Source organism: Argiope bruennichi, chromosome 3 (assembly GCF_947563725.1).
Source record: "Argiope bruennichi chromosome 3, qqArgBrue1.1, whole genome shotgun sequence".
Lineage (NCBI taxonomy): Eukaryota > Metazoa > Arthropoda > Arachnida > Araneae > Araneidae > Argiope > Argiope bruennichi.
Genome location: NC_079153.1, coordinates 137,585,843 through 137,646,790, shown reverse-complemented (window position 1 = coordinate 137,646,790; position 60,948 = coordinate 137,585,843). Strand labels below are relative to the sequence as shown.

Genomic DNA, 60,948 nt, shown 5'->3' with positions numbered 1-60,948 from the left:
GAGATTATAAGAATAATTCCTCAAAACTACTTTTTTATATATGCTTCGTTGTACAAAATCTCAATGGATGAAATTTAAAACCCAGTTATGGACAAATTAAATTTATATGCAAAACATTACTTTGTAATTCAAGATCGTATTCATTATTTAAGTTTTTCGTTTATTGAATTTTGAAATGATTCTATATTTATAATATATCAATCTTAGTATCACATTTTGGTGTACATGACTGACTTAAGATATGCTTCTGTAACTGAAGATGCACTACATACTGTCAGAGTCCAGAATGAAAAGAGAACCTGGTTATTAGAAAAGATACAAAAGAGAGGGAAAAAAAAGGTTTTTCAACAATGGTATATTATCTAAAATTTCTCCAAAAACATTTATATATAAATAATATGAATTATATATATATAATTTTATTGCATATAATTCAACACTTACTCAGAATTCATTTCATCTGTTCCTTTCCTCAGACTATAGAATAATATTTATTTGAAAGCACACTTTCAGTGAAAGAAGATGTTTAAAATAATTTTAATTAAAATATTATTAACTAGTTCAAATAAGTATCTCTGTTCATAGTAATAATGTAGTGTGTTTCAGAAAGATGTAAAAGTTTTATCAAAATTTCTAGTTATCCTTTTAATGTAACCGGAATTGTGAAATACAATACTCTCATATACCAATCTGACTATAAACATATCCAATGGATATTTACACCAACTTCGTATTTGTCTGAAAAAAATTATCAAGTCTTTAATTTCTGTTTCTCATTTATTTAAGATGCTACCAGATTATTTTGTTTTAATTTTTAAAAGTAAATAATACTCGATTCAATTATTATTTCACTATAATAAAAAGTTAATTTCATTATAATAAAAAAGAATAAGAACTTTTCAAATATATTTTAAAGCAAAATGCTCCGATGATAGAAAAAAAAACTTTAATTGAAAAATAAATAAATATAAATAAAAAATGTACATTAAATCTCATAAATTTTTTAAAGATATTTGATTTGTTAAGAAATATTTACTGCAAGTTCTAGCAAAAGATGGGAGTAAGAAATGATTTTTACATAATTTTATTACACAAAAAAATTAAGTTAACTATTATTAGTATTTTCACATAAATGTTTTTTGTATACTCGAACAAACTGATGTGTTTAGTATTTAACTCGGTAGTATTGTTAAGAATCCATTCATTTATCTTCAGAACACCTTTTGAATTTTAGAATGGATATCAAATTTAAAACATCTAGAATTATGATGTCAAGGTTACATACCAAATTTTATTTGTCTAGTTCATTTCATTTTAGGTTATTATGTTCACAAATAGGCTTATAGACTCAAACCTCAAAGTTGATTTTTTAAAGGAGATTAAAACTATAGAAATTCAGTAAAATTTTTAATTCAAAATCAGTCGAATTCTTTTTGGCAAAAACTCGTTTACTTTTTTTTCACATAAAAAAAGTAAACAAAAAAAAAATTGACTTAAAAATCTTGATATAAAAGATATAATTGTATTACATTAAGCATGCACTGGCAGAATTCCCATTCACAAAAAATAAAATTTCAAGATATATAAACTATTTCAAAATAAAATATAATTTTAATATATACTCACATAATATATACTAAGTAAAAATGGTTATTCATTTTGAATCAATATTTCGTCAGTTAAGATATATTTGGTATATCTTTTACATTATAATTTGTATAATTTTAAAACTTTGCATAGCCCAAAAAAATTTTGTGTTATTGCACATTGTTTAGAAACAACAAAGTCTTGAGTTCACTGATTGCCAATACTGTTTCTCCACATCAGTTAGGACATCGTCATTGAGTTGTATACCTATAAAAGATTCAAAGAACATAAGTAGTTATAATTATGAAAGATAAGTCAATAAATAAAAACAATCCTAATTTAAGATCAAGTGAACAGCATTGAAGGAGTTTCAATTCGATACTTAGCAAAGTAGGATAAAAAAAGAAGCGTCATTATCTGTCCAAACTAAATCAAATTATATCATACAGACTGTCACTCAAATGAAGATAAAAAGTCTCAAATGAATTTTCAAACCTAATCTGACTATTTTGGATTTTCAAAATTAAATAATTTTAAAAACTTTAAACGTATTTCAAAAATAAACATATTTTATTAATTTCATAGAATTTTCAAACTATGATATTTTATTACAAAATCATTTTTAAAACCAGACTTTTAATCATTTTCACATGAATTTCAGGAACTTTAGTATAATTCACAATTTCAAATGCTCAATAACACAAGATACACGATTACATATTTGCTAAAATGAAGAAATATATTTTATTAACAAGAGATGACAGAAAATTGGAATAAAACAAAAGAAAAGCTAAACTTTATAAATAATGAATTATGTCAAACATTAATAGCAAGAAGTAAAATAAATTTGATTAATTGAACAATAAAATAAATTTATACAAAAAATACTAAAGATATTAAAATTATTGTAGAATTAATATTAAAAAATTAATGGACAAAAAGTTAATTACTTTCTTCGAGAATTTTGTTAAAATAAAAAATATGATGAAAGTGACACCAAAAACTAAACAAATATACATCTCCCTAAGAAAATAATCATAAAAAATATTTATCAATGCATGATTTTTAACCTCTAGTTTCTATATTTTTTGGGTAAACACTTGGATCTGCTATTTTCCACTACTTTTATTTTTTATTGCTTACTTTCTTTCAAGGGTTGGGGGTTCTTTTCCATTCTTTAAAATCCCAATTTTATTTTTTCAGTATCAAGTTTTCTTGATAATCTTACATTTTTGCACAAGCTAAAATCATAGCATGATGGAAAAAGATTTTTTTCTTTTAAATGCTCAACAGCAGACTTCTCTTTATTCATCCTTTTTATCTGAACTGGTGAGAAGTTTCAGTATGCATATTTCCTGATCCTTTGTATGACGTTCTGCTGAAAATATCTGCAGCTTGTAGGTCATAAAAGTAACTAATTACCATCTAATAAAGACAAGCACATTTTTTTTTTACAATGAATTATTTAGATCACCAAATGTCTAGGGGAATCATCAACAAGAGATCGCAATCTGGAATCTAATTAACTCTAAGGTTTAAACTTTAAAATCCAATGCATGTGGGTTTGTACGGTGGAATGTGAAATATTCAGAGAATAAACATTTACACTGCCACGATGCGAATGATTGTTGGCTTCCATGACTCCTGCACAAGCAGACTTGGCTCATTCCTCCCCCTCTTTCAAGATGTCGATATATGCAGTTAAATGAATAAATTTTCTCAAACACATGGTACAGAACAGATGGAGCCATTGGATGTCCTCAGAGTTACAACGGATTTCTGTTGGAAGAGTTTAATAATAAATTTGTCTTTGTTATACAGGTATAGTATTCAGGTAACCAAACAAAATTCAAGTGCAACCATCTTCTTTTTATTCAACAAAATAATGCTAAAATCATTAATTTTATTATGTAAATAAACACCATTCAGTGAAATACGAAGGCAAATTTAGACCCTAAACTGCTCCAAATTTTTCTTTATTTAAAATAATAGGATGAAAACGAAGAAAGGAAGAAGAAACTTATTTCTGAATAACCTTGTGCAAAGTACAGCACAATTTATATAAGCAATAAGGTATAAACAATACAAATAACAAAAGATTATCATAAGTTATTCAAACATTTTCATAACTTTATCATTAAAAATTAAATTACTTTAATCTCAGGAATTTAAGTCTGAAAATGCACCACAGTAATTTTATAATTTTTATTTATCAAGCCATTAATCTTTATAGCTTCTTCATTAATTGCGATATAACTTATTAAATATCAAAATCAAAATATTACAACATATGTAAAGAGGCAAAATTATGGGAATAATGCCAATAACATAACACTAATAAATATATTCTATACTATTCAAATCACCAATCAGTTATTTTATTTATAGGATGCAACACATGGAGAAAAATATACATTCTCTGATCATTCAGTTACTGAATCAGAAATTTATAGTATTTTAATATGAATTTTAGAAATGTGGTGGATGAATTTCTTCATAAAACAAGTGGAAAAAAGATTACGTAAGTATCTACTGTTCTATATTAATCACAGTTAAAACGGTAAATTTTTTGGGCATGCATTCAAATATTTTTTTTATAGAATTCTTCTCAAATATGCCAAAAAAGTATATCTTTTTTTTTCAGTTTCAGTAGCTTTATTAATAATCAAGGAACTTGTAGTCATTATTCCAGTATCGTTATTTTTTTCTCAGCCTAAGATTTTTAGGATCATCAAGCTCTATCAAAAATAAGCTGTCTAATGTTTTTTTCTACTTCGATCATTCTTCTTTCGACAATATTTTTCACTACTGTTCAACAAGAATTTTGAAAAATCGGTAGCGAAATACGTTGTAGAAAAATTCCGTAACAAATAATGTGCGACATTTTTGTACGATCAGAAGTACATTTTTTTTTTTTTTGCTATTTCACTATCAATGACCATATGTGAAATATTTCAGATACATCATTGAATGAATTAAAGGACGAGTGTGACGCAACAACTTTTAATGCCCACAATAGTTCTGTTTTAGACTACTGTTTTTGAACTAAAAAGTCCGAAATCAGCTCATTTTCAAATTTGATGTTTTCAGACTTCCCCTGTATTCCTTTTAGTTCAATATCAAAGATGATTATTTTTAACTGGCATCTAATTTTACACGTTTTCCCCTTCCTGTATGACTAGCAAATGCCTGCTTACCCAGATGATTTAAGCTTCTTAAGTCAGGATTGATACTTTTATCCGTCAAATCCGTATTAAATACATATTTTAAGAAGAAGCCCCTTATTTAAAAAAGTTCTCTACTCTGATTAAGTTCACAATTTCTCAAAAAATAAATAAACCATTCAATAAACTCACCTGACTAACCACCGCGATGATTCGGCAGATTAAATGTTACTGCCACAGAAATTTATTCTATTCTCTCATGCAGTTATAGCAGTCTCACGTATCTTCAATAGCTACAATCAAGGAATCTCATAAAAAGAGAACAACAAAAAACTTGGCTAGGTTGGTGGTGTGTAATGCACTGGGTGCTCTCAAAGTTTGGTTGTTAATTTTGTTTCTCTCAGCATTTTGTTTTTATGTCCTGGGCATCAGGTGAGATTTTTTTTTTTGCTCTAATTTCTTGTGTATATATATTTATTTATTCAAGAGCTGCAAACTGAACAAAATTTATCGTATCGGATCCTTCACTTGATAATATCACTACAATAACGCAGGCTTCGACAAACATTAAAATGCATCTAAATTCTAACGAAAATTTCTTGAAGAGTGGAAAATCCACTAATTAACTCATTATCCGTATTGGCCAAAGGCAATATGAAGAAATAAACGTAATTGTATACAACAGATGTTTCATCCAAAGTCTCTCTTTTAAACCCATTTCTCATTCAAGCCTACATTAAGCAGCATATAAATCGACACAACAATATTTTAAATATGAAACTCACAAGACAAAGCAAGATCATTTTCACAACATCGGATCCATGTGCACTGCCTGTCTTAAGCTTAGATGAAATGTCTGAAATCACAGTTTCGACCTGTGTCATTTGGGAAAATGTGATTGATAGATTCCAGATACTTGACATACCTACTCCAACTTCTCTTGAAGAACTGGCTGAGGAACTAACACGCAATAATGACATAGAAATCATTGAAATGATTAGATTTGTTAAACCTACTCGACTCGAGACTTTCTCCTGTTCTCGTTACAATGATCGCCACCGCTTTTCCAGAATCCATTAAGATTTGGTTTACAAACCAAAAAATTCCGAAGTTTATTGATAAACCTAGACAATGCAAACAGATCTGTCATTTGTGTGGTGAAACATATGATGGCCAAAGTCCAGAAAATTGCATTAATTGCCAGGGTCAGCACTCAGCGGCATCTAAATCTTGTTTCCATTGCATCAGAGAACGGCAAATGCTAGAATTTAAGTGTCGAAACCACTTAACGACTGGGGAGGCCAGGCGCCTCTTCTAAAAATCCTCAAAAGCAAGTTATTTTAACGCAGTCAAAACAAATATGTCTGTGAGTGAAGTCGAGGAAACAGTAAACCAAAAAATTGAAGCTGCAGTCAAAAATATCACAGAGAAATTAGAATAGCAAACAAGTATGCTAACTGAAATTTTTCGAAAAACTGTAGAAAAATTATTGCAAAATTTTGCTAGCATGTATAATCAAGGTGAATCAAGCAAATATCCCGGAAGGGAAAAAAACAACAACAAAGGTTGTGGTTCAAACTACAACCATTCCGATGCAATGGGATGCAGGTGGTCCTTCACGTTTAAATTTAAAAAAAAGTTGTCGTATTTTAGGATGGGTTTTCTCTTTTTCCTTGTTTTTTTCTTCGTGTTTTTGCTTTTCTTTTTCCTAAATGATGGAATTGCTTATCCCTCCTTTTCAAAATTCGGGTTCCATCTAACGAGCCTCTTGGTTTTTGAATCCCTTTTGCCTTTTGTTTTTCTTAAAGTCTCAAGCTAAAACCAGTTTCAAATAATCATTTTAACTGTCCTTTTTTATGACCTTTCTGCAATAGAATTGCAGGGGAATTAAAGGGAAAAAGCTCTGGCTTTCAATTCCTCCTTTTTCTACCTCTTCCTTTTGGGTCTTTCAAACAGAAATTTTCTTTCCGAAACATAAATTTTTTCCGTACATACAGACAAATATACCGGTCTTCTAACTGGCATTCCTGCTAACATGTCCGGAAGAATTAATTCCCAACCATATTAGAGAAGATTTTAACTTGGAGCTTTTCGCAGACGAAGTACAATTCCAAAATGTTAAATTCAACATTATTAATTTATATGTTCCACAAGGTTTTGATATTGACCAAGCAAAACACTTCTTTGTTTCTCTTACTTTACCTACTTTCATCTGTGGCGATTTTAATTTGCACTACAATCTTTGGGGAGCATCCCGTTCATCGGCTCTGAGCAACGATTTCGTTGATTGGCTTGGATTTATCTGGAATAAATTCCTTCCTCAATAGCAAATTCGAAATTTGGGAACTTAAGAAAGTAATCCATTAAGCTAAAAAACTCTACTCTTGGAGCTGAAAATATCCCAACCATCTGGTTCAAAAATATCAAAAACGATCAACTTCAAATTATTTTGAAACTACATGAACACCAATTTGATTCAGATGACATCCTCAAACAATGGAAAAACGCTCTAATTATTCCGCTTCCGAAATCTAACAAAGACAAAACCAAAGTTCCTTCCTATCGGTTCATTACCATAACCTCAGTTTTTTGCAAAATCGTTGAACGTATCCTCACATAACGCATTACTTATTATCTAATTTGTACCAAAAAACTACGCAATAGCTTACATGGTTTCATACTCTTCATAGCTAACCAAACTGCAATTTGCAATATTCAGGCAAAATTGCTGCCCCCCCCCCAGTCGCCAAAAATTATTCAACGCATAGCCTCCAAAGTTGAAACTTTAACCAAACTAAACCAAAAAATATCCTTCATATGGGTACCTCGTCACTAGAATATAATCTGGAAAGAGATTGCAGATCGCTTAGCCAAATAAGTTACAGAAAATACACCTTGGGTTGAATCGATCTCTCCTGAAGACATTATTCCAAGCTTCAAACAAGTGACACATCAAATCACAATCAATAATTATAAAAACAGTAAATATTTCATCTCCTTAGGTGACGTCCTTAGCATTGAAGCACTTTCTTCTTGGTCCAAAAATCGGAGAAAAGTTGTTGTTTTGGCCAGGCTAATCAGCAAAACAATTATAACACCAGGGCTGTTGAATCGTTTTAATCTCCAAAATGATCCCCTTTGTCATGAATGTAATTGTATTAATGATATTGAACACATAATTCTCTCGTTCACAAAGTATACATATTACAGAGACAAGTTGTGGACTTTTCTGCAATTAGATAGACAAGATATCTCCTTAAAAAATGTTTTGGGTAAAATTACTGCAAACAAGATCAATCTGCAAGTTTCTTTTCAAGCACTGAAGCACTTCAATATCTATTAATTTTACTGAAAAACAATCTGTTAAGCTCTTTCTGAGTCTCTTTCCTTCATCACCATTACGTGTACAATTTGTTTTGAGTATGTGTGCGCTCTTGTGTTTATTGATATAATTTTTTTGCTCTCTTCATCTGGAAACAGGGGATAACAGCTATTGATGTTATAAATCCAATCTCCTACTTTCAAGTTCAAAAAGAACAACAGCTGTCTTTAAAACCGAAATTAGATTAATCTATACAAAAAATGGGGGAACGAGTAGAAAAGGAACGGGTTTCCACGTTACACACCTGTTCCATTTTTGGTGCTATGGCTATGATCTTTTATTAATGGAATGTTCACAGACCGGCAGTTTTCTTAGATGGAATAAAAAAGAAACTGAGAGACTTAGAATTCCCTATATTTTCATGGTTTTTACGAAAATTTTCGAATTCCTCTGTTTTTTTAGGCGATTTTCAAATTTCTTGTATTTTCTCGGTTTTCCAGGTTCTCTCGACCGTGGCAACCCTGTTTCCCTTTTTAAATTAAGATTTACTAAAAAACTTAATGGGACATTGTGTTGTGTTTGCATTGTGATTAAATGTTTCATGAAGCACACACTCATTGATTCAGTATATTTTTCATTTACACAGCCAAAACATATATAGAAGTAGATGTCAGCCCAGAATAATATTTTAAATTATTGCACAGAAAAACATTTTGTTACAAATATAATAATGGATATATAATATATAACATAGATTAAATTTCAATATAAACATATATCTGTCTATATAGTGTGTAACAGTACTTAGTTCTCAGGAGAAAAAAAAATAATATAAAGGCATAACAAAAAATAGCATATAAAGTAAATTTTTCTTTAAACTTTTATGATAATCAAATCAATTTCAGTTACTTATACCTGTATCAGTTACTGGCATAACACGATTCAGTCGCATTGAAAAGATGCTTGATCGGGAAGTTGGAATTTGAATGTACTTTAAAATGGCCTCCACTTTCCTCAGGCAAACCAAATTTTTTAACTTAAGTTTCTCGTCCTGTGCAGAATCTCGCTTATCTAACCATTCACGGAATTTGGCAAGTTCATATTCAATAAAACGTATCAACTCGACACTAAAGGAAAGGGGGAAAAAATGAACTCATCGAACATATAGAAATTCAATAATCTTAATAATTATGAAAGATCGATTTTTGGCGTGAATATAGCTTTTTTATTGAATCTATCTTGCAGTTTGTTTTGGCGATAAATTGCAGACATGCAGTTAATACACAATTAACAGAAAGATTAATTTGTACTTTGGGTGCTTTTTTCCGACCATTTGAAACCAAAATTTGATATAAAACAACAATTGTAATCAAAAGTTAACATAAGAAACTACTTTTATTGAATGCCATTGCGTTTTTGAATTATCACAATTACATGTTTGTGAAAACACAGACCGACAGATGGTCAAACCTTTGACAGATTTGATTAAAAATTTGATAAAATCTACAATTTATATTCTAAAACTGTGAATCAAATTTCAGCTATCTGATTTGTTACACTTAAACTGTTGCATTTACATCCATGCATAAGTAGAGACCGATCGACTTTGGACTGATTTTACACAAAATTTGATACGGATTTATATTTTCGATGCGCACCGTATTTTACCTGGCTCTTGATTTTTTTTTTTGAAGTTATCACACTCATCTGCACTTGGACAGCCAGACTTTCTCAGAATGGATTTCTTTCAAAATTTGGCAGAAATCAACAAATTTATTGTTGAGGCCACATACTAAATTTTACCCATCTAACTCAAAGGTTTTTTTTTTCTTCTTTTTTTTGAGTTTTTATGCTCACAGACAGACTGACATCTTTCCAAAATGTGTTCTTCGGACTACAGGAGATCAACAATATAGAGGTTCGCTAAAATTTTGAGTTCGAATTTTTTTGGTAATTACAATACTTTCTTTTTGTATATGAGAAAGAAATGTAGTGTGAAATGCTACAAGCATTTTCATGATAAAATCAAAAAGTGTGTAGAATTGTGGCGCAAATCAACCATTTACCATTTACAACTGTTGAGTTATGTTATAAGAGAATACAGTCTGGACATCTCAATAAAGTGAATCAATAAAAGGACAAAGAATCTGAAGAAAGAATACATAACAAAAATACTTAGTTTAGCAAATATTTACTGAAGCAATTCATTTAAAAATATATCATTCATAAATACTGGACATTTTTCAGATAATAAATAACAATTTATAAGAAATATAAAAGAGAGAGAGAGAGAGAGAAAACTACCTCATCGTTTTTTTCTTATGATGCAAAATAAAAATGAAAGCTTGGGCAACAGATGTTGAGATTGCTGTCAGTACGGGCAAATGATCTGAGATGTTAACAACTTCAGTCAAAGAATACATAAGCTCTTCCAAAGCCTCCAGTTTGAGAATATTTTGTCCGAAACAAAAGCCTAGATATCATAATAAATAAGCATTTCTTCTACACAAATAATTTCAGCTAAAATGGATGACATGAAACTGATGACTTGCCCAATAAATCAACTGTGAATAAATATATAAAAATAATATAAATAAGACAATCTTTATAATTATTTCGATAAAAAGAAATTTCACAGCCCAGAGCTCTTGAACGGTTTAAATATTATATTATAATACGCTAAGCAATACCCTATTATAGTTCAATGTAATATGAACATACTCGCACAAAAATAATAGCAACACTTAATGACTGACCTACTGTCATGAGAAAAACCCTGAACATGGTTGCCGTAAGTAGACGAGTCGAAGAAAGGGGGGAAGTGGGCATTAAAATGGATCACAACATTTGGCTAACTAAACGCGCTTCACTAGGCGAGAAATTCATTTTGCCTGTGATAATGCAGATGTATTTATATAATAACAAATTTGTTATTAAATTGTAGATAAAAAAAATTCCTTGTTATTTAAGATTGAAAATGATGTCTTGCACAAGAATGCCTTCATCGACATTTCTTCTACTGATTTGTATTGAATTTTTTTTAAGACCTAAGGCAGCCGTCAATTTTAAAAAAACCATTGGATAATAACAAAATAATTTGATATTTTCTTGAAGATTCATTAAGAGAGGAAAACTTTCGTTTTAAGGCAGGAATTTTTTGTTTTGTTTCGTTTTACACTAAAATTTCTAAATTTTGAATTGATGAAAATGATAGTTTCAAATAATAAACTTAAGGTCAAGAAAAAAAAAAAAGAACGTATTACTGTTTAATTAATAATAAATCGTTACTGTTTAATCTAAATAAAAACACGAAATTCAGCAAAAAATTAAAATATGAATAAATCAATAAACAGGAAAAATTAAAGATATTTATCTGTTTCATATTCTTTTAAAAACTAACGAAATGTCTATCCCAATCTTTGGAATTACACATACTCTCCAACATTGGTTATCCAGTCATTCGCAGCACTTCTCACAGATATATTACACATAACGAATATCCACAAGAGATAGAATTGATCAGAAAATCACAAAATATGAGCGTCAGGCATCGACCGAAGTACAAAGCAAAAGGAGACTTCTAACCGGTTCTACTAGCGCCAAAAAAAAAAAAAAAAAAACCAATCCTTTCCTTCAACCCTAAAATGCAATAGAGTATCTCGTTTTCATGCCGATTGACAACTACTTTTAGGGTTATTAGGGTTTTTCTCGTTGCGTTAGGTCAGTACTCTAGTAGTATAGGATTACAATTTTAAAAACAGAAATAGAGGAATAATTGCCTAAATAAACAATACTATACAGAATAAGTATTTTTTTACAACACTTGACATTATTCAATGCATACGTAGTTTAACAAAATATAGTAATATACTAATATTTGAATATTGAATTTAATATTAGCAAAATATTTTCACAATTTTGCTAATTTTGATTTTTTTTTATAAATATATTTCCAGAAACCATACCATAGTCACAATTGAAAAGCACAGTGCAAGAATCTTTGCATGCTTTTTATATTAATTGGTAGCAACAGATTCAAATAATAGTAATGATTGTTTATTTAAATATTTTAATAATCAAAATAGAAAACCTATCCTCATCAGATCAAAAATACATTTGTTTAATGTTTTTGCCTTGGTACATAAAGAAAGTGTTAAGATAGCTCCAGCAGTCTTGTTTGCATGAAAATAAGTTTAAAAATATCACCCAAATAACTATACGCTAAATTACTTTTTATTTACTTAACATTTTTTAAATTAATCCATAACTGCTTTAATGTCAAATCTTTCATACAAGCCAAAATTTCGTACAAGATAAAAATTCTACAGAATAGGAAACATGAGAATAATCTGAATCAAATTTAAAGAAAATCATTTCTATTAAATATCTGAAACAATATATTAAATAAACTATTCATATGAGCTTAGGGTTTATTCAATTCCTTTAGTATTTTTAAAAATCTATGCAATGTCTAATCATTTTATAGATATAATTCTTCAAAGCTAAAATAGATTATTGCTTTCTTTTACTAATCTATATCCTCACAATTTCTCAACTTGATTCTTTATAATCTTCTTCTTTAACACAAACAGTATGAAAAAAATTTAAAGACGAACTGATAAGTCAAAAGAAACCTTTTGCAGGCAAAACACTTAGCAGAGAAAGAAAACAGCAGAGGTTACCATTTTCAGTACAAAAGAAACATTTTTGCAATATGAGTGCACTTCAATTGAAATCAAAATATAAGCATCACATAAAAATAGTTGAGCTATCATTTTGGAAAAGAGCTCAACAATCTCATGCTAAGAATATTACTACTCATTCCAGGAAATGTGGAAATCTTTTTCCCACATCAGAATATTTTCCTTTTTTTAGAGAACTTTTTATTGAAGCTCCGTTTCCCAAACACTTATGAAGTATTGCTGATAAAGATATTCTGGGAATGAATAGGAAGGCTCAATTGGCTGATTATTGAAATGAAGCTAAGTCTATCTTTAAAAATCAAGAAAGGAATTTATATGATATTCATACCATGTTAAAAAAGTAAAGAAAACATTATGGAGCTTCAATAACACCAAATAAGGGTTTAGTAATTATAAATCAAATTCATTTGATTAAGAAATTATTAAATTCTGAAAAAATTATTTATAGAATTATCATTAGAAATTCATAACTTTAGAACATCAAGAAGTGTATGAAAAATCAACTATAAAATTGCATCTTTGCAAACATGAAACAAGTCTCTACTACCAATAAAAATGAATGAGTGCATGTCTGTGTTTCTCTTTGTGTGTTTATGCGACAGTATGAGTGTTGGCGCTGACAGTTGGCATGATCTACTAATCTAGAGCTACCAAATAGCAATCTAGAGCATATATATATATATATTAAAGGATAGAAATGTGAGAGTAATTTTTTTGAAATTTCTATTAAAATTAAATTAAAAATCCATCTAAATCTTTAAGTTTTTATCACAACAATATCCAAAAAATTACATAAAAACTTTACATCATCTCAAAATTCAAATAATTATCTTTTTAATAATATCAATTTTCATTGTATAATTTCTTTTATAACAATATATTTCAATGTTGAAATGAAACCCACATTGTTTTCATTGCTGCTATAAATGTTTCATCTTAACATTTTCTTCCCATTCCTGGTGATCAAAATATGAAGATTCAAACTATTTTATTATATTGCATAGGTTTAGTTACATTACGAGTTAGGTACATGATATGATTGTAATTTTTTGAAATTTTAATCAAACAATGGTGCTCCATTTTAAACACTGCTATTCTTTTCTGTGATATAATTGTTTTCATAAAGATATAGACGAAATGTATAATACAATGAACAGAACAATGAAGGTATCTAAAATAATATGAGTTCAAACAAATTTGAAGTGTATAAATATTTTCCCGTATATAAATTTAAAACATGTGAATATAAATCATTAAGATATAATTACACACAGCATTTGATTGAGATTTTTGGTAACTATTAATCCTGGAAAACTGAATTACTGCCAAAGGCTAGTGCTAATAGCAAATAAGAAAGCAAAGTTTTTGTATCGCAAGATATAGCCGAGTTGGACAATTGTGTTTTAAAGCATTATGATTTCATGGGACTTAACACTATAAGGATGGTTCATTGGTACAATGGGCAGAATAAGCGTTAATCTATTAAACTAACACAGCTTTAATTTCTTTTACAATTAGACATTTAAAAATATTTTCTTGAGGGAAGCATGAATATTAAACTATGCATACAAGATTTCATTGAAAATAAGCACAATTTCTGCATGAACCAGATAGTCACCAAAAACGATTAGCATGAAATAAATACAGAGAGGTAGAAAACCCAGTAACAAAGCCACTGAAGTACAAATATAAAAAATAGACATGAAAAGAAATACAAACTGTTTCTTAACAACATAATTATTAGTTAATGATGTTGTAACTGATTACTTTGTAAGCAGCTGTATAGCAATTATAACAATAATTATAAATTTTGCTTATGTTTTTGTATGAGTACCAATAAGAATCTTGTTCATACAAATATTTGTTAGATCTGCATGTTAGGAAGAAAACTGAACCAAAGCCAGGCAAAATAGGTAAGCTAGTTAAGCAATCAATGCTGCCAAAGATGTGTAGTTAATTAGTGGATAAATTTGGAGTCATTATTGCAAAAATTGTTGCAATGAAATATTTGCAAATAATATGCAAGAATTAATTCACGTCTATTCCTTATTTTTGCACTTCCATTGGCCATTTGCATCGATTTACCCAACTGCTTTTTTGAATTATCCAGTCTGCACATGCAGTTTGGGAGTTTGAGTGTTTCTGCAGTTCACGAAGGAATTAAATTTCATTACGTATTTTTGGAACATTTCTACAAACAGATTTCAAAAGGAGTGAAACTGTACAATAAAACTTGAAAATAAATATGAGAATTCTATGTTCTAATTTGGAAGTAAGGGTTGCATTAGATTTTCAATTTTACAATCAGATGAGAGGAGGTGAAAACCTTGCAACATGCAGTATAATTTACAATGCTAAACAATAAGAAATTTATCACAAATCTGCTGGAATTTAAATTTGCTATATTTTTTAGTGAAGTGGCAAAATGCAGTAAATGATTTTAATTACACTGAAAGGTTTTTGTGTAATTTTATAGCATAGCATAACATATGTTAATTAATATTATATTATATTAACATCAGTTAATTAATATTATGCAGTAGTGGCTCATGTTACACATCTGTGGATGCACTTTTCTTTACTAGGCAATAATGATTTATGCATAACTTAAATTATACCCTTTTTAATTTATTTTAAATAATTTAATAATTAGTTAACAAAATTTATTATCAGATTTTTGTCTTGATAATATTTTTAATAAAGAAATTTTAAATAAAAAAATATATTTTTTATAATTTTTTAATGCAGAATTTAATTTTAAAATACATTTTTTGAATTATTTTTAGCCTTCCTTGATTTTATTTGTAAGGATTTAGACAAATGGAGCTAAACATTAAATAAGTTAATAAGGCATAATGTTAATATAAAACAAGTGCATCAATAAAATAGCATAATTTTTTAGTCAAAATGAAATTTTCCTTTCTAATTTTATTTTGAACAAAAAATAGACCAGTAATTTTTTCTTAGATGTTTCAGTGATTAACACATCACACAAAAATACACATGGGCTGATACACTGATAGTCAATACCTTTAATCTTACACTACTAAAAAAAATTAAATAATATTCATGGTTAATTAATTGGTTCTTAATTTCAAGCAGGTGCCCAATCTTCTACACTTCCTGAAAAACAATCTGTTTTTATATATAAATTGATAGGCAAACATAATTTGAATTTCATTTGGGGGGGGGGGAGGTAACCCTAAAAAGTGAGATTCCTAATAAAAAAATAAAATAAAATAAAAAAAGCAAATTTTGGTAACTACAAATATTTTCTATTTGAATATATCAAATATGAGCAAGACAAAAAAGATTCATTTATGGTGCTGTGTCCGCATATAAGTGTGCAGTAATGCTATTGCACATTTACATACATAATACAGCTCTTTAAGAAGTTCTGTTGGTTCAAATTTGCAACATTTTATTCTGAATCGATAGCACAAAGCAATACAAAGTATTGGATATTTTTTTAAAGAAGCCATATTCCTTGAAGGCATATGCGTTTCAATCGTTCAAGTTCAATTTTATTTTCAATTTTTAAATTTATTCCCATTAGTATTTTAATTAAATATTTTAATCATCCTTTAATTACTTTTTCCATTTTCTTTTATTATTTATTTTTATATTTCATTTCATGAAATAATTTTCCACAATGAAAAATATATTTAAATCTAAAAGATGCTGAAAAAAGTCAAAATGGGGGGAAAAAAAAGGATATTATAAATGCGTCTATTCAGCTAGGAAGCTGAAAAATTGTAAGAAATCTTATAGGAAAAAATACAAAGTAATAAAATTCTTCCCTATTCTACTCTTACATGATTTTGTATTTTTCTTGTGCTTTGTCTCAAGCACTGAGAATAAACTGTATTTAATTGTTGAAGGATTTGAAAATAACATCAAAAAGGAAATAATTATAAAATTAAATTTATAAATTGATAAAGGCTAGAGGTGCTACAATTCTGCCCTATCTGTCCCTGATCAAGTATTTTGTTTAATTCCATCACACATAAAATAGATAGTGGAATACAGCCAGGAACAAAATTGATAGCATAAATACAAAATTCACTTACATTTGTTTCTAGAATGCTCATTTACAGGAAGCAGGAAATCATTTCTAATGGCAGAAAAACAGAAGTTGCAAACAAGATTTGGGACTTCAGAAATGCACCCCTTTATATAAAAAAAGGAAGAAGATACTAAATATATATATGGAAAATTGCATGAAATAAATGTTTACTTCAATAAAAAACCTTAAAATAAAATTAAAAAAATTATTGAATAAAAAAATCTAAAACATGCCATATATAATTAATAAAAATGGGCAGAAAATTTGTTTATGAATAAGCTTATTTAAAGGTATTGTATCTACAAACATATGATTATTTACATCTACTACACATTAAATTAATTAAATAAATCTTAAAAATCCTTAAATTAATCAACCTTTTCATTTATTAATGCTAGAACGTGAATATCATTACTTTGTAATGAAGGTAACTTTTATGAACCTAGGGTAATGTTCACACTTTTAGACTTGTATAAGAATGTTGAATCATAATAATGAACTACAGATGTTTAGAGTGAATCTAGCATTTTTATTGAATCTACTGCAAATGAATATTTGGATGCCCTTTTTCAACTGATTGCAACAAAAATTTAATATGGGAGTACAGTTGTAATCACAAAATTCCATTAAAAATTTCATTAATTAAGTAAATGCATTTATGTTTACATGCATGAAAAAGTACTAATTTTCAGACGATTAACCCCTTTATGGATTATTAGCATTGTAATTGGATTTCTTATAGCTTTGAATGAAGGAACATAAGAGATAAGAAATGCTGATTCAAAATTTTAAAGAGATATAGAAAATACATTGAGAATCGTCAAGTTGTGAAAATAATAGTAATTAGATTTTGTATGCTATGGATAAAAAGAATTTGTTATAGATAAACTTATTACACACAATGGAAACTTGATATCTTTCATAAGATTAAAACAAATATAATTTACATTAGATTCTCAATATAGATAAATTAATAAAAATATTATTTAGTTTTAACTTAAATCTTACACTAATTAAATGCTAATTATCAAATGAATATTTCCAATTTTCAATAAATAAATTATTTTTATTTATTGATACAAGTTTAATTCCAAGGGGAGGAATATTTCTTTTTTTAATAAGGAAACAAATTACAATTGAATAAAAGAGTTTTGATTATGCATGTTTTGTAAAATTTGTATTACAGAAAAAGGCAATTCATAGCATTTCTGCTAATATAAACAAAATGAAAGTTAAAAATTTAGTTCCAAAATTTTACTTACTGTAAGAATATCAATTTGGTTCCAAATAATTTTCTCTTTTTGAAGTCTTAAAGCAGGAATTCTTGTAAAAGAATCAGTATTTTTAACTAAAACTGCTGTTTTAGTTTGAAGTAATTTTACAGCATCCTTCAAAATAAAAAAAGAAACCATTACATAACAAAAGTATTAATTATCAAATGCATCGTTTAATGGAATCTGACAGAAAAGAAAAACTTTGAAATAAGTATGTAAAAAGAAAATTCATATTCTTTTATAGATAATTTAGATGTTCATTCCTTTTTACATGCAGAATAATTATATAATATGTAAACAAATGTATTTAAATAGCTAATAATTATATAATGTATTGTAAAATCATAAATTTTTTCTAAATCAGAACCAGCACTAACTGAATTTAAAAAAATAATAAAGAAATTATAAAAATATCATTCATCATCATTTGGAAATTAATAAGAAAAAATGTAAAATTTTTTTAGAAACTGCTAAAGTAATGTAATGGAGATATACCTAATAAAATTTATCAATAATATAATAAAATATTCATTCAAAATTATATTTTATTGATGAGTATATATTGTTTACAAAACATGCTGTTATTGATATAAAATTCTCAACAGGCTTCTTAGAAAATCTGAAAACTCTATTTTACTATATTTTCAAAAATATCCTGACAAACAGGTATTGGAATTCATACACTAATGAACTGAAATCAAGTCTTGATATATATTAAGCATTTGAGACTTAAAATTAAAAGCTCTGCTGCTATTAGAAGTAAAGACGCAAGATTTTCGGCTAAACATAAATAATGCAACCATATTTTAATTATAATTAACAAAAGCAGCATTTAAAAAAAATTATTGCAGCTGGGGAGAGAAAAAAACTTACAGCAGAAAGGCAACAGCCAGATGTTTTGGAACCAAAATTAATAATACTGTATCTACAGTATATATACAGGTTGTTGCCGAATTCAACCGACAAATTCAGAGGGGTTATAGTAGGTATCAAGAGGATAAAGAATCACCATACAACATGGGGTCCCAAACGACGTTTAGGGGGTGAAAATCGCAAAAATATAAGGAGTCAGCAAACTTTTGGAAACTGTAAATAATTAATTAAAAAAAATAACAAATGGTGGTTCAACTATGAATTTTTTTTTTTAATGAAAGCACATTCTTAAAAGTTTTTTTTTTTTCATGCTGGTAGCATGTGGATTTGATGATCTAGGGGGTTGTAAGTTACTGAAAACGAAAAAGTAGTTTAGAACCCATATTTGCAAAAATATTAAAACTTGAATAAAAATAAAAGCTTGGAAATGTAAGGAATTTTATATTCTATAATTTGGTATAAGCATGTAGTGTGAGAACTGAGGAGTTTTAAAGATATTCAAGAAAAACTAAAATGGGAACGAGAAAACATCTCTGCAACATCAGTACCGATGGTCTCAGAGAGCGTTGTCAAATTCGAAAGATAAATTCTGAGCAAGGATAGTAGGCATTAAGTAGATAAAAAATTACCAGAAAACATAGGTTCGAAAGTAACGTTTTTCAATGAAAATCACAAATCGAGAGGAGTTCGCACACTGGATGCTTAATACCACACAGGAAGATGCACATTTTTTCAGTTAGAATTTTATTTTCAGATGAAATCTGCTTTACGAGAGGTGTCTTCAACACGCACAATGCAAATATTTGGTCATTCGAAAATCCCCACATCATTATCTCGTAGAACGTACAACACGTTTGATATTAACATCTGGACAGAGTCCTCTATTTGGATTTTGTCTTCTGCCCGAACACCTCAGCGGCACAAAGTACCTTGTTTTCTTGCAGCACGTTCATCCCGATTTACTGCAGGGGGCACCGACAATTGTACGCCAGAACATTTGGTAAGTGCATAATGGAGCACCAGCACGTTTTAGTTACATTCGTGAAATCTGATGTTGTTTGCGAATGACGTTTCACGACCATCAATTCTGCAATGCTCATTAATGAATACCTCGCTGCTTTCATTTTTCTCGAATGCATGAACATTTTACATATGGGAAGGCTCCTTCTCGTTTACCTTGTTCCTAATCATCGCATTCATAAGGCGATTCTCTTCGTCAGATTCATTGTCTTTTCGGCGTCTGTTTTTGCGATTTTCACTGAATAAACAGTATCTACGACCCTATGTTTTCTGGTAATTTTTTATCTACTTAACGCCTACTATCCTTGCTCTGAATTTGTCTTTCGAATTTGACAACGCCTCTCTGCGAACGGTACGGATATTGCAGCGATGTTTTCTCGTTCCCTTTTTAGTTTTTCTTGAATATCTTTAAAACTCCTCAGTTCTCACACTACACGCTTATACTAAATTACAGAATATAAAATTCCTTACATTTCCAAGCTTTTATTTCTCTTCAAGTTTTAATTTTTTGCAAATATGGGTTCTAAACTACTTTTTCGTTTTCAGTAATTTACGACTCCCTACATCAGGGGTGGCGAACCTTCATGGATGAACGTGCCATTTTTTTTAAAGAAATGTTTAATGAGATACAGACGTGCCGTCAAATAATTTTGATTTGTGATTATTGGGAAACTAATAAAACTAAATACTAACAACTCAAAACTCTTTATTTACTACGGAAAAATACATTTTGCACTATATAGTAGTAAAGTTTTTACTTATACGTGTAATTCAAATTAAAGTAACATTAGTGTGACTTATGTTGTTGCAGATTAAATGACAAATAACTTATATTAGGATTGTAAGATGTTACTTTTAGCAGAATGCATGCTGAATTGGAGTCATCTGCCAAACGGTTTCTAAGCGAGTCTTTAATGTTATTCATCACTGAAAATAATGACTCATAGGTAGAATGAATAATCATAGGTAGACGAAAATGTGATTAAAATAGCATGAACCAGCTTCTTCAAATAGTTGAACGTGTTTTTAATCGAATTCCATGTTTCCAAAATTTCATGATTGGCATTTCTACTTATATTGCTTCTTTCTGTTTCAATCAATTCCCACTTTTTCTTTCTTCCAATAAAGTTTTGAATCTATATTGAACTAGACTGAAAATAAATTGGTTACATTTCAAATTCCTCAATTTCCAAAAAATCGAATTGGGAAAAGTTACATTAGTTGGGAAGTTACAGCAGGGTACATAATAAATACTTTTATTGATAAGTATATATTGTTTACAAAACATGCTGTTATTGATATAAAATTCTCAACAGGCTTCTTAGAAAATCTGAAAACTCTATTTTACTATATTTTCAAAAATATCCTGACAAACATGTATTGGAATTCATACACTAATGAACTGAAATCAAGTCTTGATATATATTACGCATTTGAGACTTAAAATTAAAAGCTCTGCTGCTATTAGAAGTAAAGACGCAAGATTTTCGGCTAAACATAAATAATGCGACCATATTTTAATTATAATTAACAAAAGCAGCATTTAAAAAAAATTATTGCAGCTGGGGAGAGAAAAAAACTTACAGCAGAAAGGCAACAGCCAGATGTTTTGGAACCAAAATTAATAATACTGTATCTACAGTATATATACAGGTTGTTGCCGAATTCAACCGACAAATTCAGAGGGGTTATAGTAGGTATCAAGAGGATAAAGAATCACCATACAACATGGGGTCCCAAACGACGTTTAGGGGGTGAAAATCGCAAAAATATAAGGAGTCGGCAAACTTTTGGAAACTGTAAATAATTAATTAAAAAAAATAACAAATGGTGTTTCAACTATGAATTTTTTTAAGTGAAAGCACATTCTTAAAGGCAATTTTTCGTGTAAGTAACATGCTGATTTGATGAACCAGGGGGTCGTATATTATTGAAAACGAAAAAGTAGTTTAGAACCCTTATCTGCAAAAATATTAAAACTTTAAGAAAAATAAAAGCTTGAAAATATAAGGAATTTTATACTGTTTAATTTGATATAAGTTCTTTAGTGTGAAAACGGAGGAGGTTTTAAGATATTCAAGAAAAACTAAAATGTTTGCCGGGAAACATCGCTGCAACATCGGCACCATTGTTTGCAGAAGGTATTACAAAATTCTATCGAAAAATTCTGAGGAGTAATAGTATGCATCAAGGCGATAAGAATTTTCAAAGAAATATAAAGTCGCAATCGGCGGTGAAAATTTATTTGCTGGAATACAGATACAGCATACATTTACAGCATATACATTTTAACATAAGAAAGGGGACGATGAGGAACTTTTATAAAAATCCGTTTTTTTTTTATTCCTGTAATCTTAGCAAATTATTTCTGTTTGAAAAATCTCATATTACAGTTAAAAATTCAAGATAAATGTTCCAATTAGATACTTTTGTGACTAATATGTACTTTGATATAACATGAATTTCATAACTTTAACTTAAAGTGTTACTTATTAATTAATAGTGAAAGATTGGCAATTCGTTAGTGATAATACGATTTTTTGCCTGTAAACTTTGTATAAACAGCGGGAACCGATGCTTGTTTTCTTTTCATAAATTAGAAGAGCGCTCATAGGTTGGCACTACATTTGGAAAGTTTTAGCTCTTTCATCGTTAATTAATAAGTACCCGGAAAATGTAAATAGATTTAGAATACAAAAAAAAAAAAAAAAAAAAAAAAACTTTATATCGAAGAATACATCATAAATGCTAAAACAAATACTAAGCAATTTTCCTAAGCACTATTTGAGAAATACATCTTTACCCTCTTCGAAGTAAATAATAAGAAATAATTCAAATAAAAAATAAATTAAGAGATCTTACTTTACAATCTGACCAACAAACAATCAAATATGTAGATAAATTCCTAGAGGCAAACGCAGCACGAATTCGGTTATTCGTCCATAAAATAAAAAAATCCAAAGTCGAATGTATTTGATGCAAACCTAAAAAAGGATAATAAATGAAAAAAATAATACTTCAATCAGTTTTATAAATCATAAAAATTCAAAATCATTTTTGTCATACTTACATTGCAAAAAGAGAAGCAAATCCATATTTTGGAAGTCTACATCAAAAATTTTTAATAACACATCAATGCATGCTTGAAATAAGCTACCTGGCAGGGTTTTGATTTGATTTAAAGACGATGGAACAAGTGTGGAATGATGGGAAAAGTAAGAAATAATTGTAGATAAAAATTCTGAAAAAAAAGTCATAATGAGATCAGTTTTTTTAATAAGCGACTTAGATATAGAATTAAAATGCAAAGGTCGGCAATCACGGAAATACAACTTAATAAATAATAACGAATTTGAATCACTTAAAATCCGATATGTTGTTTAAAAATTAAGACGGAACTATTAAAATTTAAGCAAAAATTTAAATTATTTTTATGAGCATGCACTTGAAATAAATTTCGTATTAATAAATTTCTAGTGCTTACTGAAAATAAATAAAAAGAAAATAAGTAAATATAAGAATATAAAATTAACAGACAGAATACAGAAATATTAATGCAGTAAAAATTTGCTAAACATGTAACATGGAAAATTCGTAAATTTCATATTTTCAAAATTGCTAATGCATTTAATAATTAAATAAAAATTTAAAATTAAAAGAAATTAGAAAACTTCAAAGGAATATTGCTATATAACATAAATATTTAGAATGTTACTGTAAATTGCAGTAAAAAGAGTGAATATAAATAATTTATATACACCAAAACTATATATATATATATATATATATATATATATATATATATATATATATATATATATATATATATATATAAATTTCAATTAAAATTGATAAGGTTTAGAAGCTATCACAAAAGATTTGATAATCAGCATTTTAAAATTACATTAAAATAAATGCAATACATATATTTCATATTAAGAATGGTCTTGATCAGCTTCTTAAAGTTCTTAAAAAAAATAGGAAAAATCTAGTAAACTATCCAAGTAAATGATCAGTATTATAAAAGAATATTAATGCAGAATAAATTTATAGCAGAACTTGTCTGCTACCATGTATTAAGTTTGCAATCAACGTATAAAATCACATATTAAAAAAATGTCATACAAGTTTCCTTTTCAAAACTACAACTGTGGTAATATATATTTACACATAGCAACAAAAAATTCTCCGAAAATCCCCGAAATTAACGAATTCGGTATAATTGGTGTATGGTAATACAATCCAATAGACTTTACGACGAAAGCTAAGTGGCTCTCAATAAATAAAGATTTTATTTAACACAAAAACACCGCCATGTGTACATAAGAACAGCACTTACAGTATAAATCAGCACAAGCAGCGAATCAGTAATAAACAACCGTAACAGTGCAAATCGGACAAAGAGAACTATACAAGAAGACAGACTTCACATTTTTCACGTCCCTCAAACAACTGTTCCCTCACTTGAGCTGTACTCAACTGCTGACTCAGTGCTTGAAGTTCTACTTAACTGACTCCCTTACTTCTTGCATTTCTGTTGTATTGGTATTACTTGTACTTCTTTATTAGTTGCATTAATTATCAAATCATAAAAGTAAGCAGAGTTAGAAAGATGTCGGAGAAATAATGTTCCAGAAATTTTTAGATCAGACTTATTTCTATACAGATATTTATTCTTCAATCAGGATGTCCTTTATTCTTATGTATCTATCTCAATCTAGAATACTCCATAGACTTTCCATCGAACACAGAGTGGACTCCGACATAGTCATTAATTTTTTTTTTAATCTCATTCTTTCAATCAGAGTTTTGTAAAATACAAATTATTTATTTTCTTTTCAGCTGGTAATAAACTATCTTCCAGCATATCTTGATATAGAATGGAATTGAATTTAGTTTCAACAAAGACAGCTTCAACTATACCACTGACTGCAAATATTACCCATAACAGATTTTTTTTTTTTTTTTTTTTTTATCAATTGGCATTTTTTGAAAAAACATGTTTTTCATGTGCAACACAACTGTAAAGCTCAAATCCATCTGGTTAATATAAATTAAGCTTTCTCTTTGTTTCAAACTTTGCATCAATAATACTTCTATGTTTCAAAAATCAGAAAAAAAAATCTTTTTCAATTTATTTATACTTTCAGATGATGTTACCAATAAATAGTTTTATCATTGCTTTTTGTTTCAAGCAACCGATTTTGATAAATTTACATAATTCAAAGAATATCAAGTTTTTCTTACAAAGATATTTTAGAATTTTGCATAATTTCAAATCATAGTAGCTTCCCAGTATTTGAGTCAATATGTATTTGAGTAACACCTATTGTCTATTAGGTGTCATACTTTTTTATACAACATGCATATGAAATTCAAAGGTTTTATATTATTGACTTTTGCTAATACATAAATCCTAATAATTTACAGTTCATGGCACAAAGAGGTTTAATTATTCTACTTATAGTAAATAATAAGAAAAAGTAAAAGTTAAAATTACCTTTGTCCCACAATGCATGTATTTTATTCATAAAAATATATTCATAAATTTGTTTTAAAGTATATTTTCCATCATCTGTAATATCTGAAAGCAAAAAGTTATTTAAAATATTGCACAGCAAATTGAAGAGAAACAATACTAATAAACTGAATGACAACCATTTAATAATAATTTTTTTGACCACCAATTTATGCAATGTACAAAAACATTTATAAATTGCTGTTTTTAAATAAATAAATAAACACACACACACATAGAGAGAGAATTTCACAGTGGAACATATGATAAAAAAATGTGCCCCAAAAATTTTTAAAAAAAGGAGGGGGGGGGAGAAGAAAGAAAACTGTTTAAAAACTGAAAGCATTTGTAAATTTTTGTGAGAAAAGAAGAATCTTGCAAAGTCCTTCTCTTTAATTGTTATGGGTGTTAACCATACAAATCCTTTCTTTCACTGCCATAGGCTATTTGCAATAACATCACCTAAAAAATCATTTTTCTATCATGCTAGCATCAAGAACAAAGTTGTAGATCTTTTTACAAATACATAACAAGAAGTATCTATTTTATCTTTAAGAGATTTTTATTAATACTAACTGTCCATTTTTATTTGATAATACTAATCTTTAAATCATGGCCATTTTTATTTCAAATATATTTTTAAAAATGGACATTTTATTGAAATTTTTAAAGATAACTTCTGTGCATACATATTTGTCTTCAAAAATATGAAACACCCTTCTCTGATTTTGAGGCTCCAAAGTACAAATATGATTTCAAAAAAATCAAAATTGAGTGCATAAAAAATACTTAATTTTTAATACAAGAAAGGAATATATATTGCAAATATATGTTTAGTTGATATATAAGATATTCCTGAAGTTAAAGCAATAAATTACGTAATATCTACGAATTAGCAACAAAAAAAAGATATGATTGTCCTTTCAGAACATTATTAGGTGTTAAAGGAATAAGAAAAATAAAAACAACAATAATAAAAAACATGTTACCATTATTTATTATACTTGATTTCAAGCATTCAATAAATGAATCAACATAAGCATCTGGCCACAGAAAAATAGTCCCTCCTATGGAATCTCCATATTGATGATAAGGTACTTCATACAGAATTTTCAAGACAAACAAGTGAATATTACTCCAAAACTTTAACCAAAATGATTCTTCAAGGAGAATGTAATTGTTGCTCTGGAAATTTTGTTCTGGAACATTCCACATTTGTCTAACTGTAGAAAAAAATAGTCATAATTATTTTAGCTTTAAATCGTTCATCAAATAAAATAAAAATAGAATCAATAACAGCTCAATTGACAGTGCAAAGAAAATATGTGGCGTATCAATTAAATAATTGCAAATATGATTCCAAAGTACTTATAAACAATTTATTGATAGAAATTTAATTTAATTTTCATGAATCATAATTTTTAGTGTCTCAAGTGATGCAAAAATAGGGACACTGAAAATTATAATCCTTTTCTGTATACAGAAGTAAACTTGCAAAGTTCACATGTTTTTGCCTTTTTCAATCAATTTTAAATAGTTTAATATTTAGTTAATAAACCTATATTTTTACTTGAAACAGAAAATATTTTAACTAATGAAAAAGAATAAAAAATTTAAGCACGGCGTTGATTTTCCTGCATTCCTCATGATATGCATAAAGTTTTACAAAGCTATATCTGAAATATAAAACGATCATGTAGAGCAATTATACACATACATACGGAGATGAATTCTTTTACCAATTCACGGGAATCCGATAACAGTTTAAAAAAAATTGCGTCATTGAATGCTATTATAATTATCTCAATAAAATTCCTCCTTCATGTTTTGATTCTGGTGTGAAGATTTAAAAAGAAAAACCTTTATCTTAATATTTGTGCGACTTTTGCAATGGAAGCTTTTACAAAAGAACTTTGGAATTCCAGCTTTATTCAATATAAAAATTTAATGCTGTATCACATGCTATATCTAAATCCATCAACAATCTAATCTTTTAATATTTTCATCTTTAGCCAAAAAATTCAAAATTATTTTGCCTTTTCAGAGAAGCATAGTACTGAAGAGAATTTCTCTGTCAGTACTATGGTTCTCTTTGCTCCAATTTTCTTCTATTAAGAAACACATTTACAAATATATTTTTTTCTCGAGCTTTCAGCAAAAACAACAACGAAAAAAAATCATAGTCCCAGCATTAGTAATGCTAAACATTCGTGCTATGTTTAAAATGCTTTCTGATTGAAGAAATTCAAGGACCTTTTTAAGAAAGACCAAGGACAATAAAATTACATACAATTTAGACAAAAACACAAACGATAAATTTAAATAAATATTTTCACATTCAATTCTTGCTTCCTATGTCTAGATGCTTAGGTGAAGAAATGCTCATCTTGCAATTGATAAACTTACCGTCCAAAGTAGTTTTCAAGACCTCAGTGGAAGTGCACTGACCATTAGAAGACACACAGCTACTACTCAACACGCTAATGTTAATGATGCCCAATTCATAAACACATTAATGTTTTAAACGAAGCAAAACTTATGAGAATAATATTCATCTCAAGAGAATCGCTTTTCTTATTTTTGACTAGTGCTTGGAAGAACGAAAAAAAGTAGAAACAGATACAAATCAACAAGAAATAAATGGACAAATAAACTGCTAATAGTATGCCATTAAAATATTTCAAAATATTCTCTTAAAACCTCCATTTCCTAAATTATTTAATTCTGCCATGCACAGAAAATCTTTCATAGCACAATATTAGAATTGTTGAAAACTATAATTTATAGTAAAAGATTCAAATTTTGTTGATTATTGTAAAAATTTGTTAATTGCAGTATCATAGTATTAATAGTAAGTAACGTATAGTAAGAAACGCTAGAAGATGCTTTTGATTTCTGAGATGTCGAGATATATTTTGGATTATGGAGACTTTGACTGGGGAAATTGGTTAGTTTCGTAAAGTAATTATGTTCAGCACAAGTGAAAAGTTATATTATTGTTGGAGGTCGGCATTTGGAGCTGTATTGGCATCATTGTTGCCACGGTGTGACGAAGATTTGGCTTTCTTGATGGCAGTTTCACCTCGACCTACTTTCCTTTCAACAGGCAGTTAGTTTATTGCTCAGCGGTTCTTCAGATATTCCTTATGCTTCGACGGAGCGGAGTATATTCTTTCTAGATGCGGAAAAAATCTCTATTCTTCTTCGTCTTCTCAACGACTTTCTTTACAGATTTTTGTAATGCAGAAAGTACACCATCCATTTTGGTTTTAAATCATTTAATAATACATTTTCCTTTTCCAGTTCTTTTCATCCTTTTGAAACAACAAACTTTCTTTCTTCATACTTTCGACTTACTTAGAACCGGCATTCTTTCACATAATGTCCTATTTTGAAAATTCTCTATTGCAACATTTTTTAATCCATCTAAACTCAAATATTTTGAACATATGTTTCATTTTTAAAGTTGACAGTTTTGATATTTCTTTTAGGAAAATTTCCTTACAAATATGCTATTTATGAAGTAAATTATTAAAATATTAATTTCCACCACAGTTTCTGATAAGACTCTTGACCTTAATGTTTTGATAAAAACTTATCACTTCAATACTTGGATATTTCAATACCCTCAAATTCTACCGAAGCAAGCCATATCATCAGAAGCGGTCCGTCAATAATAATGATTCTACTCCATTATTATCTTTAAAAAATCAAAACTTCATTCCTATTTACAAATAATAATAAATTCAGCACAATCTGAAAATATATTTTTCAGTTTCATTTTCTTTCTTTTTCATCGAGTTTTATTAATTTTTCTCTTGAGAGTTCTATTACTTACTTTCGCAGTCTGAGAATTCGATAAACAATGAAAATAGAAAAAGTAATAAAAATGTAAAAAGCAGACATAAAACAAAGGAGAAATACAGATCGAGCCGAAACAACTTTAATGATTGAAGACCATATGCAATCTTTTTCACTTATTGACTTTAAAGGCGCTTGAACTGCAATCAGAATAGACACTTCATGGAGCGTTAGTCATCCCCCCCCCTCCCTCCACTCTGATCCAAAGTTTGGTTCGTTGTCTCAGGTATTTCCCCCATTCTTTCTCATTCTATGTGTTATGAATTTTGGTCATTTTCGCTGTTTTGATATTCCTTTTTTTATAGAGGTTATCCTTCGAAAAAAAAAAGTAGGCGGCTAATTTTTAAAAATATTATTAAAACGAAAATTTTTAAGATCGATGATTACATGTAAAATTCGACGAATGTTGCAAATTATTTATTGCACATCTAATTTGATTCGAATTTTTTTGACGAACATTAGCAAGCTAAATGGTCGAAGACGGAAGTATTTATGAGGAGAAGGACTCCGACACCTTCATCTATTGAAATATCATTTCAGTAACCGCACGATTTTCTATCGACAAAACTGCAAGGTTTTATATCATGTATTATTATTTATGAGTTTGAAATGCAACAGTGGCTTTATTTAAAAGCTTCCAACAAAATTAAATTAAAACTTTAGCAGTGTTTTAAAATATTTTTTGAAACATTGCAGACCATCCTACATATCATTCAAAAATTCGTTAAATTCTACTAATACAGATTCACAATTTTTTTTTTTTTAATTTGCACATGTATTTGTTAAATTCTTTTTATATAGATTCACTTTTTTTTTTGAATAACCACTTGTAATTTCGAGAAAAGAACGGACAGTTTTCATTTTGTTATCATATAAAAAAATGGACTTGTTTGTCCAATCTCCTTAGATCAAAACAACTTATACTCTTCGAAAGTTTACTGCAGAAAGAAGTATAATCCAAAACTTTACGATTGAAGGTATATGATAAGCCCTGAAATTCATGTTTCAAATCTGTTAGTTGCTTTTCCATTTTTTTTAAAGTATTTTTTCTCTTCGAATCTTTAACGTAGTTGATATCCACATACGAATCATTATTGCAGAAATCAAAACTACCCAACTTCATGACCAGATGTTTGTCCATAATATTAATGATGATGTCGTGTCCGCGTTACAACGGAAAGAGGGGTGCAGTAGTTTCTCAGGGTAAAGACCCTTGAGCACCAGAGGGCAGAACTCTGACTTCTAGCCCATATGAAGATGGCATTAACACACTCGCTTGCACAACCCCTTTTTACTGGGGGGGGGGGGGGTCACACACCACAGATAGAGCATAGGGTAGAGAACAACCATGCCCGAACCAGGACTCGAACCCGGGACGCCCAGATCAGGGGGAAGACGCGCTACCCCTGGGCGCCGGCCACAATATTAATAGTAGAATTTAGTTATATGAACCTCATCTTATAACAAGGAAAGAAAAATTATTTTAAGCATGAAAAATCGAGAATAATTAGTTAAAATAAAAATAATTAATTATTGAAGTTATAATTAATAATTAATCAAAACCAGTCTAGTTACTGAGGCTGGGGGAGTGGGAAGGCTCTTGAAGAAGATAATTTGGCGATTTGGGGGTCATTGACGATCAATGGGACGACAGACCACTACTGATAAGATATCTAGATATTATAAGCTTCAAGATGAAATAAAAATTGTGGAGTGATTGAGGCTGGAGGGATCTATCGAGGTTCTGCTCCGTAAAGAATGTACCCAGAATCCTTTGACAATTTCTCTCAAAAATAAAAGATGTGAGGAAAAGCTGTCATATTTAGAGATCACGAGTTTTTATATACAAATAAAACAAAAATGGGCGAAATCAAACCAATAATTCTGACTGTTTCGTTTTTAATTTTGAAAATTATTTCAAATATGTAGCTTATACTATATATAGCTATTATTATTTTCTGTTCAGTTTCAGTTTCGGAAATTCTCAACGCTTTTGCGCAAGCGTAAGGAGGCATTTATTTCGTCAAAAAAGAGGTGAGAGGAAAGGAATAGATGCTAACATTTTACAATAGGTTGAATTCAAATTATTCGCGAAATTAAGAAGTGCAGTAGTTGCTCAACTTTCTGCGTACCAACATTCTTAGTACAATCGTCGAAAAGTACAAATTAAGAAGACTTTTAATGAAAAGTACACTCGATAGGCATTCAAGAACACTACTTTTCATGATAATGACATTTTTCAAATACTCAGTAGCTATTATTTCTAGTGTGCGTGAAAAATGGCAGAAGTTGGCAGCCTCTCAAGCAGAATATTAAAAGTGGTAGGATAATTTTGATTTGCGATTAAAAAGAAATCGAAAATCAATTTTACAAGAAAAGAAGGCTGATCTTGGCTACACTTTTCAAGAAATTTATGATTTAAATTTCGGTGTACAAAACTCGCCTTTCTCAACGCTCTCACCACATCCTTTACAATACTCATAACAATGTGGACATATCAAGGAGTTCCACACTTCTATTGCAAATTTCAGCAGCTGCTGCATTCTCTGAAAATTTTAAGACTATCTCCAAATTTTTCTCTTTCTTTGCAAGTAAATTCTTTCAATAAATACCATAAAACGAAGTTCAATATCTCATATTCCTGTTATATTACCATTCTAAATGAATTGTTGACAGTATGCAAGTTATAATTGCCCCTATTTATTAGAAATGCTGAAATTTCTAATAGTATTTCATCATTTTATAACAAAAAAAAGAAATCAATTTTATTGATAGATCAATAATCTAAATAGATAAAAATCTTTCTGAAATCCAATTTTTTCATCAAATTACTAATTTTTTGAAAAATATCTTTAATTTTAGAAAGGCCCATGAAAATTGAATCCACATTATTGGTTATAACTTCCTTGTTTATTTTATTTCAAAATAAAATGCGTAAATCCATTAGTTAGTTTGCTTCGTTAAATATTACACTATGCACATTAAGATCAGCAATCATCCTCAATGTATTGAAGAATTTTAAATAAAGTTAAGAAAAAGCATTTTGTTGGCCCATGCTAAAACTTATGGCTGTCTAGTCTGTGAACATTTTCCGGAAGAGGTATGGAATCGCCTTACAAGAGTTATACAAAAATCTCCGCACACTTCAAAAATTATTGCAATTCTACAAGTAAGAACCGTGAAGACACAATAGAAAGTGAAATAATATTAGTTCCAACAAATGGGTCTGTTGAAGATGCTTTGATATTTTCGGTAGTAATTCTCAAGATTCTTCCTGCAAGCAGCTTAAAGAAAAATATTGTTGCCATACATCTTATTTTTTGTTTTTGTTTTTAGTGTAATTCTCAAGACAAAACCAAGTCATAAACCGGAACTTTTACTTCAAAACTATTGAGCGTATTGCTATAATTCGGCGGAGTTTATGGATTAAATGGACATTGAATAAAACGGAAATTTACTCACAGTTTACAAACAGAAATTTACTTACAGTCGATAAAAGCAAACAATCAAATCTTCAATGGACTATAACAATCCTCGCACACAAAATATGGGAAAAATTCAAAATGTTATGCAGCAAACTGACTTAGATTCCTAATTAAACTCAGCAGTTTTGTCTTGGTCAAAACATTGATAATCGTCTGTCACAATTAGTGAAAGCTGAACAGCAAATGATTGATGGACGTTGAACATTGTTATAGTTACTATCTATGACATGGAAGCGCTGTTACTCTTAGTCGATTACGAAACTGGAATTGAATAAATATTTCAACAGCAATGGAGGAGAGTTTTGCATAGAAAATGGGAGAGTATTCGGCATTGGAGTTGTCAATAGCAAAGAGGAAGGAGATCGGCCAATTATTTCAGGGAGAGTGTGTCGAAGAACTTTATTTGGAGTGAATGTTTAGGAAAGTAGGATGGCTGGATTCGTGGGTTTGGGAAAGATGAACGATTCTAGTAGGTTCTTATTCAATTTCAGAACACTTTCGAACTTTCAAAAAGAATTTGGTGGCGTCAAGTCGCCAAATACATATATCTCTAAGAAAGCAAAATACATTCAGTTTACAAAATTCGTAACCATATATTTTACCTATTTTTCAAGGATCAAACGAAATATCAAATATTTTTCCAGAGCCCTGAGTACAGCAAAATTAAATACAAGTTTTCTTGGATTTTGGAGGACTGTTGGAAAACTTTGTTCTCCATTAAAGAATTTTGTTAGATGAAATCTGAAAACAAACGATGAAGAAAAATGAAGACATAATCAAAAATTTTTTTTAAAAAAAATCAATGTAGATAAATTTCAATAAATTCGTTTAGTATTTAAAATGAGTTTTCCGCTATAATTTTTTTGGAAGGGCTTTGAAATTTTGGCAATTTTAATATAATTCTGTATGATCTTATTTAAGGTCATGAAGAAGAAGCTCCGACATAGAATAATGCTCACAGGTTCAACACACACAAGTTCTAGTGTTGATAGTGTATACAAGTTCTTGTTTGTTCCGATATCCACTCAGAATAAAATGCAGAAAATTTCAATACATACAATTTTTGGAAAAGTATATTTAAAAATAGATATAGTATCTGAATTAGTCATTTTATTCTTTTATTAAATAAACAGAGAGAAAACAGGGACAGTTCAGTGCATATGTACCGAAATATAGTAGCTATTACATGTAATTTCTTTTATTGCATAAATTTAACCATTAATTCATTTTATTTAGCATTAAATCTTTCAACTACTGCAATTTTACAAACTGCAAAAACTATTGCAAAGTGCTTTCAATCTCCCAAAAGAAATACAAAGAAAAACACAAGAGCAGAAAGCTCAATTTCCTATTCAATTTTTTTCTTCTCAATATTATGCTTCCCTGCATAGTGGGGAGAAAAAACTCTATTGAATATACGATTCTTTTAACCAATATCAAATTTTGCCAGTGTACGATAAATCAAGCCAGCCAGAATGTGGTAGGAGAATGTATCACGATAAACACTTTTTTTTTTTTTTTGGAATAAAAAATTGTCAGTTGTCACTATAATCACATGTTAACCCAAAATTTTTTTGTCAAGTCGAAAAGTATTTATGTCTTGCGTAATGGGCCCAAATTTGGATTTTTTTTTGAGTAAAAATACAGATTTTCAATAATAATAATAATAATTAAAAAAACATGAATAGAAAGCAAATTTTTGTTTTCAAGAATAAAAATGTGATGTTTAGGATGTTATTTAAATGCTATATATATATGTGTGTGTGTGTGTGTCATGAAATTTAGGTATTCCGAATTAGCAGCAAATTTATTGATTTTTTTTTTCAAAATGAATGTCTATTATTGACTGTTTTATTTGCTTTTATTCTACTTTTTCATTAACAAACTTCTTGTAACCATATAAATAAAAATTATTTTAACACTGAAATGTTTTCATTAGACCCATCTAATTTTTTATTCAATGAAATGAAGTTTATGGAGTAAGAGAAATAAAACAACATAAACTCAAAAAGAATATTATTATTTTTTTAAAGTTAAATATCTGAATTACACGTAATGAAGATTATATAGGGAAATAGAAAACAAATTTTTTCTTCCAATATAAAAATGCAAAATTTAGAATATTAATTGTCAATATAAAAAGAGTTGTTATGTCAAATTTAGTAGGTTAACCGGTATTAAGGTTAATATCAATTCTTTTGTTTATTGTATACTAACCGCCTTTGGAGATCAGCCGGTTCGCCAGTATTAATGCCGGCTAAAAGGTTCAATTAATATTTTATATAACTTGGTTTTATAATAAATTTTTCAGCAAAATATTTTTAAGCTTTAAATTTTGATAGTCACATAAATTCACTTATACTATTATATAGGCCTTGATCCATTCTGATCATTCACCTCTCTCTAATTTTTTTTTTAACAGCGCCCGTAAAATTCAATTTTAAATTAAAATGGATATTATGAAATTGTAATTAATATCAAAACTTTTTTACAGAATCCAAGCAAGTCTAAAAAAAAAAAAAAAAAAAAAAAAAAAGAGAGACAGAGAGAGAGAGAGAGAGAACTAAAAGCAGAGTCATTCGGCATTTAAGTCTTATGTGCACTAAAGAATAATTTTCATGATTTTTAATACCTCAAAGAATTGCTCAACAAAACTTTCATGGATTCTTCGTAAAATTCAGTTTTTAGCTTTATTTTTAATTTTAAATTATATACAGTTCTTTGGTCTTATAGATTCATATTCGGCAAAATATTCTTGATACTCCCAATTTCTAAATAAATAAATAAACGTTTCTATTTTCTGCGATCAAATCTGACCGATTTAATAAGTTTTGAATATTAAAATATTAGAACAATCAACATTTTCATAATCTAAGCCAATCACTCTTGAGAAGCCCTGGGAGATGATTGGCTTCTTTGAGACGGTCAATGAAGTGATCTAGAATCACCCGTTTTTATAGAATAGTGATATTGAAATTTTCATAAATCAGTCAGCTTTAGTGATTGATTTACTTGAGTGGAGTACAACTCTTTTTATTTAAAATATTAGCATCTCAAGAATATTTTGTTAAATATGATTCACAGGGCAGATGATATATGTAAAAATTTAAAATTCGTAATTCATCAGCATTTATTGACTCAATTTAAGTAGAATATAATTATTTCACTTAAGCCATTTGTTAGCAGATACATGTCTATTCTGAAGGTTACAAATTAGCTATTGGGCTCCGATTTGTGTAGATATCTAGTAAATGTTAAACCATAAAACTAAACTCAGTGCCACGACAGCCCATGTGGGCTAAGACCTACAGTGCCCATATCTGCTTTCTTGACCTCCGGCTGGGTGGTCAGCCTAACGCGGCATCTCCAGTGTTTGGTTCCCAAGCATGTCTTTCACCGATCCACTGAAGGGATGAAAGGCTGAGTCGAGCTTACCCATCCCGAGAATCGAAAATGTGCTTTGGAAACGCGCACGCTACTACTACGCCACCGGGTTTCAAATATTAAACATAGTTGCCTTAAATAAAACTGTTTTAATGAATTAGTAATATTGGTGTTGGAAAAGATCATTTCCTTGCATTTATTTTTCGAAAAACATCATAGTTCATATTTATTTCAGTTCATACAGACACGTGTTGAAAACTACACTTTCCAAGATTTAATTCTCAGTAACAGTTAACTTATATTTGAATTTGAGCTTTTATTAATGTGATGGTAACACGTTGATAAAAGCTAATTTTTTCCCATGCAATTTAATTTTTATTTTATGGGAAATGAATTGTTGCAAAATATGGTTAAAAATTTATTTGAAAATTCATTAAAAATAAAAGTTTAATTTATAGGTAAAAACAGTGGTATCACTAAAAAGATAATTTTTTGAACTTAGATGTAAAAATCATTTTTGTACTGTTATTTTCGGAAATTATAGCGGAAAAACGCCAAAATTACGCTTAATTTTTAATGAATTAAAAATTCAAACAAATCGCTCTGAGGTGCACATTTTCGACCTCCAAGGCATACAAGTGTCAAATTTAGTAGCTGTAGGCCAACACACACACACTGTTGACTCTCCTCTACCTTGGAAAAAAGCGCTAAAAAATCTACTATTTTTTTCTTTCATATATTCTGTTTCCAGTATAGCAGAAATCTCATCTAGAAAGTGTTAATTTTGCAGGATTTAAATGTTGTAATGCCAGAAAATTAGTCGACGATATTAGATAAATCGAAGGTTTTTCGTGAAATCAGTCCAACTTGCAACTCAGAAATAATTAGACTCTATTTGGACTGTCAAAAAGATGAAACTAAAAGTAAAGAAATTGCAAGCTGTAAATCTGTCAAGATAGTTATGCAAGAACAAACATATATATTTGGTTGAAGAACTAGATTCAATACATTTTAATCATGTGACTATAGGAAATGTAATCATTGGTGATTATTTAGTGGTATGCAGTTAAGTAACAAAAATTATTTATTTCCTGTATTACATTATCGCTTTATTATCTAATGGAAACTATTTAATTTTTCACACACACACACATATATATAACTAGCCGCCTTTGGCGACCAGCCGGTTCGCCAATCTTAATGTTCGTTAAAATTTTAATAATTAATATTATGCAATTCCTACTTTAATAACTGCTTCATCAAAATGTTTTAAAACTTCAAATTTTGATAGTCATATACTCATAATATTATAAAGGCCTTCAGTCATAACGTAATATGTATTTTTCAAATTTTCTGTTAGCTCCCGTAGAATTTATGCCTTAAATTAAAGTGTGTGGTGGTAACATTATAAGCCAGATAACAGCTTCCGGAGAAGAGTGTACACTTTTGTCTAGTGGCTTTGTTACTCGGCTATGAACCCTAACGTTGCGAGTTCGAATCTCAACCTGCACATTGGTGACCCTGGTTCTGAACAACCGCATCCTTCATTTAGCTGTCGTGGCTCCATCTACCGGCAGCAACCACTCACACACGCTCGCCGTCGCCCTCCATAACACTTGGCGCGATATCAACGTTCGTTGCTCGCCATAACGCCTGGCGCGATAATCACGTTCGTCGCTCGCCATAACTGGCGCGATAAACTCTACCGACTCACTGGTGGGGGACTGTTGTGGTGGTAACATTATAAGCCAGATAACAACTTCCGGAGAAGTGTGTACACATTTGTCTAGTGGCTTTGTTACTCGGCTATGAACCCTAACGTTGCGAGTTCGAATCTCAACCTGCACAAGTGGAAAGGATTAATCTGCAATTAATATAATAATATCTTTTACTGAAACAAAGTATTTTTTTATAATATGATTACTGAAAACAGAGTCACTGAGCGTTTAAACTTTATGGGCTCTAAGGAATATCTTTCTTAATTTATGAAACATATCTCAATAATTTGTCAACAAACTTTTCTCAGATTCATCAGGAGCAGATAGATTAATTAACAATGTTTAATTTTAAATGCATCAAACACTAAGAAAATAAACAGAATCGTTTAAAATAATCGATCGAAAACAGGTTAAAAAACTACTACTGAAAACAGGTTAAAAAAACAACTTAAAAAACGATGTACTTAAAACTATAAGCATATACAAAAAATATGTAACTAACATAAGTACAATTTAACTACAAAAGCATACAACTAACCTAAAAATAATTTAAATCAGTCTGCATCCGTCAACAATCAGAACACAATGCGCATGCGTGAATTTTCAACGCCAGTTACGGTAACGCAAATGCGTGAATTTTTCTACGCCAGTTGGGGTAACGCTATGCAGATTAGAAATTTTTAATTTCCTTTATTCTGTTTTATTTTAATTCAAAAGTACTTAAGAATGAATCTGAAAGATCGATTCATTAACAATGTTTAATTTTAAATGCATCAAACATTAAGAAAATAAATAGAATCGTTTCAAATAATCAGCCGAAAAATCTTAAGCCTAGCCTCATGACTGTTGGGGAAAAAAACTGAAGCCCTACTCATTTGGGGGTGGGGAAAATAAAAAGATTTTTTTTTTGGCCGGAAAGTGAGTTTTTAATTAATAATTAAAATTCTAAATAAAAAATTTTAAAAATGGGACCCCAGGTGCACATTTCCGGCCTCTAAGGTATGCATGTGCCAAATTTGGTAGTTGTAGGTTGAACGATCTGGCCTGTAGAGTGCCAACACACACACATTGAGCTTTATATAAGTATAGATAAAGAGTATGAAAAAAGAGCTGAAAACCGTATTTCCTAGTTTATATTTTCTGTTAAAACTAAAAGAATTACTTACTTCAGGCAAAAAATATTGTAAGGTTATTTATAAAATATTAAAGAGGGTTAAAAAGAGAATAATGAAAGTTTGCATGTATGCATCATTATTATTATGCAAATCTCAAATATGAATGACAATTCATTAAAAGTACAACACTCTGCTTACATTTCATGAACCACCACTGACAGAAAATATTGCAATGGCCAAAATTATAAACATTAAGATCTTGAGGAATCTCCATGCTTGACAGATCTCTTATATCCACAATTAGGAACTGAAGCAGTTAGAGAAGTGATGTCCAATTGAATGTTTTTAGCATCAAAATTGTAAACTAATATCAAATTTTGATCAAAATTCTTCAATGTGAGTTCTTCTGAATGCAGACCTTCATATCTTTACATGGCAATGTACATGTACATGTGATAATTGATAAGTTCATAAGATTAGAAAAAAAAATTAATGACATTTGTTCAATATAAAACCAAAACAGTAAATTTTGAAGAGGTACATAAAAGAGGACAGTAAATTTTTGAACATAGTCAAAATAAATAATATCTTTATCCCTACATATAATTTATCTCTACATAATTTTAAATTGTACACGCAATATATACATACACTCAATGATACATACACACAATGATAATGCGTAAGCTGTACTGCCTTTGAAAATGATCTGAGAGCAATGTGCTTTATTCCATTTCAGAAATATGCATTTCTGATTCATAGTATAATATTTTTAGAAAATATTATAAGTGTATCAAATTGAAAAGTAGAGAAATGTAACAAATGCCAAGCTGTAAAAAACAAAATTAATAGCATTTATCTATATGTAGAGTGGGATATTTTTAAATGAGAACAAATTTATTGATATTCTAAAGTAGTTTTCTTGTCTGCAGCTGTTATTTTAAGTTAGAGCTTTTAAAATCATGAGTCATAATCTAAAATAAGATTGTACAGAAAAATATTGGGATTGTGGAAAATTTGAAAGTGCCTTTTTCAGATGCAGTTTAAAAATTATCACAAATTATTTGGATTTAAAAACAAAATTAAAATTTCACCACAATAAAATTACAAATTACTTTTTTTTCATTTATTATCCATATTTTTTATTTTCAAATTTTGAGCACATGAAAATTTTTTCTACAAGGGAGATAAAAAGAAAACGAAGATGAAATGATAGAAACAATAGCACATATGCAACAAAAGGAAATAAGGTCTGAAAAAAAATGCAGTCCTTTAAGAAATCCGCAGCTTCTCAAGAGTTGCTACAATATTATATATATATAATGAAAAAATCTTGTGTGCTCCCCCACCCAGCTCCCCAGTCCCTTTCTGCCAAAGGTTGAATACATTTGATAGAAATATTTTATTTGATGGTTGATAAATTAAAACACTACATGCAAAATTAAATAAATCGATAATTTAATATATACTCTAAAAAAGTTGACAATGCTATAGTGCTTATATATCACTCTTGATTTTATATAGAAATCAGTAGGGGTACTATCTCTGAAATTTTCTTGCATATTTTCCAATAAACATATAAATCCCCATTACATTAAATTTTAAAACTTTTTAAAAATTGTAAAAGCTATGAGTGATCAGATTTTTATTTTCAGAGTCCTGCCCATACATGTTCAGTGTTTAGCTATAAAGAAAACAAGTACTTGTGCATTAACTGAATGTCACTGAGAAACAACAGTTATGAATAAGCCTATTAGCAAGCAATCTTTGGCAATTAATCGCTGACATGTAAGGTGACCATTTTTTTTTAACCTGAAACCAGGACAACATGAATTTTGACCAGGCACGCACAAATTTTATAAATTTTTATCAAAAATTCACCCAACGGCCAACCTGTATACCTAAGTAAATAAAAATCTTTTAGATATCAAAAAATGTTGCGTTTATTTAAACACAAGAAATGTGAAAACTAAAATATGATTTTACAATATAAAAATAAAACATAATAAACATAACATAACATGATAAGCCATACCTAATATAATAACATAATAAAACATAAGGAGTTATTTAATTTAGTTTTTTTTTTTTTATATATATTTTTGAGGAACGAATTGCTTTTAACAAATTTTTGAATTTCCTGTATATTTTCATAGAATTCCATACAGGTTGCATTTAAATTATTTTTGACAATCAACAAGGATTTCAAAGTTTCCACTTCCAATTGTGTTTTCTCGCTAATCCAGATGTTGTTTAATAAAGAAAAATCCCGTTCGCTCGGTGCATTAGTTCCTGGCATACAGAGGCAATACTCTACCAATTTGCCAATATTATTGGACACATCATTTTTTTTAAAGGCTTTAAAAATTTCAATCCACCTATCTCGTGGCGGTCCTGCTCATGCAACACTTGACGATATCACATGGAATTATCAGGGTTGCCAGTTCTAATTTTATTATTTTTATTTTATTACATTTTTTGTTTTAATGTTTTCTAATCTAAAACCAGTACTTTTCGTGTACTGGTTTTGTTTAATGATTAACCAGGATTTATGCCCTGAAAACCAGTACTGTACTGGTAAAATCAGTACGAATGGTCACCTTACTGACATGCAATTTACACACAAGAATGAGAAGAAAAAAAAGACCATGTATTTTGAATGCCCCTTTTCAAGCAATTAAATCCAAAATTTGATGCAAAACTATGTTTGTAGTCATAAGATTACATTTCATTCAAGTCTTTGCATTTTTTTAGTTATCACATTTAAATGTATGCGAAAACACAAATTAACAGATGGTGAGTCCCATGATGAATTTGCTTCCAAATTTGATACAGATCTAAATTTTAAAAGCTAAGTCAATGTATTACATTTTATTAATTTAGCTCTTTATATTTTGTAGCTATCATAATCACCACAGTTAGCCAGCCACACACAGACTTTCCCAAAAAAGATTTCATTAAAAATTAGATAGAAATTATAACTACAATATAAAATGTATATACCAAATTTCATCCTCCTAGCTCAAAGCGCTTTTGAGTTAGAGTTTACAGACAGACTGTTAGATAGATAGACATAATTCCAAAAATATTTTTTTCAAATTCAGAGAGGTCAAAAATATGGAGATTTCTCAAAATTTTGAAGTTTATAATATTTTTTCTTTGAATACATGAAAGTACAAAGCAATTTCCCTTCACTGCGTTATTTCAATAAATTTAGGATGCACTGAAACAAGTATGGTATTTACCATATACTTTTTAAATAAGAAAACATAGCAATAAGAATGCTTATTCAATATTAATAGAGTGAATTATGAAAAGATTTAGTAATTTCTTAGAGAAAAATCTTACCAGAAGTAATGCTAGAGTTACTCTCACAGGAAGGTCTCCGTTTTATTCTACTAGATGAATTAGATAAATTTGCAATGGCATAAATATACTTCAAAATTAGAGACTGATTTCTTTGTGTAATGGAAACCAACAGATTTGAAAAATTTATATTGGCATTGGTAAACTCTGTTATTTTAACAGTAGATTTCTCTGATTCTATGTCACTAATAGAGGCACTATGATAATCTGATGTACTATGGTTACTCTTTAATGATTTGCCATTATTGGACAAATTCTTTTTCTTTATACTAATTTGTCGATTCTTCTTGCAGGTTGACGTTAGAAAGTGGACAATTCTCTCTGATGCTATTTTGGCTTCAAAATATGCTAGATAATTCAAAACTAAACTGAAAGGCACTTCTTTACATTCAGTATGTTTAGCATGCTTATAAAAAAGATCATACCTTTTTGAAAAGCAATGCTTTAGCTCTTTGTTATTTTTAATAAGAGTATTGAAAATTTCACAACTAGCTAAAATACTTTGCAAAAAATCTGGTGAAACAGAAATGGGATCAGCTAAGCAGAGCTTTTGCATTAATATTGTCATACATTTGTAACCCCAATGAAACAAACTAGATTTATACTTATATAATAATCTATTTGTTTTTAACACTATTTGATAAAGTTCCAAATCTAAGCTGACATAAAAACAATTAATAATTTTTTGATAACTACTACTGATAGATAAATGTAAATCACATATGATTTGTAATTTCTTTATAAGCAGTTCTAAAGTTGACACTTTAATATCATCACTATTAATAAATCGATTACAAGCTTGAATAGGCATTGTCATCATCTTCAATTTTTCATTTACATAAAGATGTTTAAAATCGTTGATCAATTGTATTGTTCGTTTGATGCAAATATCACAGTCGTCTTTTAAAACAAGAATGCAGCGTTCTTCCAGAAGTCTCTTGAGAACCTCCTGATAAACCACAATTTCTCTAAAAGATATTTTCCCAGATGATGCTGATGGAATTTCTGCGGTTTCATTGTGCTGAAATATATCAGAATATTTAATTATAATTTTACTAAGCTTTTCTAAAATCTGTGAAGCACTCAAAAAAAGTTTTTGGTCATCTTTTGCATCAAGTTTGAAATAGTGTGATGAAAAATCTTCAGGAATTAAATTTTGCAAGTGGTTATCTTGCACATATTTTCCTCTGGCAGTCACATATGATGCGGAAGCACATGATTTAGGCGTCTTAAAACCCGAATCATATGGCAGCTCTGAAGAGTCTTCTTTTGCATTTTCGGCAGAAAATGCTTTACGAACAGGCACTGGATCATCACTTGATTTCATTATAAAATCGAAAAAACGAATACTCTAAACATTAATTATAATGATATTAATATAAGAAAGTGTAAGCAGTGCGTAAATGCCTATTTTTTAGTAATTAATATAATAATATTCTAGCAGTCTTCTGTTAATTTAGCAGCGAATAGGAAGGAAGGAATGAGGTTTGTTTTCCGCCGTATGCTCCTGAACGGATTCTTAGCTTGTGCCGGGTTAACAAAAATCAAAACTCGAATATCACAAAAATAGCAGCGAATACACAACGCCTGGAAACCAAAACAAAACAATTATTTTGATCTAAAGTTGATTGATTGTTTTGATGAAAGATTTTACTAAAAAAACTCCAGAATTCATTAAAAATTTTCAGAATAATAAAATTAATGAAAAAGCCAATTATAATTCATTATCATGGATACGACGATAGAAATTAGTTTTTCATATTGATAAGAATTTTTTACTGTGTTATGGATGATGATACCCATAATAAGGACTAGAGATGCATAATCCACGATTTTTTGGATAACAAATAATATTGCTATTGTTATTTTTAAATATGCGTTCCAAATATCTGTTATTTCAATCATATTATTAATTAAAAATTATTACTTAATATTAAATATAAAAGCTATTAATTGTAATTAATACTTAATTTACTAATTTAAGTAACGTGTGATTGAATTAATTTATCTGTTTCAGCTTACTTCTAAAAATTTTTTTTTCTCAAAACTATTTATTTAATTTATTTATTAGAGTGAACCATTTTCTGGAAAAGGTGAGTTAAAAATATATGTCATTTCTTTAAAATATTTACTTTAGTCTTATATTCTACCAATAGATGGCGCCAGTAGTAAACAGAATACATGTAATCAAAGTCAATCATGTCACGAGCAATTAAAAATGATCTGTATGGAATAGTGCATCATCAAATAAGAATATCGGTCACTCCCGTAAAGTGGAGCGGTGACTTCGCACTTTCCAGTGAAGCCTCGCACTTTCCGGTGAAATCACCACTCCGATAAATTTCAGCGCTATGCAATTCAATGATACGATACGATAATTCCAATAACCGGTCCGTTCACTTTTCAATCCAATCACAGATTTCTTTCGCGAGCTTCCATTGGATAGATCGTATCGATTGTTACTTTCCAGTGAAGTCACCGCTCCGGCAAATTTCAGTGATATCGTATCGATTGTTGCTTTCTATCGTGATCCAAAACCTGTAATCGAAATATCACCAGTAAGATCGTATCAAGGATTTGAATCACACCCCTCTTTGAAAAGTATTGATCACTTGTATTTATGACTTTTTGATATTGGTTACGTAATAACCGCTCTTAAAATATTTGTCATCCCTAATACGGACTCACGGATTTGACGTGAGTCCGTATTAGGGATGACCGTATTTGGTGATTTGATGACAGATTTAGTTACTTTGGCGACAAACACGGGGACATACTATTCTTCAATTCATCCAAGCCATTTATAGTGCTTTATCTCTGAAATATAAAAATTTGAGTATTGAATGGTAGTCGAATTTCGGAATGAGTATAGTGTTGAGTAACCAATGGGGTCAATTCACGGTCACGTGTCAGGTACCAAACAAACAGCTTCAGTTCAATTTTCAACCGTTCTGCGCATGTCGTGATGTCTGCCGATAATGTTGACGAAACCATTGTTTAGTAAATATTACTCTAGCCGATCAGTTATTAAAAACTTCTGATTTTTTTTAACGATATTATTTTGAATTATTTTCTCCAAATTTTCTTAGTTATATAATTTTATTTCTTATATTAAAATTTTAATTAGTATTTTCAATGGAATTATTGTTTTTGCATAATTAATTAACATCGCTTTATTCTTTCCTTTCCCATAACCTCCCCCCCCCCCTTTTTCGTTATCCGAAGGATACATTTTGACAAATGACTATGGCAGCGTTTTTGAAAAATTACGTATGTTCTATTTTACATATTATTTAAATATTATTGAATGTTGAATTTTATGAATATAGTTCCCCCAGTTAGTTATTTTTAAAAATAATTATTATTCTTAGATAAGTTAATATTTTAAAGCTTACTTATAAAATTATTATACTTTTTTCTTATGTAATTATTTTTATAAATATTGAGACATTAATGATGTTTTCAGTTTGCTCAGAGGAAAGAACATGAAACTCAAATTAGTATATATTAAATAAATTATGTTTACAATTTCAAATTATGAAATTTAAAAGGTATGGATACCCTTTTTCAAATCTATGCAACTTATGAATAAATAGTTTCATTTTAATTTGTAGAAATCATTAAAGGAAAACAAACAAAATCATGCTTTCATAATTTTTATTTACTCATTACAAATATATATATATATATATATATATATATATATATATATACAAAAGCATTAGAATCAAGTTAATAGGAAAAACAAAAATCAAATAAAAATTAAACCAAAAAAATTATTAAAAAATATTAAAAAAGAATCCGGCCTGAAGACTTTTTCAAGGGTCACCCTCAGGCAGGGATTCAAATAAAGGGATTTTTTCTATGAGGACATACAGACATTAAGTCTAATAATGATTCCTCGTGACCCGAAAATCCCCCGAAATTATGCTCAAGAGATATACCATTTTAACAGAAAGGAAATACAAAATAACAAATTAGAAAAAAACCACAAAGTAAAAATACAATGAAAACAAAAACAATAAAAACAAAAACTTCGACAATACTAATATTATTACTAATTGCTATCCAAAAGATTTAATTCTAAAAGATACAAATATAAATCAACTTGAGGCTACCTTTCTGGATTTAAAAATCGAAATTGCTAATGATAAAACAATAGTTGGTATATACGATAAAAGGGATGATTTCAACTTTAAAATAACAAAACTATGTAACTACCATTCCAATCTAAACTCTAAAATTTTCAAAAATCTAATTTTCTCACAAGTTAACAGGATCAAAAGGGTTTGCAATAATAAAAATTCTTATATTGAAGCATCAAATATCCTCCTTAAAAATTTAATTAAAAATGATTTTCCTAGAAATTACTGTAATGTCAATTTTTTAATTAAACAAGGTATGGTTTGGGATTAATCTTTTGGCTTAAATAAAAATAGAAATTTACTTGCATATTGGATCACTCAATAGATGGCGCTGGGTGCCTACCTCTGTTTACATAATTTACCGTTAACTTTCAAAAACAGGAAATCACAATCGATTGTTTAAAGTTTCATTCACTGTTGGAAGGTATGTTCTGGCCTTTTCGTTTTTAATTTTAATTTTAATTTTAATGCTGTTTTTGTTTTTATTGTTTTTGTTTTCATTGTATTTTTACTTTGTGGTTTTTTTCTAATTTGTTATTTTGTATTTCCTTTCTGTTAAAATGGTATATCTCTTGAGCATAATTTCGGGGGATTTTCGGGTCACGAGGAATCATTATTAGACTTAATGTCTGTATGTCCTCACAGAAAAAATCCCTTTATTTGAATCCCTGCCTGAGGGTGACCCTTGAAAAAGTCTTCAGGCCGGATTCTTTTTTAATATTTTTTAATAATTTTTTTTGTTTAATTTTTATTTGATTTTTGTTTTTCCTATTAACTTGATTCTAATACTTTTGTATAAATTCATCTGTGTTTTAGAAGTAGCTGCAATTGCGCTTTCTAAATACTATGAAGTTCCTTTTTGGTTTTAGTTTAAATAGGTAATAAATTTTAGTTGCGATTTCGAAACTGTTTTGTTTCGTTTTCATTTTAGTTTCGTTTTCAAACTTTTTCTTACTTTAGATTGGTTACTTATATATATATATATATATATATATATATATATATATATATATATATATATATATATATATATATATATATATATATATATATATATATATATATATATATATATATATGTATGTATATGTATATATATATATATGTATATATATATATATGTATATATATATGTATATATATATATATATATATATATATATATATATATATATATATATATATATATATATATATATATATATATATGTATGTATATGTATATATATATATATGTATATATATATATATGTATATATATATGTATATATATATATATATATATATATATATATATATATATATATATATATATATATATATATATATATATATATATATATATATATAGAGAGAGAGAGAGAGAGAGAGAGAGAGAGAGAGAGAGAGAGAGAGAGAGAGAGAAAATATATGTGATAATTATTTGAAAAAATATGATCAAATGTATGTTTCAAAGTACTCACTAATTCAAAAAAAAAAACTATTTACTTTTTATCAACATTTATTTTTCTAGACACTTAGAAATAATATAAAAACAGTATGACAAGAATATCAATGCAAATGATGAAATCCATTTTATTCAACAGAAACATCTTAGATACTAAAGAATAGTGTTTTTTAGGTTCTATGGTACTTGCGCTCGATAAATTTTCCCCTTTCCGCTCAAGTGTCAAGAAGGACTACCACATTATAAACTTTATCTTTGCATGTAAGATTTGGCGATTTTACAATGTACGCCAAATGGTAATCGACTCACTATGAATGAGGAAGATACTCCTTGTCTCTGATAACGAAACGAAACTTCCTTGAGAAAAATGCTGATGACCTTACCACGTTTCAAACGAGTGTTGTATATAATAAATATAAAGTGTGAGAAATTTGCTTTAAAAATGTATTTATTAAAAGGAATACGTTTATAATTTTCCCACACGGAAGACATTTATAAAAATTATAATTCTGATGTGCATAATACAAATTTAATCTTTATATCTCTTACGTTTTAACTTTATTTAACAAAATGAATAAAAATACATAGAAAGGGCTTTAAATTCAAATTTAAATGGATATCAATAATGTTTAATTCTTTCTATATGTATGTATGCTTTTATGTATATACATTCCACAAACTGATACTTGAAATGAGCTAATGTATTTTTTACGTTAAAACTGTTCAAATAAGGTTTTTTTTTTTTTTTTTTTTTTTGCAAAAAATAAGCTTTTTGGCTGGCTAAAATAAATGATAGGAATCATATTAATAATTTTAAAAACAGCTGCTGGTTAATTCTCAGGAGGAAAAAAAAAACACATTTTCAATAAGAAAATGTTGATAATTAATTTAAATGCAACATCTAAACGTGCTACATTAAAACGCTTCTCAAATACAGTATCATGAGCTTAAATTTTATTCGCAAGTAATGTAGTAGCAAATTTCTGCCTATTTTTTTAAAAGCGCTGCCAATGATATATTACTAATTTTCAATTTGTCTTAAATCTATGCACGAAAGAAAGCTAAAAATAAAATATATTACTTTATATTTTATTCGTTCTTTTGTTTTTTTCGCCCCTGAATTTCTTGCCAAAAGTATAGATTTATATAGATTGGACCTTTATCGTAATCAAAATTGAAATTACAATGGTAAATATTTAAATATTAGGCCTTAACATAAAAACTAATTTCACAACTATGTAAGCATGGTTTCTAAAGTCACTTTTTTTAAAAAAAAATTGCATCTAAACATACTTCGAATTACAAAATTTCATTAAATAAGATAGCCAATTGTACAAAAATCGCAAAAATTAAATTTTTTTATATCCATCATAATTTCAAGAGTGAATTAGTATATATTGATTCTTATTTTCATCTATACAAAATTTCACATTTCTATCTAGAAAATTTATAGGTATATGCTTAGTTTTAAATTTCGAAGGACTGGCCACAAATGTGGAAGAAAGCGTTTATTTCGGAATGCAATTAGTACATCATCAAGTCATTATGGCTTTAAAAAAATTGATAATAATAACGTTGTTCATTTTCACTCTTCGGCAGTTGCACTATCGTCTTTATAAAGAAGGGAAGAGAAACTTGGGGAACTGAACATTTAAACCATCTCAGAGACTTACTGGAATACTCAGCAAGAAAAGCATTGTTTTTGTTGCAATGCAAAATCAAAATTTTTTTTCTCTGAAAAATGTTATTTGGAGAGACGAATGTTGCTTTAATCTAGATAGAAACATTAATTTGAAAAAATTTCACGTTTGGAAAAGTGAAGACAATTTTTCGTGTAAGAAATTCATCATCACTCGCAGTTTTCTGTTCATATGTTACAACTGCCGTTTTTAGAAGTCCTTGAGTTGGTCTCATTTTCTACAAAAGTATATTGTATGGTAACGATAGATTCAATTAATTTTTATTGGCACTATATCTGAACTAAGAAATGAATTACCTTTATCAATAGATATTCGATAAATCTTTGCTGACTAACTCAAAAAGCCAGTCCTCATGTCACATGAACTCAATCACATATGCTCAAGCATTATTAAGTTAATGTAATTCTGCATAGGTGTTGAAGGTGTTAATTTGGAACCAATTTTTAAGCACTTTAATTAATAGAATATCATTCTATATTTTTTTTAAAAAATGTAATGAAAGTTAATAAATGTTATGTTTTATCAAAAGAAAGATAGAATTTCAACCGCTTGAAATTAAGCATGTTATATCCTTTGAGAGTAAATTTTATTGACCACAGTTTAGTACATATTATAGTATAAATATAGTTATATAGTATTGGAATTAAAATTATTACCTGAATTTGAAGAGGTCTATCGTAGCTCTTAGAAAACAGTTATAAACATTATCATTGATTGAAATTGGAAAAGTCTAAAGCAAAAAGATAATAATTAATATAAAAAGCCACCAATCAATAGAAAAATTAAGGCTGTATTCTTTTATATCTTGAGGAACAAACGAATAAAAAAGGAAATGATATCGTTCATAAAATATCAAACTTGAGTTCAGATTTTATATGCTGATATGAGCTTGAAAATCAAAACCTATTTTCCATTATTGAGCTTAAAAAAATTAGTGATGTAATTTGTGGAATCATTTTCTTTAATTGATCCGATGAAACGATTTTAATAGGCTATATTTTTTCTACATTAAAGCGTATTTCTCAGAGTGTTTATTACATTTTTAAAAGTAAATAAACTACAAAACATTTATTGTTTTTCCTTTATTGAAATTATTTTTCTGTCAGATTTCATTAAAAACTATTTTGGTGATTGAAATATGACAAACTTCCCTTATTTCTACTATTTTGAAAATACTCCTATTAAAGTAAGCAATATCAAACTAATTTTTTTTCTTACCCAATAAATATAATTACGAAGGAAACAAAATCAATAAAATGATGTGGAACGCACTAATCATTCTATTTACTGGCCAATTACATTAGATTTTTTGTTGTTGTTGTTAATTGATATAGTTGTATCACTAAAACCTGAATTTGAAGTCAAAACTTATGTCTTGTCGTAGCCTAACAATTCCCTGTGTATTAGATATCCTATTCTATCCAAGATATAGTATTCAAATTTCGTATGTGAAAATGTTCTCTTTAGGCATCTATTTTCTTTATCTTTTTTTTGTAAAACATAATTATTTATCAGATATAAGACATATCTTTGTATAAAAGCAGAATTGATTTTGTAAATAGAATTTACATGATTTAAAATATTTTTTAAAAGAATATTTAAAAAAAAGAGAGTTGAAATAAACAAAAGTAGGTTTTTCCAAACTAATGTATTGAAAGAAAAAGGCAAAAGAATTCTTGAAATCTATAATATAAAACTGGCAGATAATTGGCAGAATCCTATGTTTCAAATTAATCCACTTATGTACATTTTTTTTTTTTTTTACTAAAATTTCTTTTCCATTACGAATCTAATTTCTATAAATGTTAAGACAATTTTACTTTATGACATAAAACATGAGTACTATTGAGATTAAAAAACATAAAATTGCTAAGTGAACTATTGTAATATATATACATACACATACATTTTTTCCCTTTTATGAGTAAAGATAATAGCGATTTTGAAGAAAATTCATTCAGAAATATGAGATTGTTCAAATATTAGTAAATAAAACAGCTATAGATTCTCTTATATCTTACTTCTTTTTAAATGCATTTAATTCCGCTATTTATTTTTCTGATAAAAACAGTCTTACTTTTCTATTAATAATAGAATTAATTATCATTTATTGCAAGATATATGAATAAGATAAATGTATTTACAAGATCTCATAAATGAAAGATCAAATAAAAGTTTTACAAAAATTATCGCCATTCCATTATTACCAATTAGCCCGACCGGAAATGCAGCTATGGAAAACTAAAAACCGTCACCCGCGCCAAGTTTTCTTGCCAAAGGTCCAAATCCCAGTAAACCTACGATGCAACAGGGGTAGGGAATGATTTACCGAGCGCAAATGTTCGGATACCGTTTTTTATCACTAATAAAAATATAATGTTGAACAATATACTTTTAAAGCAGAACATTTATGAAATTTTTTTAAATGCTAAAGTTACATTGAAAAAATTACATTGAATGAATATCATAAAATAAAACAAAAACATACAATATAGTAAATTTAATAAACAAGAATAAGGTCATGATATATATATATATATATATATATATATACACACACAGAGAGAGAGAAGTTAAATATGATATAAAGAGGAGTTGAAAGAAACACTTTTATGCTTTCACAGAATTTTATAATTCAAAATTGATATGTTAAAGAAATAGAAAAAAAGAAAGTGAAACATGCATGTAGCAATGAAATTGGGAATAAAAATTATATAATTAATGCTGATGTGGAAATTGATTTTCAACGAAAAGACCTGTATTTATTAAAACAGAAATCACTGAGGTGCACAGTGTTATAACAGGATATTATGATAACAGTCAATTTCAGTTTAAATACAATAAACTATTGACATTTCCTTATTAACAATAAAAAAGTTGTTTGATATAAATTCACTTTGAATCCATCACAAATCTGCAAATGTAATTAGAAAATTAGTAATATTCACTTCCACCTAAGTTTAGCACTATAGCAGTTGTTATTTTTGCAACAGGAGTTTGTTTACTTACATTAATTAAAATTTAGATAAGATTTTGTAAAAAAAATGCAATGTAATATTCATGTAAACATTTTAAAACCTTTTAAGCATATTCAAATTTATCAGAAATTTCATCAAATGTGAATAAAGTAAATTAGAAATGCACTCGTGATTTTGTTTGATTTTTTTTATGGCAAATCGTTTACCGATTTCTTTTTCTTCGAAGAGTTTTTCTAACAAATTACTGAATCAGCTATATTTAATAAATGGACACACACTGAATGAATTTTTCAAAATGATCGGAGCATATCACCGACTTCGAAGGCTTGAAAAAATCTATACCAAAGCTATCAACCCAAGTCAGGATTGCTGAAAGGAAAATAAGAAAACATTTTATCATGACAGTCACTCTTGTGTTTCGCATTAAAGCATGCATCCAACAGCACACCAGTATTTCCTCTGTTAATACATAATAAGAGGAAAGAAAATGACTCAAAAATTATAACTTAAAATGTAAACAAAAAATCCGCTTCATACTTGGCGGAGAACGTTAATGGCAGACTGATCGACGAAAGCGGTGCGGATGAAACTTAAATGCTATGCGCAAGAAGTACATGACATGTGATTTTTACGTCACATGCATTGACCCCATTGTATAGTCGAGTCAGTTGTTAGTTGGCAGTCAGTTAGCTAAAGCGTAAGCGAATAGACAATGGAAAATAGCAGATTTTCCAGAGATGTGAACATGAAGTGAATAATTTATGTTACAAGTTTATTATGGGTAAAATATAAACTCTTTAAGTGAACAAAATTGGATGACACGATTACTTAAGAAAAAGAACACAAGTGATATATTTTTTTTATCAAAACAATAATCCCCGTAGTTGCCATCTTACAAAAATTAAAATGTACAGAAATTAAAAATAAGATGAAGAGGAAAACATAGAGGACGCTATACACTCCCTTCCAAGTGAAAACGATTAGGAGACATAATCCTTTAAATGGGGTGGAAAATTGACGGTCTTTCCACTACGTGTGGTATGGTTGTAATTGACCGACGTTGAAATTTTCTCCCGCGGTTCGCACCGGGTGTGCGGATCTGAATATCCATGTGCTTGTGGGTTTCAAGACGCTGCTCATCATTGTCTTTTATGGTGAGATAAAAACCGGAAGGTTGTGTGTTCTAATTACGTCCGGGTCACCAATGAAGTGGATATTTTATGTTAAAAGTTTATTACGGGTAAAATATTAACTCTTTAAATGAACAAAATTAGATGACACGATGATTAAAGAAAAAGAGCACAACTGCTACATCTGCTTTCGTTTCAGAAGTGTTTCGATATATCAGGACCTTTAAATCTACCCGATTTCTTCTTTAATTTGGTGAATTACTCAAAAGATAATAAAATCCATCAGCAAATACAGTCACTTGCATTTTAAAACATTTATTTGATTTAGATGCAGCATATTTTTATCAATTCACACTCAAAACACGGCTATGTACAATGCTTATATACAATCAGTTACGAAACACATTTTTCATTGATGGAACAAGAAGGCTCGTGAACAGTCCATTCTCTTCAGTTTATTTTTAAACGTGGACTGTCTTCTTTACAACAACTTTTTGATGGTCTGCAAAGACTTTGTTGCAACATAAACTCAAATTCAGTTTTTGCTGCTTTTAATTTTTCGGCTGAGAGTCTTCTGACCCTGACCGCAACTGGGGCCCCTTTAGTTTCAATGAAATGTTCAATCTTTTTGGTCTTTATTATTGTCGAGTGTTGGCCGCTAAAGATCTGGAAATTTTTTGAGGATTACTTCGTAAGGACTCTGCACTGCATGAGGCATTGGTGAAACGATACCGTAGGAGTGATCACCAATAAAGGACAATGAAGTGAGGCCATCAATCAATTTACGATTTTTGATATCATCCAAAAAGTGAAAGTGAGACAAAAAGTCAATACCTATTACGATTTATTGACAGCAGCTATCACAAAAGACCAATCAAATACTCTTCTCAGTCTCCAATCCAATTTTAGCAATTTTTGCCCATGTCTTAATTTTGGTTCCATTTGGAGCGAAGAGTTCCAGCTTTGCAACAGCTCTTTTTTACTTTCGGTAATGGTGGAATCACGGAAATTTCGATGCCTGTATAGATTAAAAATTGGGTGGCGCTCTCCTTTTAACGAATAAAAGTAGGACATATTATCGACCCCTTGGCCCTCTGTTGTCTGCGAGAGTCAGGGATTTAGTTTTCCTGTGAGTGCACGTTGGTTTTATTAGACCAGTTGCAAGGATTATTTCATTTGAAAGCCTTATCGTCAAACCTTGAATGATAATAACATAATGTAGTAGCGGAAATGAAAGTATCATTTAACCCTCATGTTCATTTTGTATAGTATACCATACATACAACTTTATAAAAATATACTACCACTATAAAATAAAGATATAAATAAAATATAAAAAATATATATAAAATATAAAAGAAAATATATAAAATATATAATAAGCTACCTACATACATTTTTTTTTTTTGCTTTTCCTCAAAAAAGTAATCTTGCCTCGATAAGGGTTAATAGAATTACTTCTAGAGCAGAATCTGAACTGTTGACGTCTAGAATAATGTCTTTTATTCAGTTCATTAACTTGTCGGGATAACTCTGAAATCTGCTCTTGTAGTTTAACTAAAACATTGTCATCTCTAGAGCAAGCTATAGCGGCATTCTGATAAGACATGAATTTTATTTCCCACATTTTATCGGTCATTGCCGCCAATTTGACTAAATCGTCGCCACCGATGGATAAAATGCTCGAGATTTCCGTGGGTAATCTTTGAAACCAGAGCGTTTCCAGAAAAGCTTCACCTACTTTATCTGAAGTTAAATTCTTCATTTCACATAACAACTGTGAAGGTTTTCTATCACCCAATTCCCCCTCAGTTAATAACTTTTGGGTCTTTTGCGTTTCGGTTTCAGCGAAGATGGAAATTAGCCTGTCTTTAATAGTCACGTACTTGTCGCCCCCTGTGGATTTGTCAGAATGTCCGATACTTGTGATAATATTTCAGTGTCAATGGAACTTACGACATAATCGTATTTCGTTTGATCCGTCGTAATTGCAGCATTTCAAAATTGAGCTTCCAATTGAAGAAATCATATCTTTGGGTCCGGTTTCCAAAACGCTGGGACTTTAATGCTAACTCTAGCGATCGATATTGCAGCGTCGCTTTCGTTTTCGTCTCTGTCTACCATTTTCTATTCTTGAGTATCACGCCCATCAGTTATTGCAGAAGGTTTCATGCTACGGATAATACTTTGTAGCTTTGCACGAATTCTGATATAGTCCACCTCACGATTGTTGGCGTTCGACTTCAGACGAGTCCACTTCAAAACGGGTTGGAAACAAGACGAGCCAAGGTTGCTATAATCATGCGTTGGCGAAAGAAGTTTCCTTTGTGAAGCGTCATTATTTGTTTACGATTGGCTTTGCGAGTGCCTTGCGTTTATTGGTGCTTTTCCGACTTCTTATATTTCTAATCTAAATCCATCTAAATATCAGTGCCATAATGCCTGGGAATCGCATTGTTTCCAAAGAAAGAAAAATAATTATGAATGTTTTGAGGTATTTTGAAAGGTATTTTTGAGGTATTGAGGTATTTTTATATAAGACGAATTAAGTATCCCACTTTGTCAACGGATCAAAAGAGCTGCAGAAGCGACCGGTGTTTCGACTAGAACACCGTACCGTAAAATTGAACATTCATCAGCTTTTTTTTTTTTGCATGATTTGCATCCTGGTTTTTCAGTATATATAACTTTCTCTATTGACGGTTCTTATGATGCTTAAATATTATAGATTGTTAATATTCAAATTAGAAATTCTTTGTTTTTGATAGAATTAAGACAAAAATATCTCTGAAAAAATGATTTGGTTTGAAAGCTAATGCATAATAACATGAAATTTCATCTGGCTTATGTAAAACTTGATTAAATAATATTGAATTTTATTATATAAGGCAATAAAGATTTTTCTAAAAATCAGAGAAGCAGCAGCTTTTTCTTTCGATTAAATTATTTCAATAAAGTTGCAACACATTTTTTTTAAACTTTGAATTACTTTTCGGGAGGAATTAGTTGAGTATTTCACGGAATACTCGAGTATTTTACTGTTTTCTCTTAACAATGTAATCGTATTTATCTAGATGTCATCGATATTGCAGAATAAAATATCACGTTCGAGTTCCTTTCAAATATTACCGATTTGAAACCAAATCTAGGGGGGGGGCGGTGTCACCCCTCATCCCCTCCTCTCACTAAGTTCCTGGGAATCTATATAAAGTCTGAAACTGCATATGCAAATACCAGCTATCTTGATTGATTATAGTAATGCTGAATTAACTTAATCATATGATAATTAATTAATTAAATCATAAGATAAATGATTGATTCAGCCATATAACTGTAGTATTATTTCATTCGCCACGACTTTTTATTTTCACAAATATCGTATCATAGAAGCTGAAAAAAAAAATTAACTGAATGCTTGAGACAAATCCCCCCGCTAATGCGCCAACTATGGAAACCTTTATTTGCGGCTTCCTTTTATGGCCCTCCCCATTTCCTGCTAATTCGATGTTTTCGACTCAACCGTCGAGCGCCAACAATACTGAGGTGGACTATATTAGGGATTGTGATGACGAATTGTCCGGGTAAACAGAGGGGACTTCCGTAAAGAAGCTCATCTAAAGAGTATTCTACATCTTCTTTCAGTGCCAAATGTAATCCGAGAAGAACCAAAAGTAAAGCGCCTACCCAAGATTTGCTTTATGGAAATAAATTTCAAGCTTGCCTTTATAATCCTGTTTTGTCATTCATTCAATCCGTTCGATTGTGGATGATATAGTGCTCTTCTGGATTTTGGAAAACCGAAGTATTTGCTCAAAGATGAGAAGAGTTGACTTTCAAACTGACCTCCTTGACCAGACGTTATACGCTGTGGTATTCCAAAATGAGAAATCCAGGTTGAGATCATACCATTTGCAACTGTTTCAGATGATTGATCCGTCATGGGAAGGGCTTCAACCCATCTTGAAAAACGATCAATCATCGTTAGTAAGTATCTGAAACCTTGACATGAAGGCCAACAATATCAATGTGAACGTGTTGAAAACGTTCAGGTAGAACCTTGAAATCCATAAGAGCTGACTTTGTATGTCCTTGAACCATAGATCGTTGGCCTTCCATGCATTCCCTACACCATAACTGACAATCTTTATTGATATTTGGCCATATGAATCTTTTCGTAATTAATTTTCTTGTGCTTCTAATTCCGGTATGAGATAAGGTATGAATAGAAGAAAATATCTGTCGGCGAAAGTTTGAAGGAATGTATGGGCGGTTATTGTTAGTGGGGATATCACAATAAATCGATTTATCAGTGTCTGGAATGGGAATCGGAACCATTCTCAACCTTGGGTTGTTTTTTAAAATTGCTAAATCTTCATCATCTCGAAATTCTGCAATAGTTGCGTAATCAATTGGAGACGGTGTGGAAATGGTATTAATTCTGGAAAGAGCATCTGCAACAACATTTTTTTCTCCCTTGACGAAACGAATATTCGTTGAAAATTGAGCAATATAACTCAATTGTCTTGCTTGTCTAGGAGACGCTTTGTCTAAATTTTGTTGAAAAGCTAAGGGGAAGGTTTGTGGTCTGTATAGATGCTGAAAAACCTTTCCTCTAATACGTATTAAATATGTCTTATTGCGGTGTAGATGAGCAAGAGTTCTCAATCATATGCGCTGTACTTTCTCTTTGTGTTAGTTAAGAAACGTGAGAAGAAACTTAATGGACACGTCTCTTCCTCGTCCATTTGATGAGCGACGGCCCGATAGCTGTATCTGAAGAATAGCATGTGAGAGATATGAGAGATATAGCAGTGTCAGTTGAGGGATGAACCAGCATAGCAGCGTGACAAAGTGCATTTTTGAGGTTTTCGAATGCATTGCATGCATCTTCGGTCAATATCAGCGGTATTTTATTATTTTTGCATCTTCCAATGAGTAATGAGGTTACAGGTTGTTGAAGACTGGCGCACTTTGGGATGAAGCGGTGATAAAAATTGATCATTCCTAAGAACCTACGCAAGCTGGTGGATGATGTGGGTTCGGGTATGTTTGTATGACATCAGTTTTCGTGAGAAGAGGTCTTATTTCTTCAGTTGTGATTTCACACCCCAAATAATTGTTTAGAAGTGCCAAAAATGCATTTGCAACATTGATGCATAAAGCATAGTCGTTTAACCTTTGAAAAACGTGTATAAATGCTTACGGTGTGACTCTTCGTCTGGAGAAGCGATTAGTATATCATCTAAGTAGCAGAATGTAAAGTCTAACCCTGATAATACCATATTCGTGAATCGTTGAAATGTCTCTGCCACGTTGCGTAAACCATGAATGGCTATTCAAACAGCCCAAAAGGAGTTATAATGGCTATTTTTGGGATGTCGCTGTCGTGCACTGGAATTTGTTGATAAGCTCTAATTATGTCAATGGATTAAAAAATTTTCTTTCCATGTAGCATATAGCCACAGTTAGTCAGAAACAGTAGAGGATAGCGATCGGGAATGGTGATATTATTAAGGGCCCTGTAATCTCCACATGGTCTCCTGATTCTTGAGGGACCATATGTATCAACTGATTTTTTAAGCGTGAGGTATAGAGGACTGGCCCAACAACTACAAACAATCATATGAATTTTTTCTTCCTTCTGAATTCTGTCTGTGAGTTATGGACTGTTGCGATTGTTTTAGCTATTTGTGTGCTGCTACTTATTGTATGTGCGGTTCTTGTATACATGTCGGTTGTGTTTTGTCGTGCTGTCGTTCTAAACTGAGCAGAGTTGATGACTTAACACAGCTGTAAAACTTTTGTTTTCTAGGAATGGCAATAATTTTTTTTTTTGTGAAAACAAGAAAAAATAAATACTGGAAGTGCTTATGCTTTTTCTCGTATTATTTTTTACGATTTTAGTGTGTCTCATTCTTTTGTAGATCTGTGAGTTCATTTGAGTGAGTGCAAAAAGGCGCCCGTGTATAATTTTTGATCTGCTAGTAACAGTCGTGTTGAATAAAAATAAACAGCGGTATTTTCTATTGGGCATGTTAGATTGTTTCACTGTAGACCCACTAGAGCCCGCTGCTTGTATTTGATTCTGAGGAATTTTTTATTAACAATATACTAAAGAAAATTTCTTATGATATTTCACTCAGAATATGCATTTTTTTTAGTGTAATTTTATTTCTTGCAGTGTGGCTATGATTTATTTTTATTCGTAGGAAAGCATTTTAATAGTCATAACTTTCAAAATATACAAGCTCATTTATGTAAATATATTTAATATATTCTGTATAATCATGAACAGGTAACAATTATTCCTTTAAAATTATTTTATTATTAAATAAAAAAGAAACTGCTGAAACTTGTGAAAATATCTTAAATAATATTTCAGATCTATTTCTATCCAAATAGAGTAATGGATTAATATTATAGAATCTTTAAACTATATTTTATTACTGCAGATTAGCTTTAATTAGTGCATTTGAGAAATATGTGCTATAACACATTTGTGCTTTGAAATTTGCATTTAATAGAATTCTTTACTTTGTTTCTTACTATTTTATTCAGTCGTTATGTGAAAATGTGGCTCAGCGAGTCGTGAAAGATTACTGCTTTTGCATTTATCTTACTTTTTTTTTGCTTAGTTAGATGCAGATTCCGTTTCGAATATCTTATTCAAATCATGCCAGAATGCAATGTTCCTTTTACATCCGATCATTTGTGTTTAATAATTTACTGCTTTTAAAATGGATAAGCGAATTTTTCATTGCCTTTAAAGGAATTGATAAAAGTTTTGCTTGGAAATAAAGCTGAAATTAATAAAATTTCACATTTCAATTAAAACTATTTATTCCATTATCTCATTTTGTCCTGCTCAACAATTGTAATTTTTACATTAGATTTTTTATCGGTGATATAATATTACTACAATTTTTTATGAGAAATTTATATATTTTTGGAGTCAAAAACCTCATAAAGAAAATTAAAAAGCGAGAAAGGCAAACAAATAACATTTAAAAACGCAAATTCAATTTTTTATTAAATGAAAGTGCCGTTTTGCATTGCTGCAAAATCACTTGCTGGGCAATGGAAGATTGATGT

General features: G+C 29.4%; 1 protein-coding gene across 4 annotated transcripts; it reads right to left on the bottom strand.

Moving 5' to 3' along the window:
* Positions 1-1,561: 1,561 nt before the first annotated feature.
* On the bottom strand, positions 1,562-44,038 carry LOC129963192 (uncharacterized). Of its 4 annotated transcripts, XR_008783956.1 has the most exons (11): positions 42,439-44,038; positions 26,517-26,750; positions 25,510-25,593; positions 23,080-23,250; positions 22,872-22,993; positions 18,105-18,230; positions 16,847-16,946; positions 10,378-10,546; positions 8,989-9,200; positions 3,194-3,366; positions 1,798-1,854 (listed from the first exon to the last, which is right to left on the bottom strand). XR_008783956.1 is itself a non-coding variant. In XM_056077364.1 (10 exons), exons 1-10 carry the CDS (start codon positions 43,781-43,783, stop codon positions 1,772-1,774), a joined length of 2,646 nt encoding a protein of 881 aa, XP_055933339.1. In that variant the 5' UTR covers positions 43,784-44,038; the 3' UTR covers positions 1,562-1,771. The 4 variants fall into 4 exon arrangements, 3 of the variants coding, with proteins under 3 accessions (XP_055933339.1, XP_055933338.1, XP_055933340.1); XM_056077364.1 differs by lacking the exon at positions 3,194-3,366 and having other exon boundaries at positions 1,562-1,854; XM_056077363.1 differs by lacking the exon at positions 1,798-1,854 and having other exon boundaries at positions 2,530-3,366.
* Positions 44,039-60,948: the final 16,910 nt, after the last annotated feature.

Bases quoted from the DNA above. Each gene is read 5' to 3' on its own strand.
- LOC129963192 (XM_056077363.1), bottom strand. From the start codon at position 43,783: ATGAAATCAAGTGATGATCCAGTGCCTGTTCGTAAAGCATTTTCTGCC. The intron at 18,231-22,871 runs GTAAGATCTCTT...TTTATTTTGAAG, and splicing joins TTTGTTGGTCAGATTGTAAA to GATGCTGTAAAATTACTTCA. The intron at 16,947-18,104 runs GTAAGTAAAATT...TTTTATATAAAG, and splicing joins ACCAAATTGATATTCTTACA to GGGTGCATTTCTGAAGTCCC.